Raw genomic sequence first — 60,948 nt, forward strand, 5'->3', positions numbered from 1 at the left:
TCTAGTCAGATAAAGGTCAACAAATGTCCCATGGAAAAGACTGCCTAAAATACATTGTCATTTGTCATCAAGTTAGAAAGGAATGCGAGTGAATGCATGAATATGCAATGATTCAACTCGCCCTTTTAAAAGAAAAGCTGGCTGGTCTGTTATTGGAACTCCTCACAAGTAACCTGCAGATGTACAGTTTCCTGGACATCATAGTAAACACCTTATAGAAGACCCATTTTTGAAGTGGAATGCCTATTTTTCTTTTATTTTATTCTATTTAATTATTCTATAGATGCACACATGAGAACAGAAACCTGTTTTTAAGTGCTTTATTGACTTCCTGGTTTCTGCAGCGGTGAGAGTTACTGTTCCGTGCCGTGTCAGTACTTAGCACTGAGCCAACAGTCTGTGCTTGAAGTAAAGTAAATCTTTTACACAGTTGCCCTACCTTAATGTAAAGATATCAACTGAGGAATGTGCTTCTTTTATTTACCACCACGCTCCAATTGTTAAAAGTTTGAATTAACGAAGAGTATGTAATTCTGTAGTTTCAGCATTCAGACATTGATACTGGCATCTGTTTAACTATATTCCCATTTTCAGTCTTTTTCCTACATCTGTTCCTTGAACCAGTGGTGAAACCTTGTATATTTTTAACAGGTTTTATGCTGCTACACAGGCATATTGATTTGGATCCTAAATTAATCCTTCCTTATAAGAAATGGAAAATAGAAATTGGACACAAACTACTAATTTATTTCCCTCCAGAGTCCCCAGATTTCCATGTCGAATACAGGCTGTCATATCTGGCAAAGAGCAAGATGCAGACATCATTGGTGTAAAATCATGTTTTCATGCAGGTTTCCTGACGGTGATGAAAAAGGAGGCAGTAAGGAAAACCTAAGAATTAATTGTATTTGTCTTTCTGCAAAGCCTGCACCCAAATTACATTATCATTCCTTTTGAAAGTATCCTTGTGTAATCTGTTTTGCAAAACGTTACATCATTAAAAATACTTTGTGCAGGCTGTATCTTGCAGTTCTCACGGTCTGGCTGATTCTTACATATCATAGATGGATGTTCTTGTGGTTAAAGAAGAGGGCCTGAAATAAGGGAGCTTAAATTCTTAGTGTATCAGCCTCATCTGTGGTGACTGTGGGATGTGGCCAACAACAGGTCCAAAGAGCTGAGCTTGGCCGTGCTCAAGGATTTGGGTCCTCTACTCAGATTCCATAGACTTCTCTGTGCTCCTGGTGCTGAGGTTGAGCAGTTGCTTTGGTGATGGAAGAACTTCCACACCTTCCCCAGAGCCGGGAGGTGGGATTTTGGTGTAATCTCTTCTCTTCAGCTGCAATTGCTTATCTGCAAAAGAGCCGGGGAGGCTTCACCATGAATTCACTGCCTTCTAGGGAGGAACGTGCTGGAGGAGTGAAAGCATTAATTATTCTTGGGATTATTATTAGAGCTTGTCAAACTCAGTTTTTACCACAAGTCTCTTTGCAGAGCTCACTGCATGACTGCTCCTTTTCTTCCTCATACCTTCCCAGTCTGCAGCTTGTGCTGTGCCTGTCCCCGGTGGGATTCCTGTTTGATACTGCGCGTGGTCCCTAAATAGACTGTTTTTCAGAGATTTCTATGAGACATCACAGAGCTCTTAACAATTCTGCATATTTGCATTTCATTTTATTCTCTCTATCGCACACTTTTATTTTTTTCAGGTATTCCTTAGGGATTTTGCATCAAAAATAATGAAAGAAACTAGGATTAATCTCTGACCTGCACAGCAGAAGTTGTAAAATTTGAATGTACTTATACATCTTGCATGAGCCAAGGCAAAGGACAGATGAATTATTTTTTGCCTTTATAAAGGGCTCTGGTGTATTTCAATGGGACAAAAAAGGCAAGCGTGGGAGTTCTTGTCAAACTACAAACATTGCATTTCCCTGGTTTTTCTTGGATTTTTGTGTAGCAGGGCAGTGAAAATGTAAGGCCAAGACTTTAAAATATCATCTAACTTTTATCATTAGGCTCAGAATCAAATATTTACTTTCATGAAATTCAAAAACTTTCTGCTGCCGAGATGAAGCTTAAGGAGGGTAAAGGTTTGTCCTTCAGGCTGCCTGAGGACTTAGCAGGCAAGATCTTGTTAAGCTGAATTAATTTTTTTCCTTTGTAAATCTCTTCAGTATCTCTTGCAAGAATTGTAGCTTCTCATCTCTCCTCTCTGGCCTGGCCTCCACCCAGCTTATTCTACACGGTGTAATATCTGTGGGAGTGACAGAAATAGAAGTTGGTATTCTTGAGTCCCAAGTCACCTTCTTCAATGCCCAGAATCTGTGCTCATATGTCCTGTTGATCCTTGGCTTGCCCAAAGCCCCGTGCCCGTGGCAGGGACACGCTTGGCTTTGTCTTCCCGCAGCACTGAACGCTGGAAAACTCACTCCACAGTCTCTGAAGGCAATAAACTCTATAGCTGCTCCTCTGCCACAAAGAGTTTCATGCCGTTTTAACTAACTCTTTGAATTAACCTGTATTATGACCACCCAAAGTCAAAGCAGAGATGCTATTTAGAATCATAGAATCATTTCAGTTGGAAGAGACCCTCAGGATCATCCAGTCCAACCATAACCTAACTCTAGCACTAAACCATCACAGAATCCCAGAGTGTCAGGGGTTGGAAGGGACCTGGAAAGCTCATCCAGTGCAATCCCCCCATGGAGCAGGAACACCCAGCTGAGGTTCCACAGGAAGGTGTCCAGGCGGGTTTGAATGTCTGCACAGAAGGAGACTCCACAACCTCCCTGGGCAGCCTGGGCCAGGCTCTGCCACCCTCACCAGGAAGAAGTTTCTTCTCATGTTCAAGTGGAACCTCCTGTGTTCCAGTTTGTACCCATTGTCCCCTGTCCTATCACTGGTTGTCATCGAGAAGAGCCTGGCTCCATCCTCCTGACACTCGCCCTTTCCATATTGATCCCCATGAATGAGTCCCCCCTCAGTCTCCTCTTCTCCAGCTCCAGAGCCCCAGCTCCCTCAGCCTTTCCTCACACGGGAGATGCTCCACTCCCTTCAGCATCTTGGTGGCTGCGCTGGACTCTCTCCAGCAGTTCCCTGTCCTTCTGGAGCTGAGGGGCCACAACTGGACACAATATTCCAGGTGTGGTCTCACCAGGTCAGAGTAGAGGGGCAGGAGAACCTCTCTGACCTACTGACCACCCCCTTCTAATCCACCCCAGGTACCATTGGCCTTCCTGGCCACAAGGGCCCAGTGCTGGCTCATGGTCATGTCCCTAAGAACCTTGTCTAAATGCCTTTTAATCCCCTCCAGGGATGGTGACTCCACCACCGCCCTGGGCAGCCTGTTCCAATGCCCATAGCCCTTTCCGGGAAGAATTTTTTCCTAACATCCAATCTGAACCTCTCCTGGCGCAAATTGAGGCCTTTGTATCCTTTTGATTAGGAATATGGCCATCCACACTGCCACATTTATCAATATTTTTTTAAAAAGTCAGAACACTGCTGCAGACCCAAATCAACTTCAAGCAGGTGGCAGAACACAGTCCTCCTCCTCCCAAATTACTTTGTAAGCAGACTGTGCTGGCTGTCATGCATAGACAACATCTAAGCAAATTTGGAGTAGTTTGTGTATTTTATTAAGCAAATTGATTTGGTGTTGTTTTCTAAAACCGACACCTGTAAGCTGCTTTTTGTTGATCAGCAGCCTTTTAGGAAGAGCTACACACAACAGGGGAGTGCAGCACACATGTACATATAACTTTGGTACACGTCGGAGGACTGCGCCTAACAGTGGAAAGCAAACCCTTCACAGTTATGACATTTTACTTTGCAGTGGAGGGCGCTGACCATTCAAAAGTCTTTCCAAGAGCCTCAAGAAGGAGGATGTTTGCTCTTGGAAGCTTGGTGAGCTCTAGAAGTAGCTCAGCACCTTGCAGGTACTTGCTGGTTTTCATGCTAGTCTTGGCTTTATGTGAAAATTAATAGTGAAGCCAAAAGCTCTTCAGTGATGTGACTATGACTAAAAATAATATAGCTTTATCATCAAAAGAAAATTGCTGCTGAAAATACAGAAAGCCACATTATAAATGAAGGTTTTCCCCTGTTTGTTAAGGTCAGTAGCTGGGTTGAGGTTTAGCCAGCTCAGTTCAAGCCTTAAAACTGCTCAGCCAACCCAAAAGTCAATTTGAAACAAGAACTATTTCTTCCGCCGCAGCAGATAACTTGATTTAGTCGTTAGTGGGTCCGTAATGTGGCCTCCCTGTTTTTTCCAGTGAGAACATCAGTGAGACCCTCGTAACTAGTGCCAAGGTTACTCCACCTTCTGCGCAGTTATTTGGGTCTTTGCATGTTGGAAACATGTTCTTGTGCTCAACTCTGTTCCCAGTGAGTAACTAGGAGAAAGGTGTGCAAAGGTATTCTAAAAGGTGGGGGGTTTTTTGCTATAGCACAGGTTGTTAGTCCAGTATTCTATTGCCAAAGTTGGTTTATACTGATTAGATCAGAATAAAGTTGAAGTATCCTTGTAATAGACAATGATGGAATAAACCTAATCATAGTCAAAATGACTTTATAAACTTCCTGTGCGCTTATGACTGGCTCATGTTTTGCCTTGCAACAAAATGCAGCAAGCTAACATAACATGTTTATTTCTTTTGTGCCTCTAAATTTCTGGTAAACATGCTGACAAACACACGTATGTGTACGATGTGTGATGGATTTCTATGCTGTTTATGCCGCTGTGACCCGCAGCTCTGCCTCGGAGAAGGTGGGCATGGCAGCTGCTGCTCGGCTTGACAAAGGGCGATGGGGCTGGTTTGATTTTGTGGAAGGAGAGGCATACAGGTGTGCTGCCACAGGTGAGGTGGAAACAGTTTCATTTCCTGGCCATGCATCAGGCTTCTAAATAGACACAGCTCTAATAGGAAGCACTTCTGACTGAAATCTGTAGCGGCTCTGGTCCCTGATGCTAAATGGCAGATACCTTCAGATTTTCCACAGCTGAAAAGAGGATGGATGGTGCTGTCACTGTCCCAGAGCTCTGCCAGGGCTGCCGTCCTCTGCACCGCGTGCCGTGTCAGTTTTTAAGGGTAACGGATTTAATGAGTCCCGATAGCACTGCAAAATATATATGTGACTGTTTTTACACTCCGTATTTACTGGGTTTGTTATTTTATATGAAGCATGTCACAGTAAAGATGCAATAGGTCGTCGCACCGCAGAACACCACGTGCCGTGGCGCACAAACTCGTCCTGGGGGGTAAGGCGGGAAGGCAGGAACATTGCGATCTGTCATTCAGGAGAGGCCTTGGACTTGAAGAGTTACTTCAAGCTATTTTTACTGCCATTACACTTGCGTTTAACAAATCCTCGGTTAGCAGAATGAAGTATTCAGCCCTGCAGAGACGTGGTGATGCAGCACCGCAGCGCTGGGACGAGAGTCCATGACAGGGACACAGTGAGAATTCATAAGGACTGTTTACCCTGGCCATGAACCTGACCCTTTTATGAATAATCTAGGGAAAGGGGTCAGGATTGTGTTAATTGCATGGTGCAGGGGTATAAAAAAGGTCCTTGCTTTTCCCTTAGAAGGTCTGTAATACAATAATTTTTCACTGTTGGCAGGGGTGCTGCAGGAATTGAATTATGACTGGAAATTAGATATGCGTAGCCTGGCCAAAAGATCATTAAGGGAGATATGGTAATCAGCTGCCAGTGTTTAAGGGCTGTAAACACCAGGAAGAGAAGGATGGTTTATTTGGGTGGTCTACAGAGTTGCAAGTAGGAGAAAAGGTATAAAACTGAGCAAATTAAAATGGAGGTACAAAGGAAAAAAGTCTTAATGTCAAGTGCTCTCAGCCTGGGAGACCTAATGCTCGAGTCATGTGAAAACATTACCAAACATAACAAAAGAGAGTATGTTTTAAGCTGAACATGAACTTGAGTGCTCTAATATATCTCTTTCACCTCTTATTTCCCTAGCTTTGCGTTTCATTAGCATTTTTCATACCTTTTTCTCAACATGTGGTTTTTATTTGGCTTCCGAAGATGATAGTGCTTGAATTGATGTGTTATTGTAGAGGTAGCACAAACACTACTCCAATTATGATTTTGCCTTTGTTGCCATGGAGAAGTTTAAATCTATTTTCAGCTGAGGAGTGATTATAGCTGGAACTAAGGGCAGGAGGTAACTGTAGCTTGGAAAGGTGAAAACCCAGCCCCGCCGATACCTGAAGTCAGCCTGGCACAGGATGAGTTCCACAGCTCCCAAATCACTCCCATCTCAGTGCGGTTCCCTGCAGCTCTCACCTTCTGTTTCTTGATTTTCGGAGCTCTTCTCTGGTGCCTGCTCTTCCTGTGAGTTGTGAGCTCCTTCCGCTCTTTCGGACATGTATTTCTGGCTATTCCCTTCTACTCTGAATGTTTTCAACGATTATCTAAGTTCAGCGTTCCCCGTGGCCTTCACTCCCCAGTCACTTACCATGCTTGTGCTTGCTTTGTTCTGCGCTTCCAATGAGGCATGTCCCATTCAGACAGAGGTCAGGAAAATCTGGAGACTGTAGCTAATGAATTGATGTCCTCATTCGCATAATTGATGGCTGTACACTTCCTCAGTGACATGGTTTGCTGCAATACTTAAAGCTATTTTTATTCTTGACTTCTCTGCCCTGCTGTTCCCTGCTGTGTACGCTGAAGGTACATCACAAGTCAGTGAAAAAACTGACCCCAAAGCCCACATTTTACAAGTTCTAATCGAATGCCTCAATCCTTTAATGCATTTCTGTTCACTGGCATATTTACAGTGGCTCAGCTCTAAATCTCTCATGGGTATTAGAGCAAGGGGAGTCAGTGTTTATAACATCTGTGTGTTCGGGGCTGGAGTAGAGGGGAAAGAAAACATAGAGGAGGGAGAAGAGAAGCAGATCAAAAGTGAGAGTAGAAATCAGTTCTTTCATATATTCCCTGGGGTTTTAGGTTTAATACAATCTGATCAGAGGCCATGGCCAGGTCTCCGTGAGGATCACCTTGATGAAAGCAACATAATGGGTTGTGCAAGACATGTAACCTGGGCTGTGAGAAGGTGAATGTGGTGGAGAAGAGAAAGGTGACGGTGCTGCTGGTTGGGGAGCAGCAGGTGTGTCCTCTTTGCTGGAAGGTTTCTCAGCATCACGTTTCTAACAAGGTTCAAGTGAAGGTCCTGCAGAGACTGAGTCTGTGGAACATCAGAGGAGATGGGCCCTCACCAGGCTGCTTGTTGCACTACAAGAAGCAGTTTCTGAGGCCTGAAAAAAATCTTCCTGTTTCATAAAACTGGTATTTTGGCTCCATTTACTGCTTACATTTTAGCAAGTTTAATTATTAAGTTCCTGAAAAATCTTTGCTTACACTTCACATGTTTGCACTTCAAACATAATTCCTCCATTTTATCAACAAGAATATATTTTAAACTCATAATATCCAATGGTGGTGGCCCAGAATACTGCAGTTGGAAGTTGGCTAAAAACTCAAGACTGTCTGTTTTAATCGCCTGGAGAAATCTCAAAAGCTGGGACTTGGTTTCTTAGTGCCCCTGAGAAAAGCAGTGGGTTCAAATCTAGCAGCCCTTTGGCTTCTTTCTTCAGCTCCTTTCCCCTCTCCCCTGCATTGCTCATACATATTATTTTGATTTAACCGTAACACACAAAAACCTTTGCAAAAAGGATGGGATTGTGTAACATCCAAGTCAGCTGTCAGTTGTGTGACATGGTGAGAACTGTTCCTGTAAATAAACGCTGAGCAGGGAGTCCAAGTGAACCTGCAGGGCAGCTCAGAGCGACTCTGCGGGATCCTGAGTGGGTCAGAGGGTGCAGGAGCCCCTGGCTGCGAGAACCCCTGAGGCTGCGGAGCCCCTGGGGCTGTAGATCTCCCTGGGGCTGTGGAACCCCAGGGCTGCTATGGAACCCTCAGAGACAGCAGATCCCCTCGGGCTGTGGATCCTGCCCCCGAGGCTGCGGAACCCCCCCAGGCTGCGGAACCCCCAAGGCTGCAGAACCCCCGGGTGCCGAACCCCGAGGCTGCGGACACCCCAGGGCTGCAGATCCCCTGAGGCTGCAGAACCCCCGGGGCTGCAGAACTCCCAGAGGCAGAGGATCCCAGGGCTGCAGATACCCCCCCGGCGCCGGAACCCCCGAGGCTGCATATCCCCAGGGTGCCGAACCCCCGGTGCTCCAGAACCCCAGAGGCTTCGGATCCCTCGGGGGCTGTGGAACCCCCAGAGGCTGCGGATCCCCCCGGGGCTGCGGAACCCCCCCGGGGCTGTAGATACCCCGGGGCTGCGGAACCCCCCGGGGCTGTGGATCCCCCCTCTGGGGCTGCGGAACCCCGGGGCTGCGGGCGCGGCCCGGCCGCGGTGCTGCACCGCCCCCTGCTGGCCGCCTGTGCCAGGTCTGCCCGTCCCCCGGTGCTCCCAGCCCGGCGGTCCCGCCGCTCCCCGTGTTCGCCGCTCCCCGTGTTCGCCGCTCCCCGTGTTCGCCGCTCCCCGTGTTCGCCGCTCCCCGTGTTCGCCGCTCCCCGTGTTCGCCGCTCCCCGTGTTCGCCGCCCCGCTGCCGGCGGTTCCCGGCAGGTTCAGGGCCGTGCCGGCGGAGCACGGCGAGTGCCGCCTCCGGGCCGGTATTTACACACCAGAGGCTGTTTCAGGGAGGAAGAGCTCCACAAGCCCACCTGATCCCTAATGAGAATGCGATTAAGATTTTAATGAAGCCCTTGCAGAGAGCTGGATCAGGAAGAGGCCCCTTGGAAAACAAAAAAAAGCCGAGCGCAGCAAGTTTGCGCTGCGAGCTGCGTGGTGATGCACTGTTCAGCGTCTGTGGCTTTCCTGCCTTCATCTCCAGCCAAGCCACTGTCTCCAGCTGTCTCAGACGATTGCTGAGTCTCCTAAAGGCCCAGCTACACAAGAGGCTCTGAGGAGAGTTCGTGTAGCATTTCTCTCACCACCGGTTCCTCCCCCAATGTTGTCTCCATCTCTCTCAAAGTCCAAAGGCATCTTAACGTCTTTCTGTCAGCAACAGCAATAAGTGCTTTAACACAAGTACCTCCTGGCTGGGATTTTCTGCTATCCTGCCTGTCCACATTCAGCTTTTCTATCATGTGTTTGCGTCTTCTCAACAAGGCAAACGACTGCTTTGCCTGTTTCGACTTAACCTGCTTTACAAAGCCGCAGTGTTGGGTGATGGCTGTAAATTACTCTGTTTCTCAAAGTCCAGCCACAGATTATTTTAATTCAGAGTTTAAAAGAGTCAGAACTGAGTAATACTCATCCACGTGTACCTGCAGACAGGACCTCTCAGTCCCTCTCCAGCAGAACCTGACTATGCTGAAAGGAGTGAGCACCACATGGGGTCCCGCTGCCATCTCCAGGACACATAGACTTTTGTTTGTCTGTTAGTCAGGCGTAATCTGGAAAAAGCACACGCTGTGGAGGAGTAGGTGATTAATGCCTGTGAAATCCTGGCCCGGGGAAGAGCCAGCCCTGCCAGATGTGATAATGTTGTCCTCTGACAAATGGTCATGGCTCAGCCTTCTTCAGATAACGATGTAGTTTTGTGCATTGGCTTCAGACACCAATCCCACCAGGGAAGGGTTCTCTGTCGTACACCCATCCATCCCACCTCGGTGCTCCGCTCCCAGAGATGATGGGCTTTGGCTGTGCTTCCTCCTGTCACTGGCACTTCTGCACAGACTAACAATTGCAAATACGCATTTCCATTTATCTCGCACCTTTCAGCTGGAAGTCTCAGTACTAAGCATTGCGACACAACAGTGAGATATGCAGGGAGGACACAAGGATCACCCGGCCACGCATTGCTGTAGCGCAGCTGTTTCTTGTAACATGGCAGATACTTAGCAGAATTCAAAAATATCTAAAGAAGAAGTTTGGACCAGCTGTTTTCAAACTTATTTGAGTTGTCAATCCATGGTCTGTAGAGGTGTGGGCCCCAACACAGGGGGTACAGCGAGGACAGGGCTGCTTTTCCAAGGTGCAGGCACTACATCGCCTTCGGGAATGTGTCTCCTTAAGTCCTCAGCCTCTTATCCTGGCCCATGCGACTCGCTGCCCTTGCAGTGGCCTTGGTATAGCTGTATTTTGATATAACTCTATTTTTTTCTTCGTTAAAACACTTCAAACAGTACCATCAGCTCCCAGTTCTCGAGGCCTGGCTGCCCAGGGCAGTAAAGGTGCTCATGTACTGCTGTCATCTTACAACCTGGGAAATCTTATGTAAACTTTTGAAGGCGTGTGTGTTTGTGCTTCATCCCAAAGCCCTGTGGGGATGGTGGCACTGCAGGGCACGTCAGCTCCATTCTCAAACAGCGGTACGCTCTTCTTAAATAAGCACGTCCTCAGAAATGCCTGCAGTGCCGGCTCTCTGTCTGACATTGCTCATGTATAATTGGTTATGTCAGGTCTACTGTACAACACCATGAAAATGAAACTTCTTCCAGGAACAACTAAATTCTGGTAATTTCCAAGTCACGTAATTTGTTTCTGAAGTTGAGGTCCTGTTTCCATGCTACAACAGCCATATGTATCAGTTACACAGGACAGGGTGCTGAAGATGGGCAGCGTGTCATCAAGCTTGAGAGATGGACACATCTAGAAGGTGGCTCATCCTTAGAGATGAGTTGTGCCTCCAGGCTGCCTGTTCCTCTCCACTGATAGCAAAACAAATCTGCATAAATAGCTCATAAACATCAACCTGGCAGCTTTACAAAACACCTGAAGGGAATCTGGCATGTGACTGTATAACTTGCTGAGGTTGCTGAGCTTATGGGCCATTTGAATGAGGAGAAGACCATTCTTAAAACTAACCTTTGATATTTTAGTATGGTATTTACCACTTGTGCAGCAATCCTCAAAGCAGATTGTTGGCTAAGCAGCGTGTCAGGATGCCTAAACCCCACAGTTGGTGTTTTCTGTCTTTATCCATATGGAACAGAACCACCACCCAGCTAATGAGCCTGCCGGGAGGAATTTGGGAAAGGGTGCTCACAGGCCGAGCTTAAAATGTGTTGGCAGCACTGTGCATGTGGGCAGTTTACATAGCACACAGTTTAATTTCGGCTGTAACCACTGCTGCTATTAGATTCTCATTATGCAGTAGTGTTTGCGGGCGTATGGAACAGAGGCTGTACCATTTAATTACATCTTCAGCAGTGGAAAAGTCCCATCACGTCTATAACTACCAGCCTAATTTGAAACCCCCTTTGCTCAAGAGCAGGTAATCCCACCCTCAGCCCTCCCTGCTTTTAGGAGCGCATGAAGCTATCGAGTTTTTTCAGAGCATTTCAACATGCAGCATAAAGGCTTGAGAGCTGAAGCTGCCCTGAAAACAAAAAAGCGATAGTGTGATGCAGACTGAATTGATCACTGCACCTTTTAATTTCTGGGAGACAGAAATGAAGGTGAAGATTGTATGTGGTGCAGCCTAGCTGTCGAGTTATCTGACTCATGCATGCTTCAAGCATTTGAACAAATCATATTCAAAACACTGAGCAATAAATACACGGTGCCTTTAATATCTTGTCTGCTCAGATGGCTGCCTGCTCCCTCTTCCCCAAAAATTCCTGCTGCCTTATTCTCAAACCTCAGTCTACACCTAAATGTTTCTTGAAGAGGAGGGGCAATTTGTCAGTTTTCCTTGCAGTCAGGTAAGACTGTATCGTATTGAACAAAGTACCCCAGTCATTTACAAGCCAAAGTCTCATTAATTCCTCCTCTGGCTTTAAGTGACTCAGGCTGTCCTTGTGCCTCAGCACATAGTTCAAGCTGCTTCTGCTGCAAGGAAAGGCTGGTTTCAGAGTCCTCTGCTGTCTCTTGCACCAAACTGCAGTCCCTCCCTGTCCCTGTAAAATAATTTGAGTTTAAACTAACCATACAAAAAGAAATCATTTCAGCGCCCCGGCTTGCAACATGGGCCGCAAGCAGTGCGACAGAGGGACAAGGAGCTGTGGCTGACAGTGCGCAACAGGGGATTCTAAGTAGTTTTGCCACCCGTGTATCATGTAACTACACCCTTGCTTTTCTGCCCTGGGAAACACAGCTACAGTAGCTACTAACCTGATGAGGTGCCCTCTCAGGTGTTACATATGTGCAGGTACTGCCTGCAGTATTTGGATTTGTACCTCGGAGGTTCATGCTAGAAGAAATGTCAAGAACACGGTGACAGTCACGGGAGCTGTGCCTTGTAAAATGTAATACGGGGATATGGGATGTCACAGAGGCAGTTCATTGTTAACACCATCTTCTGATTCTCTTTTTTTTCCTTTTAGTGTGGAAACAGTAAATGATGGGCAGTTTCACAGTGTGGAACTTGTGATGCTGAACCAAACTCTGAACCTGGTGGTGGACAAGGGAACTCCCAAGAGCCTAGGAAAACTCCAGAAACAGTCTTCTGCCAGCCTCAACACACCCCTCTACATCGGAGGTACAGTGAGCTCCTCTGCACTTCTAGATTTTAACGACTCTTCTCAGAAGCAAATCATCTTCCATCCTATAGCCAGCCCCGGGAGGGACCCTCAGCACGTGCAGGGTGGTTTGTCAATGCTAAAGCTTTCAGAACTGACTGGCACAAAGATGTCATGGTGGAAGAATATCACAGTCATGGCAAAAAGGCAAATCAGTAGTCAGTAGTTTTAACTATACCATGAATGAGCTGTATTTCTGCTGGAAGTTATATAGAGGTCTAAATTTTTTTATTCTATTTTTTTTTTAAGTATATTAAGACGTCCAAACCATATTAACACACAAGGTGACTAAGAACTTCTTGGCTAGTAGTTTTATCATTGGAAACTGAAGCCAGAGTTTCAGTATTAGAAAGATATGAGGATTAACCCAGCCTCGGTTAGGAAGTTTTTTCCCATTCTGTACTGAATTTGGGGGGAAGGAGGAGCCAAGTGTGGTGGGGAGCAGATGCCCAGAATAATGAGTATCCCACTAATTAGGTATCTGGATACGAAGGGCAGGATGAAGGCTGCGCTCTGCCAGAACCACCAGCTCTGTTCTGGGCTGGATGTTGAAATCTCCCTTTCGGTGACACAGAGTTCTTGACCTTTTAATCAGGGTTTTCTAAATACAAAAGTCAGCAGAACTACAATAGACTCAGAAAGTCTTTGGGCTTTTTCTAACAAAATCATTGAAGCCAGCAGTAAAAACTCTGACCAACTTCACTTGGTGCTGGTCAAGCCTTTTGTAAATAATTCCTTTTAATGATGCTTTTCTAAAAGAACCCTGAATATTTTCCTTGTAAATCAGAAAACTGGCTAATCTTGCTTTGTACAGAGCTGAACTTTTATAATTGGCTTCTATTAAGAATGTCACAGGCTATTAAAGAGCATCATGCATCAAAGATAATCTGCTGGTGAGGCCGTCACAATTTCACCCTCTAGCACAGCATGAAAGATACCAACCCCACATCAATTCATACACAGGGAACGTGGGAAGTAATCGCATGGAAAAGCTTTGTTAGCGGATGAGCATTGGGGATCAATACTAATTCTCAAAAGAGACCTACAAAAATGCATTCACAGGACAGATCAGAGCCCTGAAATGAGGGACTGTTGGGTACCAGAAGCCATGGGCTCAGTGGAGACTTTTTTTATTGCCCATTAAAATTCTTCTTGCTTCTTCCTAAACCGTCAGTGTTCTGTACGTGCCACCCCTCTGCACATAGCATTGCGTGGATGGCAGCTGCCCTTCCGCTTCACAATATTTAGTCAAAGTAGTCGATTAAGTTACCCCAGAGCGATTGTTCCAAACCTACGCTAAGCTTTAGGACAGACTTGAGCCTTCATGTGCACACAGCCTTGTTCATCTTTCCAACTACATCACCTGGTCCAGCAACGTTCCTCCTAACGCAAGGTTAAACAAAGATGCTGGTTTTGTTTTAAGACCATCTTTAGCAGTGGAGTTACTTAGGGATAGCAAATTCAGAGTGCTTATGTGGTTGAAAATGGAGGATTTCCCTTATGAGGAAAGGCTGAGGGAGCTGGGGCTCTGGAGCTTGGAGGAGACTGAGGGGGGACTCATTCATGGGGATCAATATGGAAAGGGGGAGTGTCAGGAGGATGGAGCCAGGCTCTTCTCGGTGACAACCAGTGACAGGACAAGGGGCAATGGGTACAAACTGGAACACAGGAGGTTCCACTTAACTATGAGAAGGAACTGTCATATTCTTCTTACGTAAGCTTGGGCAAGTGATTTTCTTTCTTTCCTTTTCCAGAATGAGGACAATGAGGCTGTGCTACCTTACAAAGGTTCTGTACAAATCAATTCTTTAAAAGTTATAAAGGGCTATGACAAAAGAAATGTTAGCAATCATAATTTATGTACTATCATTGTAACGGTGAGTTTTTGTGTTTATCTGAAGGGATCCCGACCTCCACTGGACTGTCTTCACTGCGCCAGGGTGCAGATAAAACACCAAATGGTTTTCATGGATGCATTCACGATGTCCGCATCAATAACGAGCTGCAGGATTTCAAGGATTTACCACAGCAGTCACTAGGAGTCCTTCCTGGCTGCAAATCCTGTAACATCTGCAAGCACGGTATTTGCCGGTCCCTAGAGAAAACAAGTGTGATTTGTGAATGTCACCCAGGCTGGATGGGACCCCTGTGTGACCAGGAAATTGGAGACCCCTGTCTTAACCACAAGTAAGTTCAAACGAATGCTGATGGGAGGGCGGAAGCTTTGCAGCTAACGTGTATTTCGGATTTTGTCTTGTAACACCACATATCTGACCATGGAGGTTATTGACAGCTGTCAGTCAGCATCCACCGCAACTCTCAGTTTCCACTTCTTGTCCTGATGTTGCTCAGTCTCTGAAGGAACTTTTTTGTCCTGGAGGAGCCAAGCTGTAAATACTGCAGGTCATGCTTTCAGCTGAGACTTTACACATTAAAACAGGAAAACTCCTGTTAACAGGTATGGGAGGAACACATTACAGGGATACGCTCACAGCACCATTGGACCCAATATTCAGACTAACTCCCTGAAGACCATTCTGTGCTCCAGCGTGAACAGTTTTAAATTTCCCAAATAGCTGACTTAAATATTACACTCTGAAACAGCCCTTTAAAGTGCACGTTTAAAGGATGGCATGGAGTTGCATGTGAGGGGAGCACGAGTGGAAAAGCATTCACAGTTCAAAGGCTCAGTAACCACATCCCCATCAGGAACATGGGATGAATCACTTACTTATGTCAAGTACACACGGAAACCGTCCAGCGCAGACCAGCAGTCTGCATAGCTCAGCGCTGTTTCATAAGCAGATGGAAATACTTTTGTTTTAGAAGGTACTTTGGTTGCGCTCTCCGTGGAAGGGGCTTTTCACAAGCACATACTTTTGACAGGTAAATTGTCACAGTAAATAATCACTCTCTTAAGGGCAGAAATTTAACTTGGCAGAGGTACCATTTTAAACTTTCTTCTGGGTCTAATTCTGCAAAGTACTGAACGCTGGAGGGTGTTGAGAAGCACCTGACAGTCTACAGGGCAAAGCTATGAAGACCCAAGTGAAGAAACAGTCAGAGGCCCAAAGGTTTCCTTGAATTTCCAATGTCAACATGAAGCTGTTGTAGTTGGACAGAGAAAAATGAGGGTGTTCCAGATGTTTACATGATGAGGGATTGTTTTTCTCATACTCCAAGGAGGGTGATGCAATAATGAATGTATCCCCTTTGCTAAGAGAAGTAGCTCTTTGCATTATAATGCTCACATACCGTCCCACCTTTCATTAAATCACTTCAGCCCTTTTGGAGTTGACTCCTTAAGGCCAAGCCCTTTATGTCCAGGGGAGTACGGCATCCTGCTGGCAGGTGTCTGCTCCAACACTCGCAGATTAATACTGGCTTTTATAGACTGTGACTCCCATTATTACAGTATTTTGCATGTCTTGACCTGGATGAAAGTGCTTTTGTAATTTGTGCTTTTTAGTTGAAAGCTTAAAAATGGAATGCACAAGGATTCGACATAAGCAGGGAACAATTTTAAAGTACCAGAAAGAAAACAAACAAAAATAAGAGAAGGACATGGGTTTATGTCAAGAAGGACCTGATGTAGCAAGGGTGTATAAGCCTTGAGCAGTTTTCCCTTGGCTGGACAGTGTTTTCTTCCCTGTCCTCAGCCCATTCCAAGTCTATCCCTGTCCCAGAAGTGGGGATGGTGTCAGAGAACCTGCTAAGGATCAACACCCCCATGTTATTCCTCAGAAATACCAAAGCTCTCACACAGCCGACCACATGAGACAGCGAACCCTTCAGCTACAACTGCTCGTGAATAAGTCTGTGCAGAGCTTTTCCACAAGCACCTTCATTTATCACACTGTTTTTCATCACCTGATATTATTTGCAGAGTAATTCTGCTAAGGAAGCCTGGGTATGCAGCGTGATTGTTGGCACTCAGTTCCACAGGCTGACGCTGTAAATGTGAGCTGGCTTGTGTGGGTGCCAAGCGTTGGCCCGTGCTCGTGGAGGAGCCTCGTGGTTTTCAAAGAGCTCGCTTAGGATCACTAATTCTAAATGTATTCTCTGAACACTATCCAGTATTCACTGCAAACTCACCGTTTCTTTAGAGTGTTTGACACTGAACTGCTGCCTTTGGATTAGTATCCTGGAATTAAATGGGCAGAAATGCCAGACCCAGACATCCCTGAGAAAAGGAACTTCCACGTCTCACACGGGCCAGCTCTAAACACTTCTCTTGCTGCAGGTGTCTGCACGGGAAGTGCGTGGTGGCCAACGTTGCTTATACGTGTAAGTGCATGGAGGGCTACACAGGCATGTACTGCGACAAGAAGAACAACTCCTCCAGTCCCTGCAGGATTTTGAAATGCAACCACGGGCAGTGTAAAATTTCTGAGCACGGGGAACCCTACTGCGAATGCGAACCGAACTACAGTGGAGAGCACTGTGACAGAGGTACGCTTGGCAGCGAGGCTGCTGCATTTCTGCTTTACGCTCTTCCATGTCACTCGTATTTGGGGGTAAATGGCAAATAGTAGGAGATAAAGCTAAGTCAGCATCTGCAGATCAACACAGGGAGGAGAAAAGAACCACACCACAGCTAGCCAGCTACTACCCAAACCTATGGAAATGGAGACATCTGTAACGAGGGTTTTCTTCTCTGTCTCTTGTATCCTCGAGGTTTGCTGCTCCCAGGATTGTGGTGGGATATTTAAAAAAGGTTGCCGTGAGATTTACCCTCAGCAAACACTGATTAGCAAATTGCAGTGCTGGGAAAGGACATCTTACCCTGCATACCAGGGGTTTTGGCAGATGACATGAGCAGGACCTGGAAGGCAGGAGGTACTGCTCACCCGAAGTGACAGCAAAGATTCTCGGCTTGCTCCCTCTGGTGCAGCTGCGGGTTTCCTGGGAATCCCACAGATCATGCTGGACTTTCCTACTAGGGCTGGGGCTCAGCTCTTCTGCCCTGAACTGAAAAGACTCACGGGAAACTCGCTGAATTCTGTCTTCATCCCTTCTGCCTTTTTTTTGTTCCTGTACAGAAGGAAGGAGCTGGCTTCTATTATTTTTATTTAGGTTGTGCCTCTCCTGTGAATGAACCACAGACTTTCCAAATTATACACACATACAGCCTCACCAAAATGTATCTGGATGCTGCAAAGTGCCTGCGGAACGGCACAGGCGTCGTCAGGTACCCCAGATTGCTAATGGCATGCAGAGCGGGCCGACCTTTGATCCTGAGAAGCAGACATAGTAAAACTAATTCATATTTTGCAGGAGTGTTGCAGGATTCAACACTCAGCATTCATTAAAGCACTTCCAGAAGCGCTGATCAAAGCCAGCAGGCCTGCCTGGCCTCTGCCGTGTGCCGGATATTACACATTTGTGTAACACAAGCTCTGGTTTGATGGCAGGTACAAAGCAGTAAAAGATTACGGTCCTGCTCATGCCATCTGTTTGCCTTGAATATCATTACATGTACAGGGCTGCCTGCTGATGTTTGGGGGATAGCTGGCAAAATCGTTACCACCTTCTTATTTTCCCTTTACATCTTTGTTGTCTTACCAGAGAATCTCTGCCAAGGAGAGGTCATTCGAGAAGTGGTCCGCAAGCAGCAGGGCTACACGTCGTGTGCCACGGCCTCCAAAGTGCCGCGCCTGGAATGCCGCGGCGGCTGCGGCAGCGGGCAGTGCTGCGTCCCGCTGCGCAGCAAGAGGCGGAAATACTTCTTCCAGTGCACGGATGGATCCACCTTCACGGAGGAACTGGAGAGGCACGTGGAATGCGGCTGCTCGAAATGCTTATAAGCCATTCTCCAGTCTCTTGCCACTTTAATCAGCTCAGAAGCGCTACCGAAATGGGACCTATTTACTTTCAGAGTGAAGAAGAAGAAAAGAATTATTAAGTATATTGTAAAATAAGCAAAAAATAGAACTTATTTTTATTATGGAAAGTGACTATTTTCATCTTTTATTATATAAAGTATCGCACCACTTTGGGTATATGTATCATATAGTGAGTTATTTTTACCATGGAAGTTTTTTAACAGTTGTAAGAAAAAAAAAAATTCAAAACTTAAAATTAAAAAAAATATATATATAAAGAAAACATAGCCTAACAGGAGAAGCGTGGGGGTGACTTTATGTGTGTGCACAACGAACAAACGCAAAGGTGTTCCAAGGACCTGCCACAGAACTGATACGGGCTGAAGAACTCTCCGAGGCTCTGGGTGGGTGTCCCGAGAGCGGATCCGCGACCCACAGCCGTCCCACCTGCTCGGGCACCCCGAGAATCCTCCCCCTCCATCCCTTGCTCCGCCTGATGCTGCCGATGCCGCTTTGCTCCTGTACAGTGGCTCCGCTTGCTGGTCTTGAACTGGTTCCCTACAGCACCGCCGTAGCTTGAGGCTGACTACATTATTTGGCTATTGTAATACTAGAATGCATTTTTTGCTGTGTATGTTGTATTGATCTGTGTTCACATTGTATTCTTCAGCAACTGTATCTATAGAGCACAGGCAGCTTTATCCAAAAGAAGGGGACGGAGGGAAAGAAAGTGGGGAAATATATGTCGCTTTGGGAAATTTGGGGGCAAAATGTGAAATAAGTGCTAAGTAACGCCTAATAAATGACATAGTACTTTTGTGTAGACTCCTCAGCTATGTTATTTCCCAAGTTTGTGCCTTCTTGCTCCCAGCCTTGAGCCCTTTTTTGTATATGAAATATAAGGAATGCACTGCTACATAGTTTGTCACGCCTTGACACTTTAACTTGTAAAGAGCATGAAAATATTGCAGGTGCCAGAACGTAGCTGCAACGCAACAGCTTTTACTCCCAGTGTCGCTTGAGCCAGGGGTGTAAGCTGGGCTGTAGCTGCCTGTTCATCCGCACGCTGGTACCCAGCAGCTGGCTGCTTTTCCACAGCTTTTTTTTAACGAGCAGAAGTTGCACTATACCCACGTGAAGGTATTCAGCCGACATTTGTCCACCGTAGCAGCCCTCTCTGCACAGAGAGAGGTGTCACAGCTCCGTCCCACCCTCTTCTCACCCCTGGCGCAGATCGACCGGTTCAGCCAAAGCTTTTCCAGCTGCACAGCTTTGTGTCCTGCACTCCTGCCTCCCAAAGGGCTCCAGTAACTTTAGCTGTGTTCAGAGCAAACGCTGAATATGAAATGGAAATCAATGCAGGGATAAATTCTCACTGTGAATGTGAGGCAAAAGTTGACTCTAGGAGTAAGTTTGATGAATACCTTGAAATTTCTGTTATTATATGTTTCAAACATCCCCATCAACAACCATCCCATTATCAGTGTAATGTCTTTCGCTAATATAGCAAGTATTATGGTCCTTTCTTCAATTTCTCTTTCTCTAAGTGAGGTGAAGTCAGAGGTGATTCCTAACAGCTATAAGCTCCTTTTGGGAACACTCGCTGGTCTCACCAAAAAGATTCAGCAAAGGAGGAGTAGGAAAGTTGAATCAAGTAAATGGGGCCTTTGTTTGAGTGGGGCTTTGTAAAGGTGCACAGAATGCATCCCTGCCATGACAGGTATGAAGGTTGATTTCCCATTAAAGAAAAGTGACAATCTTGCCATCATGCACCCAGAAAGCTCTAACATGCTTCACGTTCTTCAATCTCTCCTTAACTACAACACTTCATATTTATTTCTTACTACCAGAGCAAATTCAGCAGAAGAGACATAACCAATATAATGGCTATCTCGCAAGATAAATATCAGTATGTGGAACCTGTGATCAGTGAAACAAAACAATCGCTAGTTAATGTGCCAAACTGATTGAAACAGTACAGCTCTAGCCAGGGAAAAACTAACCCTGGGTCTGAGTTCTGCGGGCTGCCTTTTATTTTGAATATAACGTCAGAAGCTCACACCAGCCGGAGTTTGTGGTGTACAACAAAAATCACCCAAACCCACAACCTACAGGTTTTAGAAATGCCTGCAAGTAACTGCAGACTGTTGTGCAAATATGTGCCTGGCACACCACTGCCATTAATGTTTCATTCCTGCTTAGAACGCTTCAATTCCTAAAGAAGCAGCTGCTATGGTGCCAGGCAGAAGAAATCCAGACTGCGCAGTGGCTCACAAGCCCTCCGTGAGCTCCGCTGTGCGATTTGTAGCCACTAAACTGCCATGGCCTGCAGGAACACGGCCCCTTTTGAACCCCTAAAACTGTGTTCGCTCTGTCCCTGAGCAGCAATGCACACGAGAAAGAAGGTGACATTTACTCGTGGCCTCTCACCTGCTGGAGGGTGTTTTAAAAGGAATGGCCTTGACTGGCAAGGCAAAAGCCATCGTCTTAGTAACACCTCACTCTGGGATTTAGTTAAGCCAAGCCTTGCAGCAAAGTGAGCAACAACAACTGAGCAAGGCTGTCCCTTTTCTGTCATGGCACTTCGATGTTAACCGTTGGGATAAAGGACTAGGAATATCTATTTTGTAACCAAATGATGCAATTTTTGTATGCTTTTAGGCAGCACTTGCCATTGGATAGTGATGCTTTATGTCACTGATTCTCTATTGTGCTATAGAATTATTTTATGATGTTAAGAAGTAAATAAAAAGCATTCAGATGTGCCAAAAATGTGAGGTTAACTGAAGTGTAATTAGCTCTGAAAGTTCCTCTGTAACCTGCCTAATGTTACACTAGATTTCAAGAACTGCGAGTACAATGCAGTAGTTTTTACCTCTATAAAGTTTTAATATAAAGTGAAGAAAGATGCTTACCCTTAAAAAAATGGCAATGCAGACTGGTGTGAACTGATGTATTTTATTAAAATAGATTCTCATTGTGATGTAAGTTTAAATAAATTGTTGGGTTATGGAAGATTGTAACATACCTTGTGGTGCAGATTATTTTTATCTGTATTTGAGGTGGTGAGTCTGACCTTTTAGAGTACGTGAGGTAGCTCACAAAAAATGATGGGGGAACTACACAGGTTCCTCTTGGACAAATCTAGTCAGACAATGGCTGTAGTTAAAGGTAGTATGAACAGTGGTTACATATTTTTATGGCATCACAACCTAATGCTTTAGGAGTTTTACACACCCAGATTAATTAAGCCACTTTATTTGCTGCCTTTTTTTGTGAGAAAGACCTGCAGCGAAAACACACCTATTAACTAATGACAGAATAAATGAAGAAATATTGGGAATTGGGGTGAGAGGAGGGCTGACTGAGGAAATGGAAATCACCCAACCAACAGTGGATGACAAAGATCTCATAATGTCCTGACACACCTATATTCCAAATTTGCTGCCACACCTGTAGCTGATTATTATCAGCAACCCAAACATAACAGACCTCTTGTGTTCACTGCCTTCCAGCCTTAGCACAGAACAAAACGAAGCTCTCACCTAGTCCTCAGCCTTCCCTCACCCATGCCCCTGTGGAACACTCACATGGTGCTAATTACGCTTCAAACTACGGCGCTTCGAGTTGCTTTTGCCATTCCAAGCAAAGCTGGTGACAGCAGTCAGCCAATAAAAACACTCAACCTTAATGAGTGTCATTAAGCCTGAACCGTGAAGGTTAATTAGATAATTGCAGCAGATGGTAACGTTTTAACCTAAAGCAAACCCAGCTGAGCCCAGTAAAAGAGCTAGCAGGATCTATTCAAAAATCTCTAGGTACTGGCTGAACTAACGGGTCTGCACAGCAGTTATTTGCATTGCCCGTGGCTTTGCGGTGCACAAGTTTCTCGGCAAGTCCTCGAGAAGCCAAAGCCCAAGGATATAATTCTCATTTGTGCTTCTGCTTGCAGAAGGTTATCAGGGGTTTTTTTAAGCCATTGATCTGGGACAAAGTGCTGAGAAACGACCACAGGTTCCTTTATCTTTTTTCCAGTCAGCAGGGACGAGTCAGACGGTGTTGCTGCCTGCAGGCTGTTTGTCTGTGGGTTTCGTTGCTGTTCTCTGCGGGTCTTCTCGCTTCTGGTCTCTGTGACCTCTTTTATGAGTCACCTCCCAATTCCTACTTCAGCTTATACAAGAACGCCTCACAACCGATAGACAATAGACAGCCAGAATTGCCTTAGTTTTGCCAAACCCAAGGTGCTCTTAAGTAATCCCTTCGGTTTAAGGCCTTCCCGGGTGGGTTCGGTTGTTTCACACGCGGGGGATATCCTTCCCCCCCCGGCCCCGCTCCCAGCTCCGGCGCTGCTCGGGCTCCGCCAGCAGGTGGCGCTGCAGAGCGCGGTCCGGCCGCTCGGCGGCGTGTTTGGGACAGGGACGGACTGGGACTGACTGGGATGGAGTATTTCAGCTGGAAGGGACCTACAACGACCATCTAGTCCAACCGCCTGAGCAAGGCAGGGCTGACCAAGTCCAAGCGTGTCACTAAGGGCATTGTCCAAATGCCTCCGACAGCCTTGGGGCATCGACCGCCTGCCTGGGAATCCTCTTCAGGATCTGAGCTCCCCCCTCATAATGAAATGCTTCCTCACGTCCAGTCTGAGCCTCCCCTGGTGCAGCTCCGAACCATGGCATCCCGGGGAGAAGAGCTCAGCACCTCCCTCCCCGTGTCAGCTCCTCAGGAAATTGCAGAAAGCCATGAGGTCGCCGCTCAGGTTCCTTTTCTCCAAACTCAAAAAGCCCAAAGTCCTCAGCTGCTCCTTACAGGAGCACGTGTGTGTGTGATATGTGGATTTTCTGGGGAGTTTTAAATAATTTTTTGCAGTTTTTATTGTTCCTGTACCATCAGCTTACCAGTGTTGTTCACATTGGCCCTGTAAGGGAAGGAGACCCTGCTGTCCCCACGAGCTGTGACTTGCTGAGGGGTCACTGAGGCCAGGAGCCTGCAGCCCATCCCAGGAATGTGCAGGACCAGCAGCAGGAGAATGACCCTGCCGAGCCCTGGGAGGACACATGCAAGACCTGAGAGTCTCCAACACTACTTCATCACCATGCCTCCACAGCAGGACGACAGCTCTGTGTGCAGGGCAGCTGGTGCCTGTGCGCTGTGGTGGCCGCAGGAAAGTGTCACAACGGTGTCACGAGGCTGCTGTTGATGTTAACCACCATTACTTTGGTGCTAGCACCTTATGGAGTAACAACGGATTCTGCTGTTTCTAGTTCCACTGCTGTTTGCTCACACACTGCATGCCTGCAGAGTTTGTTACCCAGCAGGGCTCTGCTCCGAGCTGGCAGGTGCACACTCCTGCAGCCGCGATACCTGTTGGCTATGCAAGAAAGCGCAGCAGTTCCTTCATGCACCTTCAGCCCTCAAAGAGCCCAGCAGGCAGTGAGAAACTCCTCAGGCATGTAACAGAACACACACGTGGTACGAGCAGCACGTGTTAGTATGAGGAAGCTTAAACTTATACCATGACACAGAGGGGCAGTCCATAGTCTCACAAGCAGGAGGAACAGAAGTTGCTGCAGGACTTGCATAGCTTTGCATCTTGTTCCTACGTGATCTTTTGAACTTCTCTTTTCCCAGAGCTTCTGTGATTTCCAAGTGAAGTGACGCTCAGGGTAAGCTGGGAATGACACTGCCTTCTCCTATTGCCTGTGACTCTTGTCCCCACGGCAGAAGGATCACTCCTCTTTTGTAAAAATAATCTTTTACGACCGTAGTGTCTCACCTTGGGAGGAAGAATACACATCCTGCTTCAGAGACATGTGGAAGGGAGCAAAGAGGGTTACACGAGTCCCACAGAATCGATGGCTTTTGTGCTCAAGGAATAGCTCAAAGCTCTGGGGAATCAGTCCATTATATTCTCAGTGGTCCACAGCTGCAGGTGTGCCTTATCCTTGGAAATGGTTTCATCTGAAACTTAAAGCACAGGCCAGACACTAAACATGAAATCATCACTTGAGGAAACTGAATTTTTGTGAAGTGACAAGCAACTGGAGCCAGGGTTGTCCACGGAGAAGGGTTGTTAATGATGGGCAAATGACTCAGCCCTGCTTTAGACACTCTTCATGCAGGTTGAGGTTACAGGAACCAATACCACAAGGTAGTTTATGTTGGGACTTCACAGCACACGCGATACTATCATGCTTTCACCTCGCGTGTGATAAGAGCACACACGATAGACAGTTACTTTAGAGGAGCTTAAACTTCCTTCATTATACCTCGGCATATTTTGCACCTCTTAAGCTGCCCTATTTTTCTTCTGAGTAAAGCACTCACTGAATTGTTGGGGTGGTGGGGCTTTTTTAAAATTATTTTTTATTTTTTTATTTTTATTTAACTGTGTTAAGGTAAATACTGAAGTATGGTACCGAAGTATGGTTTGAAGCACTAAGATCCAGCTGGTTGACTTCAGTCATACCAATAAAGAAATGAGGTTCTAATATAGTAATAAGACAATTTGTGTATCACCCCAAAACATCTTTGTAAGTAACACTGGTTTAAAAAAGAAAATCCTTGCCTTTAGGTATATCATTCATATAGGATCCTCTCACATTGATTCATCGCACACAGACCCTGTATAGGGTTTTAGTATAGTTGTTAACAACTACTACCTGGAATTGGTTGTATAAAACAAACAGCTGCACTCCAGAAGTGCTCATAACCTATGAATCAACTTGATCTAAAAAAATAAGGAGTATTCCAAAAGTCTCACAGGAGTTGAGCCTGGCTTGTTTTTTCATACAGTGTGTCTTAGCTGAAGCTATTCAGCTAAAGCATTTCACCTTCTTGTGAAGAAGTGCTTAAATGCAACTCTAAAATTTCCTGATCTGGTTTTCAGTTGAACAGCCCTCAGTTCATGAATTATCACAGCACCCTTTATTCAAATTCTTAACACGGGGCGATGAACTAAGAAGGTTTGCTGGACAAATAAATAGCTTAAAGTGGGCATCTAGTGTATTCAAATTCAGAACTTGCTGCTATGAAACCCATGCACAAAATATCTATTTTTGTCCCTGACTGAAGGCAGAGGCTAAGAAAGTAATCACCAAATCTGTGTTGCTGGAAAGGGAGAATTCTAATTTCCTCAGGGAAAGGCTGAGTCAGGAAGTTTTCTGCCTGTTCCGAGAGGGGGAATTGGATAGCTGTCAGGCTGCAGACTGGGCTGTTTGTGTTTTTCTGGGTCGCAGGTATATGTTTATTACTGGCACTTCCCTGGGATGGTATTTCATTTCCTCTAGAGTTAGAAGGTGTGTGGTAAACATAGTCGGCGTGCTGGAAAAAGTGCCTCAGGATTCAGGTACTGAAAAACCTCCCTGCAGATCTATTTTCTCCAGCCCCGCTAGAGATGTCTGTGCAGCACCGGGCAGCTCAGTTTACACAAAACATTCCACACTGCACAGTCTGGTGACGGGCAGGAAATTAAAGACTCTGTCTTACGATCACAGTGTGTATTCACGAACGGGCACAAGTTAACTTCCAGGTAGCAGATAAATTCTCATATTCCCTAATATGTATGTAAATGCCTGCGTTTAAAATTTCAGTAGTAAACTACATCACAGTGAAAAACCACAAAGCCACACCAAAATTTCTTCTCTTTAAGCATAACAGATGGGAACTTCCACAATTACATGCAGCTTACAGAGGGAAGTTCTGCACTCTTGTTATTACTCTCTTAACTTCCTTTAAAGGACAAGAAGTAAACATCAAGAAGACTACAGAGTGAATTTTCCAAATACAGTTATTTCAGAAAAGAAACATGATGAACAGGAGACAGCATCTACATGGGATTTTCAGTGCTTTTTTAAATGAAGGTTCTGGATAAAAATGAAGAAATCTTTTTATGACAGCTTTTAGAATGAAACCCAACAAAATATTGGTGCTCAAAGCAGATGCAAAACCCCAAAATGAGACACCGGGCTCCTTCTTTGTGCACAAAGGTGGCCGGCTTGGGGAGCAAAGCTCTGCTGGCCCCACTGAACAGGAGCTGAGGACAGGGCTGCAGCTGAAATCTTTCACGGACCAGAGCTTTTAGAGCCATCCTAGATCACAGCAATTAACCTAGAATTACAGGGCACTTTATCACAAAGACGGGGTGAAAGTAGCTGCCCCATTAGGAGTTCTTGCTGGAAAACTCTGGTTTTGTGAGCAGCGGGTCAGAGGCCTCAGCAGCTGCCCAGCTTGGAGACTGTCTACAAACTCTGTAGCAGGGCACTAAATGCCAGACTATCCTTGTGCTGTGTGAGTAAAAACTTCCTCAGGACTGTAGTTATTCATGTAGTTATTGGAGTTCAGGCACTGGCAAGTAAAATAAGCAATTTCCTGAAGTGCTTCTGGTGTGTAACTGTGTGAGCGCTTCCACTCCCAGGCAGGGGAAACGAAAATCAGATTTCAGCTCCCTTCTTTACGTACTGATGAAAAGCGTTCATGCGGTACTTGTACCTCAGGAGCCAGGCAGAGGGAGAACTCCAGGATGGCACCAGCTTGGTTGGACACCCCGGTTCCACAGCGGCAGCTGCCATGGCAGCACAGACCCCTCCTGCCTTGTGCCCTCTTTGGGGGTCCTTGTTGTGTGTCTCACTTCCACATGACCAAGGCAGCTGGTGAGGAGTATTGTGTCCAGAAGGACAGGGAACTGCTGGAGAGAGTCCAGCGCAGCCACCAAGATGCTGAAGGGAGTGGAGCATCTCCTGTGTGAGGAAAGGCTGAGGGAGCTGGGGCTCTGGAGCTGGAGGAGACTGAGGGGGGACTCATTCATGGGGATCAATATGGAAAGGGGGAGTGTCAGGAGGATGGAGCCAGGCTCTTCTCGGTGACAACCAGTGACAGGACAAGGGGCAATGGGTATAAACTGGAACACAAAGGTTCCACTTAAATTTGAGAAGAAACTTCTTCCTGGTGAGGGTGGCAGAGCCTGGCCCAGGCTGCCCAGGGAGGTTGTGGAGTCTCCTTCTCTGCAGACATTCAAACCCGCCTGGACACCTTCCTGTGGAACCTCAGCTGGGTGTTCCTGCTCCATGGGGGGATTGCACTGGATGAGCTTCCCAGATACCTCCCAACCCCTGACACTCTGACTCTGTGAGGCCGGTGCCTGGTCCGTTCCCGGAGCACGGGCACACCGCCCCGCCCACCAGCGGCCGCCGCCCCCGGGCTGACAGGAACCGCGCGAGCCGCCCGGGCCCTGCCCCCGCGTCACGCCAGGCGGTGGCGCCTCCCGATTGGCGGCGGGGCCGTGGGGTGAGCGGCACGCCGGGAGCTGTAGGCAGCGCGCGGGCCGGGCTGTGCTCACCGCGCCTCGCGCCGCCCCGTGACGGGCGGGGGGCAGCGCTGCGGCAGCGGCGGAGCGGGCGCGCAGGAGCCGCCTCGGCCCCATTGTGTGGCGCGGCCGCGGCTCCCCGGTGCCGGCCGCCATCTTGTGCCGGGCCGCCGCGTCCGCTTCGGCCGCGGCCTCCGCAGGGCGCCGGGGCCGCCCTCCTGCCCACAGGGGCTGCGGCGGCCGTGCGCGAGCGGGGCCTTTCCCGCGCCCCCACTATAGGGGCCGCCCCGGGCTGCTCTTCCCGGCCGCTGCCGTGCCCCGAGGCGGCGGGAAGCGCTGCCCTCCGCGGCGCGACTCAGCGGCCCCGGGGCCGATGCTCGGCTCTTCGCAGCGGGACGCAGTCGCCGGGCCGGGCGTGAGAGCTGCCGCCGCTGCGCGCCGCCTCCCGCCCCGTGTCCCCGCCCGAAAGCCGATGCCGCCGCTGGAGCGGCCCTTCCCCGGGCCGCGGGCGTAACGGTGGGCGCTGCCAGCGCCGCTCCCGACGAGGAGGCGGGCGCCCGCCGCCCACCGGCCGCGGATCAGGAGACCAAGGGCCGGCCCCGAGGAGCTGCCGCCGCTTCCCGCCCCATCAGGCGAGGGGCAGGAGACCCAGACCCGCCCTGCCCGCCGCAGCCGCACCGGGCCCGCGCTGCCGCACCATGAAGATCAAGGATGCCAAGAAGCCGTGTAAGGCCCGGGCTGGCGGGGGAGGCGGCGCTCGCAGCCGCCATGGCGGGAGCGGGGACCGCGGGGCCAGTCTGTGGATTCGGCACGGCCGGGACTGTGCGCGCTGCTCCGCGGCACTTTCCATGAGGGTTCGGGGGATGGTGCAGATCGGTGTGTGCGCTGGAAGAGCTTCTCTTGGAAGGGAAAGTAGTATCATCAGGTTTGGGCGGGAGGGTGGATGCTGTTTTTAATGAAGATGGCATTTAATCAGTGTACTAAACACCTGCGCAGGCAGCTGCGTTTACTAGTCTTGGTTTTTATGGGCTAATCAACTTCTGATTTTTTTTTTCTAGAGAATATTTATTAATATTTGGGTACAAGTCTTTCATTAAAGTACACTGAATGTTCCCCTTTAATAAGCGCAGCTATAATAATATTTCTTACTATTTATTCTTTTGGATTATTGTTTCTGTTTTGGAGGGCAAAAACATGGTTCATACTCTGATAACAAAATGTCTAAGGCAGTTTTTTTCTTTTTTTGTGGCAAGAGACAATCGAATTGGGTAGAGTTAATCTACATACAAGTCGTGTTTTCCCAGTGTAGCAGATATGCAAGTCAACACACCTGTCAAACTGACACAGGTGTACCTTGGCTGAAAGGGATGCACGTGTTGCTCTGCTGAGTTAGGCTATTTTTTCCTGTGTCATCATACTTAAAGACTGGTTTTCTGGGTGAGTTACTGTATGGAAAAGATGGCCAGGCCTGCTGTTATTCTGTCATATGACATTCCTGTCTAATGAAGAGCACACAAGTAAGACAGTATGTTGAAAGTGTATATTTTAAACACATTGAGCAGCCCAACAAGAAAATCACCAAATGTGTGTTCTACACAGGAAGTATTAGTGTAGCTCTAGAAGTAACGATAAAAATGGAATTGAGTTTGATGGTGAAAATACTTTATTTCCTATGACATGTTAAGGAAACTCTAAATACGCATCTTGTAGCACACAGTTAGCCAGCACCTCTTATTAGTGCCAGTGTGTGGAAATTGCCGGACTGACTGTAATCATGTTTATGAAGAGTACCGTTCAGACAGCATTTTTCTCCCAGGTATAACATTTAAGGAGTGATACCAGGACTCGGAAGCAGTAATTGGCTTCAGAATGTTACAGTGGTTTGTTAATTTAAAATAGTGAGAGTATGGCTGCTTCTACTGCAGAAACCTGCAAATTTCAAGAGTGTCTCTGCTGGGCCTCAGACTCATTTTCTGTAGCTGTGGGTTTAAACCTCATGTTTAAATAACAATAGCAAATGTTATCAAGAAGCTTTAACTGCTTAAGTTGGCTAAATTTGTAGTTGCGCTCTTCCAGTTCTTGAACTTGAACTTTGATGTTGGTTTCATGACGGGAATCAGAACCAATTGGAACTGTGTAAGCAGGGGAGGGGAAGAACAGAGTGTCAAACTATGTTATTTATTTCATCTTGGCTCTTTCACATATTTTGAAGTCAGTGGCTTTTTAAAAGATAATGGCGCTTAGTTTCTTAGGCAATGAACTTCAGACTCATTCTGCAGATCTGTGGTCCTGGTTAGTGACACAGACTGAAGTGGGAGAGCAACTGAATGTTTGAAGAGGAGCAGATCCACAGAAGATGGAAACGTGTTGATGTTCAGGGGCTTTTGGGCCCAGAAGCAGCTGTTGATTTGGTTTATATGCTCAAATTGACCTGCGAGCTGAGTTGGGCCCACAGTGCCACTTCTAGACTGTCTAGTTACAAATTATGTGGCTAAGACAGTTGTAGATGCTTTTCAGTACCATTGCTGACTAGGTATATGCATCTTAGGTGGAGTGAATATTTAATCATCTGTGTTGGAGCCAAATTTGATGCAGGAGAAATGGTTGATCGTTATTTAACAAGTGGTCATTAGTCTGTTTTAAGAACCTGCACACTGGAAGTGAGAAGGTTGCTTTAGCTGACCTGCAGCTCTGTTTGTGATGTTTAGTGTCCTGAAAGAAAGCACAACTGCACTGACATTTCTGTCGTAAGAGAAGTGGAGATGAAATGGAGACACCTGGCAAGTTCAGAATTTCTGATGAGGGTGCACTGCCTAGACGTGCTTGTTCAGTGCTCCCTTTCAGATCTTTACCTGGCTAGTGCTGATGCTACTTCATTGTAGTAAAAATGGTGAGAAATGCAGCCAAATGTATGGAACTTGGCTTCTGAGATTGACTGTCCTAGAAGAGACTAGTAAAAGACCGTTTAAATGTCTTTTTCAGGTGATGGGAGGTGATAGGCATTTTAAAGGAGGTTAGCAGAAATTCATATTAGGAAAACATTGTGCTAGGTAGTTAGTGTAGCAGTGGAAGCTGAAGAGGTTGTGGAGTCTCCATCCTTGGAGGATTCTTGAAAAGCTGAAGAGGTTTTCAGGTCTTGACTGGACAAAGCTGTAATTGACCTTGTGGTGTTGGCAGCTTTCCCAGTAGCGTGACTTTGAGGCTGGAGTAGCTGACCCCCAGAGGACCCCTCCAACCAGAATTTTGGAGGAAATGCCACTGGGAAGAATGACTGGCTCTCATCAGAGAAATTTCGAAAGGTTATTTGGGGGTGGAGACGATAAATGTGAGAGCAAAGAGTCTTGCAGAACCGCTGCTGAAATCTGCCTGAAGACAAGAGAGGAGCCACTCATCTAGAGAGCCCTGGGTGTTGGTAGGGAAGGCGAGGGGCCCCGGAGGAGGAATGGGCCAGCATACGTTCCCCTCGGCTCTGGAGTGTCAGGGGCCCCTGAAGGAAACACAGAGGCTTCTAATATTTAGTATGCAGTGTATGCTACTTTGTACAGTTTGTTTCTTTTCATTATTTATTAAAAATAGTTTGAGAACAAATGCACTCATTTCCCTTGAGCCGAATTGAGACACAATATATGAAAGTACATAGAGATTTGCAAAATGCTGTATCAATATGAAGAAAATATGAAAATCTTAAGTTTATTCTCTCTAGTGTGGTTCTACGGACACATGTAGTCGTTATGGACATGGTGAATCCATGTAGGATTTGTGTAGTAAAATTGATGAAAAATCCATCTAGGTTGGTGGATAATATTTTTTAAATTGATTTTTCTTTTCATAGTCCTTGCTGCTTAGTCTTATGGTATCCTAAAATTTTCTGATTAGTCCTTGAAAGCTGATTATTAGCCCATAGCTGGTGTGTCAGGCTCTCATTTTGCTGCAGTTGGAAAATGTATTTCTAATAAGGGGTTAATACCACCAGGCACAGCTTATACTGTGTTTGCATCCTATATTGTTAGATTCTGTCTCTGCATGCTGTGTCTGGCTATACTAAAAACACTTACCACCAAAGAGATTGCTGCTGAAATGTCAACAAAATTACCAGAATGAGCAAGGAGGGACAAGATGAAAGCAGGGATGTTTTGTCTTGTGTTAGCTGCAGACGGTATCCACTTGTAGATGCGATAAACCTAATGAAGTGCAGTTATAATAATTGCCGATTACCACCTGCCCTCCTGCTGGTAGATGTGGCCTTTCTGTAGGGTGATGAGAGGTGGCGGAGCGGGGAAGAGTGGTGAGTCTGCAGAGTTCTGTGGAGAAGTTTTCCCATGAGGGAAATGGGAGGATGTGACAGATACATGTCATTTGGGTGTTAATTCTGTGCAGCCCGAATCTATTTTGAGCTGGACTTGGGATATTTGAACCCCAAACCAAGCGAGGTAAGCAGCAAAGCTCTCAAGGGCTAAGGGCACATGCTGTGTGTAACACGGGAACAGCAAAGGCACTTTACTGCTTGCCCATCAGGTGAACCCCACTTGATTTAGCAGTTCAGCGACCTTTGATATGCTTTCTCTTGTCCCATTGGACATGTCAGCTACTTTAGACTGCTAGCTGATTTAGGTGTTAGAGTTCACCATTAATTTTTATCCTGCTGTAGACAGGTGTTTTAGGGAAATACTGGAAGTGGAAGAATCTATGCATGTACGTAGAGGAAAATGCTCTTGGAGAAAGTGCAGGATTCATTTAGTTTAAGTTTCTGTGTTTATAAACACCAACTGTGAAATAGTTCAGTGTAACTTGATATAGTTAACTTGTCAGTAATCATGTAAGAATGAAATCGAGATGAGTTTTGTTATCAAAGGTTACGTATTGAGCTGAGTTAGATAAGTTTTGTGCATCAGAACTGATAATACTGCATACTTTCATAAAGAACTGTTGCAGTGCTGACAGAACTAAACTGAGGTTTTCATGTGATTTCACAATCGTTTTCTTTTCCTCTATTTTAAGCCAATACAGAATCACGAGCTGCAGCATGCTTTGATGGTTGTTCCCCAAGCTACGTTTGTATTTGAAGTACAACAGTCTTGCGTCTTTATAATACATAGGCTTTCATACAAGATGACACAAAATCTGGTAGCCTGTTCTCTACTGTCCCTGACAACTGTGAATTTTTTTTATGGTTCAAAGCTCCCTGCTTGTATTAAGAGGTAGCTACTCTTCTTCAAAGGTTAGTTCTTGTTAATTTATTGCAGGGTTGACTCAGACTGTTGCTTTATCTTATGGTGAGAGGGAAGAATTTTAAAGTTATTTGTGTTTCAAATGTGTTGTTACATTGATGGAAAAGTTTGCCAGTAATCTGTTTCTCAATCTCTAAAAACTAAATACAAATAGAGTGTTAAACTGAAGAATATTATGCTTGCCTAAATAAGCAGGAAGTAGTTAAGTGTGTGCGTCCTGCAGCTCTGGATACAAAACGGGTGCACAAAGCCAAAATATGAGTTTGGTCTGATTGGGGACTTTGAAGGTCCTCTGCTTTACTGAAGCAGAACCCACAGAAAAGGAAAACACTTAAACCTTTGTGCTTGTATCATCATGAGAGAGACCTTTTACTGTAATTATTTCCTTTTGGCATATAAAGACCTTGTATTATAAGCTATAAATAAATTGAAGATTGCTGCTGGAAACTACGTATGCCAAGAACTTGAAGTGCAAACACAAGAGAATGACACCCCCCGCCCCCCATGTAGTAATTTTGAAAACAACCAGCAGCCATCAGCTTGGGTTTTCTTGCCAGACAGAACTGCTACATCACTGCTTGACCACAGCACCTTGTGACTGCACTCTGCCCACACAGACTGTGCTTTTCTACATTGTAGGAAGCAGTTCTAGGGAGTCCTTAAACATCTTTGTTCTTTTAACTCTGAGCAGGTTGCCTCTCAAGTATCTTCATGGCATGTACAGAACAATCTGTTGCAATAATTTATGGCAAAGGTTCCTGGTTGCTGTATCTATCTGCGGATGACAGTGGCTCCTGGCAGAGCTGGGGAGTGAAAGAAAATCTGGACTCGGAATTAAGGAGGTTGGATATTGTGATACTCCTCTTGCTGTCCTGTTGGTGACAGTTCAATTTGGTGTGAAGTATCACATTAAACCATATGGGTTTGACTTCCCAGTTTGTGTTCTGCCTTGCATATTTGTCTCTTCTCAGATAGTAAAAATACGTATTTTATGTATTCTTAAATAGGGTCTGGCTTGACTTCTTAAAAGCAGAAGGCATGTTTTTGAAGCAGTTTTTGGGCTAGTCAGATAAAAAGGTCGATTCCTGCTTTTCTTTTTTCAAATTGCAGCTGGCCACTGGAGAGAGGAGCTGAACTTTGAAAAGACAGGACATTGGATTTGTTCTGTGAATAGCAGTTAAATTCTCAGCAAGGAATACTGATCTGTGCATTGCTTTTTTGTGGAATCCTCCTAGGGATAAGGACAGTTATAAAGAGGAAGAGCTGAGAAAAATATTTTAATGACCAAATCCCCATAGAGTAGCAGAAAAAGCCCAGTTTTAATGCCGGTGCATTGACCCTGTGTATGAATTGAAGCTGTGGAATGATGGTTACCATTGCACAAGTCCTCAAACCTGTTATTTGCAAAGTTGTAAGCTTGGAACGAAGGTTGTGCAATTGATATTGGTCTCATTCCAGGCAGAGTTCTTTAACTATGATGTAAGGATCAAGCTCACGTCTGAGGATAATTTTTTCAAAAGATTGTGCTGCTGTCATTCTGCTCCTAAATCTCTTGCTCAAAGCAGCGCGACCCACAGATAGGAGTATAAAAATACTTCTTGTAGAATCATTTATACATTATCGGCACAAAGTACGCGCCATGCTATTTTTTTGTCTTGTTCTAAGACATCTCTCAAATACAAGATGGCCTCAGAATTAAACTTTTAATGGATTTGAGAAACTAGTCTGCACATATGCTGCAGATACCATAAATAAGAGCGAAAACTCCTGTGCTTTGAGCATGTCTCAAAAAGTGGCAATGTCACCTGAAGCAGAGCCCTTGTGTATATGATGTAAAGAAATGCCCAGCGTCCTTGTACGTGTGGCATGACTTGAAGTAGATGTGTCATCTTCAGCCGTCGCCGTGATTAGCCTGGCTGCCCTGTGGAGGGGAGTCCTGTAGGAAACTCGAGCGTTCTCTCTGTAATATATTTTCTGAGTAGTCCTTCATCCTCAATCCTCTGCGGCCTTATTTTAACCCTGCAAATGACATCACTTCTTCAATAATTGGAAGAGGAACTGGTGTTTTCACGTGGGTTCCTGTTTTCTCCCTTCCCCCAGCATCCAAATAGGACGGTTCCTGAGCCAAGATCCAAAGCAAACTGCTTGGAAGGCTGCAGCAGTAGGAGAGTCCACAAGGTTTCTGTGTTGTGTCCATTTACAATTACATTCTAACTTTGTACAATCAGTGTATTTCAAATATTTAAAGGCAGCTCAAGCGTGAATAAATCACAGCTACAGTTGGACTGATTGTGCACTTGCCATATATACATACATGTATCCCCTTCTGTGTTTGGAAAACAAAATGGCTTTAATTTTCTGGGCTAGATTTGTATATAAATTAATGAAGAGTGGCTTATATACACAGGAACCCTTGTGTAATATCTTCTTCTGTATCGCTGGTATAAGGAGTAAGTCAACAGTACGTGGGGCCCAGTTACTTGTCAGAACTCCTCCACCTTGTAAGTGAAACTTGAGCAATGTAGTTACCAGCCAAATCTTCACAAATTTTCACTAGAAAAATATGAAACTTATTGGGGTTTCTCACAGAGGTGAAAACTGACCTATTTTTTCAGTATCAAAATCTGCTGTTAAGATCACTCAGGTGTCCCAGAAAACTGATACTGCACAACATGATCCAATTTGTCAGCATAAAATATGTTCTCACTTGAATTATGGAATAAACTTTCTTACAGTTCAGCTGTTCTTGTGTTTTACTTGGTATACAAGATTAATAAACCTGAAGATTTTTAGAGATGTGACTAATGCCGTATTTGCAAAAGCCTTTTGGATCGTTTAACATGGGATGCGGTGGAATCTTCTGACAAACAAGCATGACTTGCACCAGATCTTCCTTAAGCTCATCACCTGAACTTTCAGCTGTTTCCCCGTCTGTCTTGGTGTGGAAGACCAGATCCTAGTTATTCAGGGGCCTCACTGAGCAGGGAGAATCCCAAGTATTTTAGGTAGTACTTGGCTTGCTGTGTCCTAGTTAAATGCTGAATGGGTTGGATTGACTCCTACAGACACTTTCTGGTCTGCTGTGTGGATCTGTTTCTCTTCTTTGGTTTTGGTCTTGTGACATTGGTTGTGACAATAGGCTGAAACTTAGTGAGGTCGCTTAATAAGTAGTCAGTTAATTGTGGTCAGATTTTGTGACAGATTTTGTGACAGATTTTCTTACGCCTGGATTCACAGTGCAAGGAAGTTGCATGTGCAGTTGTAAAGTCAATTCATACGTGACTTTATGCTCAGATCTCCACTTTAGAGGACAGATATCAGGTTTATAGAACTTCTTTATTCCTACTTGGAGCTTGATGTTACAGAATTTATCCTTGCATTTAGATTTTGTTTTTCAAGATGAGTAAGGTTTTCATTAATATCTGATGATATTCTCTAGGCATCCATTCCTGAAAACTGAGGTAGCTTGTAAGGTTGGTTGGTTTGTTTGTTTTCTTTTTAACATTTGCACAGGTGTTATAAATGAACTGGCATGCAGCCAGCGTTGCCTAAATACATTGAAATATTTTTCTTCTCAAGGATATATTCCTCTGGTAATGTAAACCCAATGTAATTACAACTTAGTCATGATGAACGTGTTAACATCTTTTTGGTTTTGTTCATGAGTTTCATCCTTCTGTAATACGAGTTGCATCTGAAGAAATAAATTGGAACTCTACAGAGTATTAGAAAAACCCAGCAAATTATAGTGTCAGGAAATAAAAATATGAGCTTCCCAGCTGGATGTTCAAGGTGTTTCTTAAATTTCCATGTGAAGTTTTAAACACTGTTTCTGGGAGATGACGGCAGGGAGACCACTGGGTGCAGATATTGTCTGCACTGAGTATCTGTCTCACCACACACTGTTGGGAAGATTTGCTGATACAGGCACATTCATGTCCTGACTTAAACCCCTGGTAGGAATTGCAGTTATCCCACGAAAGTGACAGAGATAAAATACCTGTGGTTTAGTGTTACTGTTTCATAGTACAGAAATTCCCCCTACCTATCCAAGAAACAAGAAAAATGTAACCTAGATTCAATAATATTAATTTCCTATCTTTCATGTACTGCTTGATACTGCTTTTTGTTAGCTCTTCATAATTTCAAGGGGTGTATGAACAGCTCTCTTCAGCTCCATAAATTTGGCATCTTCACTGTGTTAGTTTTTAAAATACATGCAAATAAATTAATGCTTCCTTCTCAAATAAAACAGGCTATGTGAGCAAGAAGTAACTGCTAGGGGAGGAGCACCTGTTCTGCTCTTGTCAGCTATGATATGTAACCTGCTTTCTCACGCGTGTGCATTGCAGTCTTTGTGCTAAACTATGTCAAACTGTTATTTTAGGAGTGATGGTTATTTTAATCCTTTGTTCTCAAAAAAAAAAAAAAAGGCAGTTGAATTTTGTTTATGAGTTGGTATGAAATATATGGTATGATTTGGGGAGCTTTTAGTTGGGCTTTCTGAGCACCTGTGACAACATTTAAATGTGTAAATAGAGTTACTCATTTGTTCCTGTGAGGATTTTGGTAATGTCTTTCTTGTTGAAAAGTATAGCGTTGGTTTAGTCTGAAGCTACATGTATTGATTTTGCTCTTCAACAAAGCTAATCCATCAATACTTTTATCTTCACAGCTTTCCCATGGTTTGGCATGGACATTGGGGGAACTTTGGTGAAACTTGCCTACTTTGAACCTATTGATATCACTGCAGAGGAGGAACAGGAGGAAGTAGAAAGCTTGAAGAGCATCCGCAGATACCTGACTTCTAATGTAGCCTACGGATCCACTGGCATTCGAGATGTCCACCTAGAGCTGAAAGACTTAACGATTTTTGATCGAAGAGGAAACTTGCACTTTATCCGATTCCCAACTCATGATTTGCCTACTTTTATCCAAATGGGAAGAAATAAGAACTTCTCAACACTACATACGGTGCTCTGTGCCACTGGCGGTGGCGCTTACAAGTTTGAAGAAGACTTTCGCACAGTAGGTAGCTTGTCTTTCCTTGTACTGAAGCTGATGCTGAAAGCACTGCTGCTGATGGGTTAAAATACGCAGTATTTTGAAGAACTGAGGTGCTCAAAGTTTATTAATTATTCATATCTTTCTCAGTCTTAAGTGTGGAAAGCTAGAAATATGCTTTTTGACATCATAGTAAACATGAAGATCTAATGCTAACAGTGAATTAGAAACTTCCATTAATGCAGCAAAATGCAAGGCACCTTTGTGGAAGTTAATCATTTTCTAACCTGTGTTTTTCTCTGATGGAAATCTGCTTAAACTCCTGAGGTGCTGGGGTCGCTTTGGATTTTCCTTCCTAAGCAGTCTTTGGTGATAGATTTTCAATGTTTTTGGGTGGGATTACCCTCATTAATTTCATCCAGTGCGCTATTTAGAGATCTGTGGCAAAATTTGTATCTCAAAGACTTCTTTGAAAGTCTTTTTTCAACTGCAGAGTAGTTTGGGGTTTTCCTTGACTCTTGCCTTGATTATTAAAATTGATCATTTATTTAGATGTGGTTTCTATCTGAAGATGGTTGTTACCGAGAATCTTATTGCAGCATCCAGTGTGCACATTTTCTAAAGTGGCTGGAGACTTTCTGTAGCCCAGAATATTTGATTTCAAAAATCTACTTTGCAAACGTGAGCTCACCTGGTTCAGAGACAGACTCTACAGGTGGTTTTTCATGCATTAGCTGCCTGATTGGGCAGCTCCCTGCTGTGGTAAGGGAGAGAGTGTGATCACTCACAGAGTTAAATTGGATTAAGTATGGTATGAAATTACAGCCTTCCTGGAATCCACAGAACCTGTTAAATTGTCTTTTTGCTTTATGAGGGAACTGAAGCTTAAATGTCATGTGCAAAACTGAGGGAGAGCTGTTACAAAGCTGAAGTCTTGTGGAATTTTTAACTTGTGGTCGTCTTCTGATCCATGGAGTGCTAATAAAGTTGCAAGGATAGTTAGTACGATGCCATTGAGGTTTTATCTTTGTTTTTTATCTGCTGACATCTTAGAAATGACTGTTTGACTTTAAGATGGGGGAAGAAATCCACGGACTTTGAAAAGATGTGCAGATGTGTGAGTTTCACCAAGATCAGACTTCATGGGGCCTCTAGGGTATTTGGTGACCGTTTTTGGTTTAGACTGATGAAAAATGTTGCTAACTTTTCAATGGATTGATGTCCGAGTATCTTGGAAGTCTTCTTTGAGCTTGCCAAAGCAGATATTTATACTGTCTGTTCTCGATTCAAGTCTGAGATCTAGGTTTATAGTCAGAGTAATTTTCCAGTTGATATATTCAGAATTTATCTCTGAATTCTTTGTTGGCTTTATAGTGGGATTGAAGTTTCTGAATTAGTTGCCTTAGCTTCTTAAAGCTAGCCAGTACAAATAGACTTTTGTAGCATGTTTATGCAATGTTAAAACACATTGACATTGTCTTTTTTCTTTTTAACACAGATTGGAAACCTCCAGCTGCACAAACTGGATGAGCTTGACTGCCTTGTCAAAGGCTTATTGTATATAGACTCTGTCAGCTTCAACGGCCAGGCAGAGTGCTATTATTTTGAAAATGCCTCAGATCCTGAGAGATGCCAAAAGATGCCTTTTAATCTGGATGATCCATATCCACTCCTGGTTGTTAACATTGGGTCAGGAGTCAGTATTTTATCAGTCCATTCCAAAGACAACTATAAAAGAGTAACTGGAACAAGGTAACTTAAAAACCCAAGTTGGGGTTGTTGCTCTATGCCATCTGTTTCCAAAGTGGTTGCTCTCCCTGACTCTCCCCACTTATCCCTTCCCTCACTCTGTAGTATGAAAAAGTATCTTTAATTTACAGCTGCCTTCATTGAAGCCCATGTCACAGTTCTGTTAGTGAGGAGATTTAGCCCGTAGCATCTTTATGAATTAATGAGTGCTAGAAGTGCCCCATAGTGAGAGTTTTATCGGTTGTGTCTGAAGTTTGATAATGTGTCCAGTGAACCCGTGTTTCTCTGGCTCCGTAAGAATAAATACATCCATAGGTTTTACAGAAAGCGATCCAGGATCAGAGTCTGTGGCATCATGTGGGTATTTAGGGAGGTTTAGTCTCTTCCAGCTTTCTTTTTGGGAGTTTGTAACTATTTGTTAGCTCTTACTGTGTGGTTAGCTTCTTGTAAGCGATTTATATAAATGTTAACTTGATTGACAGCTGTTTGTGTAGTGAACCTTGAGCAAGAAAGCAGACAGCTTGGTATCGAAGCTGGAGGGCTTGATTTGTTTATTTTGTTTGTCAGACATAAGAGTCTTTGATGTGAGGAAATACTATTTAAAAGCAACTGGTTTTCTTTCTTCTTAGTCTAGGAGGAGGGACCTTCCTTGGTTTATGCAGTTTGTTGACGGGCTGTGAAAGTTTTGAAGAAGCTCTGGAAATGGCGTCCAAAGGAGACAGCACACATGCTGACAAGCTGGTTCGAGATATTTATGGAGGAGACTATGAAAGATTTGGCTTGCCAGGATGGGCTGTAGCATCCAGGTAAGCAAGAAATCTTTCTGTTGGTTCTTTTGCTGGTTCCGGGGGCTTCAAAAACAAGACAAAGCTGCTTTTTGCAGACTTTTACCATAGTCAAGTTACGTTTTCATCCTAAAATTTATATATGCTCAGTTTTGCTGAAGATTTAAAGCCACGTGCAGCTGCAGGTGCCTGCTAGTTAAGTATTGAAGAAAACTCATGTGATAATGTCATATATGTATGTACATGAGTCAGAGAGAACAGGAGGTGATCACAGGAGTGGCAAGAACAAAGTACAGAAGAAAAACAAGGCAGATTATGTTTTCACTTCCTAGACTCTTTTTGTAGGGCCATTGTGCAGAGGCAAGGTAACTGGAAAAAGGCATTTTTGTTGCTCTTACACTAGTATCTCTTCATGTTTTGGGGAAGACTCTGCTTTTTTTGATAGATGGCTGTCAGTACAGGCACCTAGCATGATGGTTTTGCTACTTTTCTCACTTATGAAAGCTGTTGAACATAAACAGTTCGTACCATGAGAATGAATGTGTCTTACTGTCAATGACAGAAGATTTTTGTCATAGCTGCAAGTTTTATTTCCATTGGGGAAGATTAATTGTGGTGTTACAGCTTCTCTACCCTGAAGAAATGTTAAGAAGAATAAACTTGAGGAGTGAAACTAAGATGTATGTAAGAGAGTTAATTCAATCTTTGCCCTTATTCAGTAGTAAGAGGTCTTAATTTGCAGTGACTTAATTCTTCTCCCTCGCTAGCCAGCTGAGTCCAAGCCTCTTCAGAGAGCATATGCTGAGACATTTTAATATGTGCAGACTTTACACTTTTAGTCAGTACATCTTAACTCACTCTTTGTATAGATACTTTTTGTTCTCATTTACTTTTTAAGACCCTTAGGATCTCTAATGACTATTTGAGTTTTAGAGTAATTGAAAATCTGGCTCTCCAAACTGACTTAGATATGGCACAGAGTCCTTAGTGGTAAAATATCATGCGTAGGTATGGACTCTTGTTTTTTCTTTTTTATAATTTGTAAGAAATTATCTACTGTGTATAGTAATGGAAATGTCCTAATTCAGATCTCTTCACTTATAAACCTACATAGATGTTTGCCAGCTGTTTATTTTCTGTTTCTGATGATTGTGTCCCATCATAAAACCATTCTTCTTGTCTCTGTTTTACTTCTACTTTGAGAGACTGTGAGTGAGGAGGCAAGCGTGTGGAGTTGGAGGATCCGTTCACCAGTCAGACTTAGGCATTGACTTAATTTACAGTGGCTGGTTTTGCAGAGTAGTCTTGCCTAAGAATAAGACTACTTTTTACTGTAGATGCTTCTTCATGAAAGTCAACAATCTAAACACAAATACTTTGTTTGGGGTTATTGTTACATCAAGACTGGCTGTTTGCTGTGAAGTAATAAATACACATTGTAGCTTCAGTTGTCAAATTGCTGTATTGACTTAGAGGGCTCCTTAAGAATAAACGTCAGACTTAAGTTCTGTTGTAACATAAAAATTACATTCTGAAATTACTTCAAATGCGTATTAATTGCTTTTGTACTTAATGGAAATTTTTCCTGTTATAGTTTTGGGAATATGATCTACAAAGAGAAGAGAGAGTCTGTTAGTAAGGAAGATCTTGCAAGAGCCATATTGGTTACCATCACCAATAACATTGGCTCCATTGCCCGGATGTGTGCAGTAAATGAGGTAAAAACTTCTGACAAGGAAATGAGATACCTATATGCCGATTATTTGGTTTCAGATTAAATGCCTGTTAAACTGATGTCTTATATTAAACCTTTCAGTATGTTTTCAAATGAAACAAAGAAATGCATGTAGTATTAAAGAGCTAAGGACTGGTTTGGTATATCCTGACTGTCTTTGGAGAAGTGGGACAAGGAGATCTGTGCCAATGAGGAGGGTAACCTGGTGAGGAAGGCTTCAAACCAACCTTGTTAGGAACTGGAGCCCGAAGCCTGCAGAGAAGTGGGGCAGCAGGGGAGCACAGGCTGTTGTGATGAAAGGACTTAAATTCCTCTTGCGAAAACAGGATGATTGTGGACCTGTTTTAGGCCTCTGTAGGCAAACACATGCAGCATGGGACACTGTAAGGACTTGTAAGTCCTGGTTTACATGAAGGACTATCCCAACCTCTATTGGAAGGATAATGTGGCAGACCACAAACAATCCATTCTCAGCATGCTGGGGACAGTTTTCTGACACAAGCGCTAGGCAGGCTGACTAGGTAAGCATGGTGCTGGACCTGCTGTTCATGGGGGAAGAACTGGTCTGGAATTTCAGTGACAGCCTTGAAATAGTAGAATTTAAGGTCGTGAGGAGGATGAAGGCAAGTAGCAGAATGAATACTCCACATGGACTTGAGTAGAACAGGATTCTGGTTTGGGGGGAATTCAGGAAGCAAGGTCTTGTGGGATGCCATCCCAATGGCATAAGGAGCCCAGAATAGCTCATTGATCTTCCCTGGAGAGCATCCTCATGGCAAAAGCAGAAGGTGGGATCCATACTGGCCAGGGAGAAGCACTGTGGAAGTGAGGAGTCTGCTGGCAGGCAGGTTGAGCTGAACGTGGATCAGCAGCGTACACGTGCAGTGGGGAAGGCTGGACCTCTGCTGAGATGTGTTAGCAAGGACACAGCCAGCAGGTCAGAGGAGGTGATGCTTTGGACGTGACCTCTTTCTTCCTCCTCTCCAACCACCACCATCACCAAAAGAGAAGCACTGACAAACTAGAAATTGTCGAACAGGGAGATTACCAAGACAAAGCTCTGCCCTGGAGCACCTAACGTGTGAGCAGACATGGAGGGATCTGGGTTTAGCCCAAAGAAGCTGAAGCCCAGAATGGTTGTCTCTAGAGAGGGTTACAGGGAATACACTGCTGCATACAGTCAGGCACAACAGCAGGACGAAAAGCAATGGACACAACTTGTAGCAAAAGGAATTCTGCTTGGTATAAGGGAAAAAAGATGCTCACAAGGAGAGGGGTGAAACATGGACTCAGAGTGAGACTGTTGACTCTGTATCCTTGGAGAGTTTAGGAATGTGACTTGAGCAACTTAAATGTTGAAGTTGCTGAAAGACCTGCTTTGAGCAGTTCGTAGCCTGATGGCCCCCAGCAGTTTCTTCAAGCTGACATTACTCTCAGATTAAAGCTTGTAGAAAGTCTTGCTTCTAGTTGAGCATTATTTTTAATTTTTACTGATGCTTGAGACTTCAAGTTGTTTTGACACCCGTTGTCTTACTGATTGATAGAGACAGTTTCCTGCTGTCTTCTGTTTCTCGAAGCTCTGCTAAACAGAACCAGTATGCGTTCAGTGTCAGTATAATTAGCACAGACATTCAAGAACCTATGGAAGAATACTGAATATAGGCATAGAAGACGTGGGTGTCTGAGAACCAGGGATTTTCTCATTCGTTATCAACAAACTTTGGATAAAGTGAGGTTTAGGAACAGCTTCCTTAGAGAAGAGTAAGAGAAACTGTCTGGAGTTCTACTTAAAGTCTGTGGAGGTGATAGTGTCAGGAGTATCAACAATGCTGTTAGCTGCAGTAACCCTCCTTTTGCTTAGAAGCTGGACTAACATATTTTTCTGATTATAATATTGCAAATTCTCCCTCAGTGTCATTTTCTGTCATTCTCTCATGTCTGTCTTGGAGAAGAAAGTTGATTTTGTGGGTATAGAGTTAGTTTTGCATTTTTGCTTTATGGCAAAGCTTGGTAACAAAAGAGTTTAAATGAGGGTAAAGTTGAAAGTACATAGAAATAGTCCTGAGTTTGAGGCAAATGTATGCAATTTATTTGTAAGGGGAGGGGTAAATGAGTACTAATCAGAACTCATAAACAGCACAAGTTAACTTTACTCCAAGAGGTTTTTTTGGTCTAATTCCAACTATATTACAGAAGTACAAATTGGAAAAACAAGGTTAATAGGAATCCACAAACTAATGACTTCAACTGATGTATAAAGATAAAACGAATTTAATTATTTCAGCTTCCTGCTATAGAGCCGAATTATGTTTGACTGGGTGCCTTAACAGTGTGTTTGTCTTCACTGTGAACTAATCAAGATGGTGAAAAGCTGTTGCATGTTTGTCGTTTGAATAGGGGTTGGGTTGTCACGCTAGTTTTTGTAGCAACTTGGATATGAGTATTCATCTAATGTAATTAAGCACTTATTAAGCACTGTGTTAAGCACTAACACAATTATATTTTCTATGGTTCTGACTCTCATATCATTAAACCAGTGTTTAATTTTGCTTCTACTTAATACTGAATTTATATAGGTGAATGGGGAAAATTGAATGTTTTTTCACTCTTACATTTGACTTGATTAAAATTCACAGCTCACTTGTAGTATTTAAGTCTTAGTCTGATCTTATACTGAGGTGTGTCAAGGTCTGAAGATGAAAGGAACATCTGTTATGTCTTACTGTCTTCGGCTTCTTTACAGTGCTGCCTTGTTGCATATGGATCAAGCAGCATTGTACAGGGCTATGAAGGCATTGAGTCTTCTCTACCAAATATATAACTATTTTTAATTTAATTTCACTTTTAGCTGGGCTATTTCTTTGGCTTAGTAACTGAAAACAGTCTCTTAATTTGAAACACAAATATTACTTCTCTGTTGCATGTTTTTTCCTTTTCCTTAAGTTTACTGTGTTTTAAATTTTGGAACCATGTTCTAATTGTGGGAAGGCTGGTTGATGTGGTGTGTTTTTTGGGTTCTCTCCTTGCTCAAGACAGTCTGTTCTTTCATAGCTTAGTTTTTCAAAGCTCCATTAAACAGTGACAAAACTTAATCCTTTGCTGTTTTTTCTCTTCTTTTTAGAAAATAAACAGAGTTGTGTTTGTTGGCAATTTTTTACGCGTGAATACTTTGTCAATGAAGCTTCTTGCATATGCCCTGGATTACTGGTCAAAAGGCCAGCTGAAGGCCTTGTTTCTAGAACATGAGGTATGCTGTGCTTCCTTATTTATCTGTATGTATTGTTTACCATAAGTGAAGAATGCAGGTAGCTGAGACACCACATACTCAATAAACGTGGAAAATCAGAGGAGGTTTCTCAGAGTGTGGTTCGCTGGGGACAGCTCTTTCTGCCAGGAAAGTCCTTCCGTCACTTTGGCGTATCTCAGTTCACACTATAGATTATTGGAGAGGAACAAGAAATATTAAGTTCTGCACTAAGGTTCAACAGTCTTTGCAAGGTTTTGGGTGGTAACAATAGTAAGTATTAGATTTCAAAACATTACAGGTTGATCTGAAGTGTAGACCTTTTGAAATATTTACATTGTTCTCACCTGAGCTTGAGCAACATCCTGCAAATGGAGCCTGCTTTAAGGAGGACTGCTTTTCCTGCCACACAGACACACCTTGATGTTGTTGTAGTGATTCTGTGCTCTGAGATTAACCTGCTTTTGAGCAGCTTCTGCGATCTAGATCAGTATGTAATGCTGAGAGAGTTGACCTGTTTAGTTTCACATACAGGCAACCAGTATTATTACAGTTGGGAGACTTGTAGCTTCATGGCAGTTGGCTGGCCATTTGTAGCCTCAGTTTGGTGCTCTGCAAATATTACAGCGTTACATCTGTTCCCCTTCAGCTGATTCTCACAACTTTTTTCTCTACTGTTATCCTGAGACTGACAGTATTCTGTCTTGATGCTCGTGTGTGCCGCAGTAGCAGGATGATTCCTTGTTAGTTCTACCCCCTGCAGATTTTTCTTGGATAAATGTTAAATTCTTGGTCAAGTGTTGATTCCAAACACTTCTGTATTTTTTAGCTATAGGGAGGGGTAACATCTTGTTTCCCCAGAGCAAATAGTAATCCAACAGGAGAACATGGGGGTTTTGTATGCAGGTAAGTATACAGTCCAAAAAATTATGTTGAAACTTGGACATAATCTTAAAGTGAGGTGTAGTTAAAGAAATTTTTGACTTATACCTTAGGAATCACGTTGCTATGGATATTGAAGATTGTTTAGCAACTAAAATAGGCAGCCCCTGTAGGAAAAACAAGCTAAACCTGATTTCTGTGCTTTAGGAGTTGCTGGTACATGTCTTGGAAGTCCTGCGGTGTATGAGGAGCCGAGGGGCAAAATCTCCTTAAGTCAAGCCAGATAAGGAGAATATGTTTGTTTAACAAAGCTTTAAAACGTTATTATGAAATATTACATATTAGAAGTGTATGGTGTTCTTTCTGTAGCATTGGTCCACCAGATGCTTCGTTGCCACTGAAATGTGATTAGTGCAGAATCTGATATAGTACTTGAACCTGCAATATTTTTTGTTTGTTTCGAACAGGGCTACTTCGGAGCTGTCGGTGCTCTTCTCGGGCTGCCAAACTTCAGTTGAGATAGCGGATGTCACTACACTGAACTATCTTCCACCTGCATGACACTTGTTTATGGCAATGGGAACTAGATCTGGAGAGGGGAGAAGAAAATAGCACGTTTTCTGTGACTGTTTCTAAGAAGTGATGAGCTACTGAATATTACTGTTATAAGGAAGGGGTTTCCACTCTGTTGGGCATTGAAAAGTGAAATATTTTGGGATATCATTTGTTTTTTGGTACATGTAGCCAATATTGAACTTTTAATATGCAATACATCCTCTGATAACAAGCTTCCAGAAGAAGGAATGCTGATTCTTTAAGCACTCAGTGTGAAGATATTGCAGATTTACTCCTGAGGCTTCAGGCCTGCTGGTTTTGTATATAATTAATGAATGAAAAATTACTTCCATTAGTTATACTGTATTATGAGCACAATTTCCCATGTGTACTCACAGAAAACAACTTTAAAAACAGTAAGGTACTATCTACAAGATGAGGAAACTGTAGGTAATTGCTTCTCACAGTTGCAATAGTAATTATTTTTATGTGTAATAATAATATGCTTTAATTTTCAGTGGGAAGAATAATAGTAACAAACAAAAATCAGCCAAAGCAGCAGATTAAGTAGTTGATGTTTTGAAGGTTTTGTGAAGATATTCAGTTGCCTTCTTCATTTATTTGAGGATGCATCTGTTATTTTGGGAAGATCCCCTCTCTCTTGGGTCAGATTTGGAAAATAATGTCATGATTAATGAAGGTAGATTTTGGGCGTGTGGAGTTCTGGTTTTATTTGTTGTTTTTTTTCTGAGGACATGACTTCTGGGGTTTTTTTGGTCTATCTTATAAATTCTGACATCATGCATTGTTCTTTATAGAGGTACCACAAAGCCTGAGAGAATTGAAGAAATCCTTATAAAATAGACTGAATATGGGACCTCATAATTATGATGCTTTGGCTCATTTCTGTGGAGATTTGGCAACTTTCTGCCCCATCCTGCTAATTGGAAAACGTGATTTCTTCTTAATTTTAGGAGAGCAAATCAGAATCTAATTGTATGTTAAAAATGGAAGGTCAGTAGCTTGCTTTTGGACGTGGAAGCTTTTGAAAGCTGAGAACTGCATCAGAGTTTGTATTGCAGCACCAAACGGACCAATTTCAGTGCACTTGCAATATGGAACCGTTCATCAAATTGTGGCCTTGGGATAAAATCCATACTCTGGAATTGATCTCTGCGGTTTTCTGTATACTTTTAAACTTTACAGTTGTGATTATTGTAATAAGTTTAGTCCTGAAGCCAGGGCATGAGATCTTAAACTTGTAAGAATATTACACAGTCATTAGGTGTAAGACTCTGGACTAAAGAGCTACCTACTTTTCTGATATCATTTTAATGTTAAATATTTTTCCTATAAGTGCATGAGGAGCAGCCAGACTTGAACATGTCCCTGTGGTGGGTTTTAGGGTGTTTTTAAAACTAATTGCTCCAGTATTCCACAGCACGGCTGTGTTGTATTCACAGACACATCCACCTCATGCATTAGAAACCTCTGTGTGGTATTTTCAGTCTTTCATTTCTTAAAGTTGAAATCCCCATACCAGCATGATATGTTTGAGGGTTGTTGGTTGGTTGGTTTGGGGTTTTTTTGATAAGTCTGTGGTCCTTTACGAGTACATTAACTTAGAGTAACCAATTCATTAAGCCCAATGCTAATTACAAACGCGGTTCCATTTATTGTTGCTTTTCCTGGTACTCATACTACATTTCCCTTGTGCTTGCTTTGGCGTTTCATTTTAGACATTAAAAAAAGAAACAAAAATTACACTTACAGTTCAACTGATCTACTGCTAAATCAGAGCACTTCAGAAAAGAAGTGAATATGGTTTTTATAGAATGCCCCTATAAATGCTGTATACCATTCCTTTTAAGTTACAATTGACTATAGGAAGTAACTTTTATTTGGTTATAAAACTTTGTAAAAACTTCATTTTCTAAATGTTTTGACAGCCTCCTGAAAATTTTGCAAACCAGATGCGTATTTTTTTTCCTTGCTAAATGAAGTACTTTAATACCCACACTACAGCTTTATTAGAAACAGTTCCTTTCCACCAGATTTATTGCTACTTCTAATTTTTTGATACTGAAAGAGCTGCTCTTGAAGCAGTGGTTAGAAGTCACTTGTATATTTAACCAGAAGCACATGTGGAAGATGATTACCTAATGACCATGGTTAATTTAAACTATTTGATGTGACCTAAGATACATTTTTAAAGTAAATTGCACAGAGTTACAGAATAAATTAATGGAGTAATTCTTGAGCCAGCTGTACTGTATAGAAACTACTGTGAGAATCAAAAAGTATGCCCTACCTCTATTTTACTGCCCTTTGAGCTCCTAAAAAAATCAGCTTCCTTTATTAGTTTTATCAGCACAATTGTTACTTCCTAACAAGAGCAAGCAGAGAAGTTTTCAAGCCCTGCGCTAAAGCCCAGAGCTGTATTTCAGCAACATCTTTGGGTTTCATCTCATTTTCTCTCAACTTAAAATCAATCTTCGAAGATTGAAGTTCTACAATCAGTTCAAATACCAGGCATGACACATAGTTGCAAGATAAGCCTTGAAGTCTTTTCGTCTAGATTTTCTTCTAAATAGGTTGAAAAGGCTTGTTTCTTCTATACAAATCACTGCAGTAACTTGCTTTTTTCTGATCTGTGTTTTCACCCTTGCTGTTTCTTTTCCTCAGACAGCTGGTTGAAGCGGCCTTGGGGTGAACTGATTCCATGTGTTGTACTGCAGCAGAGAAAATATGGGGTTTTCTCAAGGCTGCTGTTATCTTATGAAGTGAAACCACTTCTCTACAGGAAAGTTGTGATATTTCTTCTCAAGTAAAGCACAAAGCCCATTTTGAATGTGTAATTATGTTCAGCTCAATCAGCCGTGTGAGTGCCTTTTATTTTTTTTCATATGATGCCAATTTTGCTGGTATTGGGACTTTTATCCAGGTTTCCTAACCAGTGTTGCTTACCAGAGAAATGGCAGATAATGTTACTGGCCACAGAGATGATCCCTTCGATCCAGTGCAGCTAGAGATGCCAGGAAAAGCAGCATCTTCTGAGTATTACGCACAGTTTTATTGTATCAGTATCTCCCTAAAAATCGTGCAAGTTTTTAGTCAGGTAGGTTCATTTGCAGATTGATCGATTCCAAGTCGGTATGACTACAGAACTTAACCACTTTAACCTTTGTAGTTCTACTAGGTTAACTGCAATTTGAACAAGAAGGGAACTTCTCTACAATACATCTTTAATATTTCACAAGCTGGAATGGACACATCCTCAGCGTTCTTTACTGAAGCCAGCAGAGGTTTACATAGAAACACCTTTTCGTTCTTTTAGCAAAGCCTCAATATATTTAACAGTTTGGAGAGAAGCAGCACTGATAGACTTTCTTTGTTGTATAGTTTGGTACAGGTTTTCAAAGGGTGTGGAGATGTCTGACCTGCCTTTTGGAGATCTTTCTTCTGTAGGGTTCTGCGAGCAAGCACCTCTGTGATTCTACCAACACCTCCACTCATAATTGGAGAGTTACAGCATGGAAAGAACACACAACCGCGCTGTCCCACTTACTCTCAGCCTGCATATTAAGAACAGAAGTTCAGTTCTGACTTCTCGTAATGGATTAAATATTCCTTCAGTAGTACCGTGAGAGTCCTGCTTGCATTGGAGTTGTTTGTGATTATGTTGCCTTTAAGGGTTGTAATCCTAGCTCTTTGTCTCTATCCTTTACAGGTCTTCAGGAAACACCTACTTCTAGATAAGTTGCAATCACTTCTTATTTCTAGATATTGCAGAATAATAGTGGGATTTTAACACTGGGAACTAACTAAAGTGAAGTGTCTTCTACCCAGAGCAAATCTGTGCTGCTTCAAGGCTAGATGGTGTCTTATGTGTTCAGTCATTAACCCATGTTAATGCCTACATTTGCATTCAAGAAATATTGTTAAGTATCACTTTATTCACATTCTGGATACGTACTGGCTGTGATCCTGAGGAGGCGGTTGAGTTCAGAGCAGAGGTGAAGGTCGGTGTGGTTCTGTTGAGCTGGTTGTGGTCAGCATTTTATCCTCAGTCCATTTGCACACGTTATGAGATTAGTGTTTTCCTAGCTACAGGGCTTTCTACATACTTTCTTTATTATGATTATTATGTAGGCTTAAAATAAGTCATTGAGCTTTGCTTACATTAAAAAGTGAAGAGAAATCTGTGGATCAGAAGTACTGACCAAGACCTGTAGGTCACAGTGCAGAGCTCAGCATGCCCTTGACACATACAGTTACTGGTTTGATCTTTATTAATTTTTCCATTTCCCATTAACGCATAGTAAGAGGGGGCAGACTTACCAGTCCTTGTGGATAAAATGGGTGAATTAAGTCCTCAGACGTGACCATGGGAGATAAAAACATGGTTTATTACAGGATAGAGGGATAATTCCATGCTTACATTCTTTAAGTTCTACTGATACATTCCAAAGTACATCACCAGTATTCTGTCATCTGTGATAAAATCACTAATTCTTGAATAGGTCTGCACAGAGGCCTTTTTTATTAGTTTTCTTTACTTCGCACGTGTAAAGCATATTAAGTATTCTTAAAAACACACTTTCTGAAAACATCTCAAAAGATGCTGTAATATATTTGTAATTATTAACGTGCTAATGGAATATGTTTGAGCAGTCTAGGTTTGCATAGCCGAGTGCCAAACCCTGCTCACCGGAGTTCTTGAGCAGGTGATTCTCTTCAGTGGGGACTGTTCTGAATTAATGAGCAGGATTTGGCCTCGAGGAACACGGTAGCGCTACTTTACATATTCCTGCTGGTGCTAAATCGTTTGCTGAAAATCAAGATTCTAAATAGAAATTGTAAATAAAATATTTATGGCCTCATCCTTTTGACAGACTTAACATTCATCAGTTGCAAATATTTTTTTTTGGCCTTATTTCAAGTTTCGTGTGTTTTTGTTTGGGTGGGTTTTCATTTTAGGGTATGTGGCCTGTGTTTGTTAATGTGACAAGTCATTGGCAGGTTTGGCTTCCTGTGATTTCTGTAAGGCCCAAAACATTCCCCATGTGCACGATGACTTTTCATTGCTGGATTCCAGTGTTACCCTTCAGCTTGTTCTGTCATTGTAGCTGGTTAAACAAATGGTGTCGAGTAGAACACGGTTGGCATTTGTTCTCTGCTAGAAGTTCAAGAAAATCAGTCATTACTGTAACCATTTGGGGAAGCTGTTGAAAATGCAACAATACTCATTTAAAATAATTTTAAAAGCTAAATGTGTTAATTATTCTTGCCTGTAAAATGAACTGGAATGGCATGTATCAGTTGCTAATCTTTGCTATAAATTGCTCGCATTTCACAATTCTTCTACCATCAGTTTAAGAACATAGTAAATACGAGCTTTGGGAGGAGGCTTGTTAGTTTTGGATGACAAAAGAATTATAAGTGAATTAGTATTTTGAGGAATATTAAATTACAACACCCGGAACCTGAAAACTAGTGTGTCGATGTTACAGAGACAGGATATAGGGGGCTTTTGATAATCTGCACTTTTTTACATTTCTGATTTTTGGCATTTTATCCAACGAGTATTTAATTTTCCATCTACTGTCTTGTCATACGCAGGCCTTCTGTTAATAATCACCAGTTGCTGTATTCATATATTGGTGTTAGCAAAGCGGACAGGCGGATTTAAACTCGTAAAGCCGTGCAGGATGGTCGTTCTCCGAGGAGCCGTTTGGTTAAATTGCCTTATTCGATTCCATTGCACTCACGTTCTGTCACCACTTCCTTGTTTACCATTCAGACACTGAAGATGTGATGTAAAAATAATGTGCTATAAATTTTTATTCATAGATTACTGATTAATACCTTTGTGTCACCTGTTAATACAGCTCTTGTAAATGATACCTTTATGCCATCTGTAATACAGCTCTTGTAAATTGTTTAAATTATTTTTCTTTTATAGGTTCTCATTACTGAATGTACAGGTTAGATCCCTTTAATATGTCACAGAGTCATTTGATTTGGGCCCAAATATGGCCAATGCTGATCATTCATCCCATCAAAACTGTAAATAATTCTTTACTGCCTGTTTGCATGAACGACGTTTGGATTTCATTTGCTTTGTCACAACCCAACTCCTGTGATGGGCCTACTTCTTACAGTTCATTTTCCTGGTTTTATTACCATTTGTTCTGTATGAATGTTGAAACAGTACTTTTGTCTTTTCCTAATAAATAATTTGAGATTGTTCTTTGCCTACATTTGTGGGGTTTTGGGGAGGGATTTCTGGGTGTGTTTTTTTTCCTTTTTCATACCAGAGAAACATGACTGGTATGTTTTTCACCCTCTTTTTCTCCTTTTATTAAAGTCTGTGCTTTACGGTTCTTAAATTTAGGTCCTGTTTTTAAAATATTTGATGCCCTAGAGAACATGAGTTTTGCGATCTTGAAGCAGCAGGCGTGCCATGAAGCTGCCATAGACTTTTGCCTTCCAAATTAACTTGAGAGCTGATTCATGCACACAGGTGATGTTTTCCTGTTGAATAAAATACCTCATGTATAAACCGCACGTAATACATAAACTGCAACGACTCCTCTGTTGGAATTGTTCCTTATGTTTTGGAAAAGCCAAATTGCACTGTGCTGAGGTTACTGTGAGCGGTGCCCACCGGGCAAGAAGTCCGGGCTGAGGTCTGTGTGCTGGGGGTGCGGCTTGTGACAGGCTTACCCTGTCACAGACTGTTCTTCAGGGTTCACCGGACAGGTATTTTAGCCATCTGAACTACAAATCAGTGCTTTAAACTGCTGAAAATGAAACCCTGAAAATTCCATTGCATGTTGTATCTTCCTGGAGTCTGGCACAGGGGACCTCTGCACCACAGTCATTCTTTTACCTAGAGGAAATGACCTTGTAAGAAATACAAGTTCCTTTACAAGTTTATGGGCTGTTCATTTGTTTGATTTGCCTTTTTTTCCAAAAATAATGCAGAAATACCTCTTGTTTCTTTGAACTGTAGTATGCTTTTGTGGAAGCTGGTTTGCATTTCAGCTGGGGACCTTAACTGCTCACTGGTGCAGCCCGTGTGCAAGCTCAGGGCTGGGGTGAGCTGTGTGAACGACATTTAGTTCCGTCTTAGCTGTGGATCTGGTTTAAACACAGCCAGAAAAGTGAGTTCCTTTTGATGGAGGGCTGCAGAGCCAGCGGTGTTGCTGCATGACGGGCAGACGGTTTGGATGCAACCTCCAGGTGAACTGAGCGACGGTGTCAGGGGCGAATCAGGCTGGACCAGGCTCCTGCGGCTGCATGCGGGAATGGAAATGATAAGCAATTACAGGAGAAGCAACCTCAACTTTCTGCAGGTAAAAATTCCTCTTCCAAGGACACAACGAAGCTCTTCAGTTCCTGGAGGTGACTTTCTGGGGAACGACATAAACCTTTGCCACGTGGAAAGGAAATGTGTGTGCTGAGAGTGCTGGAGGTCTGAGAAATGTGTTTCAAGTTGAAGAACAACTTGGCAAATCTTTAACATGTGGGGACAGATTCCTCTGTGTTGTATGAGCACTTGACCCTATTGACCCTTTAGGTCCTGGCTGAGCAGTACTGACTGAGAGAAGCTTCTGGCCGTGGTTTATTGCAGCATTCTCCTTTGTTCTTCTTTATGTGATTATAAAGGAGGTTTACATATCATTCCTTTGCCCTAAAACAGCCTTACACATTGAGCGATGGCTACAGGGAAGTGTTCTAGCAGATTTTTGCATGACGAAACCCGAAAGGAAGAGGGATTCAAAATGGTAGTGTATTTCAAGCACATAATAAAATACATTCTATTAACGAAGGGGGAAGAAATACAGCACAAAGACTCGTTGCTGCAGAGGAATGCAAGCCTGGGAGCAGTGATGGAGCTGCTGTTCTACAGGGGAGTGCAAGGAGAGGTGCTTTGCATGGTACATGTGAAGAACTAATGCCCAAATTGGTGGCATTAGAGATGTTTAGGGGATAGATGTCACTGGAGGAGCTGGCTGTATAGCAAATTAAGTTTGCTGCTTTTTTAAAAGTCCCGTGAGTCAGTGTCACTGCCCTGGGAGCAGTGCTGGCTGTTAACTCCAGAGCTGCCCTTAGCTGCAGCATCTGACTCTGGTCTGAGCTTGCAGCCCCTTCTCGCTTTTCTGTTACGATCACGTTATTACGGGTTACCCCTTCATTTCCCTGGCCAAGTCCTGCTGGAGGTCATGGCAACAGGAACCAGAGCATTCTGCATTTTCTCATTTTGAGTAGATACACACAGAATCACAGCATGGACTGGGTTGGAAAAGACCTCAGAGATCATCCAGTCCAACCCTTGGTCCAACTCCAGTCCATTGACCAGATCATGGCACCAAGTGCCGTGTCCAATCTCAGTTTAAAAACCTCCATGGCCGGTGAGTCCAGCACCTCCCTGGGCAGCCATTCCAATGCTGACCACTCTCTCTGCACAGAATTGCTTTCTAATCTCCAGCCTCAATTTCCCCTGGCAGAGTTGAAGCCCCTGCCCCCTTGTCCTATTGCTGACTGCCTGAGAGAAGAGCCCAATCCCCCCCTGGCTAGAACAGCCCTTCAGGTCGTTCTAGAGAGTGCTGAGCTCAGCTCTAAGCCTCCTCTGCTCCAGACTGAACAAGCCCAGCTCCCTCAGCCTCTCCCCATAGGGCTTGTGTTCCAGTCCCTTCCCCAGTCTTGTTGCTCTTCTCTGGACCCGCTCCAGCACTTCAATCTCTTTCCTGAGCTGAGAGGCCCAGAACTGAACACAACACTCCAGGTGTGGCCTCCCCAGTGCAGAGCACAGGTGTACACCTCTTTCCAGGACAGTCCCTGGCAGTCATATCACTGACCTGGCTGCAACTTTTCCTACTAAAACCACATCTTATTGGAGCATTTCAGGCTGGTGGGTACACTGGAGAAGTGCAGCCTCTCTGGGGGGGAGGCTGAGGCTTTGCTCAGTTCTGCATTGATTTTGCAGGGAGTTAAATTTCACTTGAGGAACACCCTACAATGGCAGAATCTGATTCAAAATATTGACTGAGATCTACAGGTTTGCTTATCAGCTTTGAGATCAGCCTGCCACCCGTAATACAGCACCGTTCTCACTTTTCTGAAGGGGCTGTATTAAGTATATAAAAGGTTGTGAGGCTTTCGCAACCCAGATGTGCAAGTTGTCTCTGACATAACCTGTTTATGTACTTTTTATATCACGGGCTTTTGCAGGTTGCAAACTGTGGCGAGTTGATGATGTCACCTGATGGCAGACCATTGAGATTGGCCAAGGAAGGTGTAGGAAGTACAAGGATTTACATCAGTAATTAAAAACTAAGAGGAAAAGGCATCACTTCTTAAGAAACACTTTTCAAGCTGCTGTTGGAGAGCTGCAAGCGGGGCATGGGCAATGCTGAACCGCTGCTTGAATCTCTTTTCCAGGGATTACATTTACTTATTTTAGATTGCAATGGATTCATCTTTCAGTCTGGGTTATTTAATGGCAGCCAGTTGTTAGAGCCACCACTCCTGCACTAGGCTGAGCCTCAACATCAGACACCAATCTGCTGGGAAAGGAGATGAATTTCAGTGCTGTGAGACCCTTTGATTATAAACTTGTAGAAGGAATCAGTTCAGAAGCCATCCAGCCTCTCTGGGCATTGTCTGCACCAGGTGCAGAGCTGGAAGCTGCAGCTGTGTCAGCTGTTCTCAATCAATCCATTAGCACCTCTGAGTTAACACCCCGCCTGTCTCTGGCATTTTATGGATGTTTGTTTGTCGGCTCAAGTGCAGATCTGCATGAGACAGGAAAAACACGGCAGTCCTGCAGTTCTCACGTCCTTCTGAGGATTAGGGTTTGACTGTGATACCACGGGTAAATGAATGACATGGGGAATGATGGAGTAAAAAAACCTTCAGACAAATGGATATTAGTTCTGCTATGGGACAGTTAAAAAGCAAAACAAACAAACAAACCCCCAAACAACATCAGCAAAACCCCAACCAGTTCCAGCGTCCACCAGGAAGGTACTGTAGATGTTACAATCATCTTCCACATGAAATGCTGCAGCTCTTTGCTCTGATGGGGTGAGAAGGCGACCTCTGGGGACTTCATAAATGATGTGCAATTTCAAATTCTCCATTTTTGGCTGCTCTTCTCCTGTGTACTGGGGCCTGGCACAGGGAGGGAGGGCAGGGAGTTGCTAATGCAAACAGCTCCCCTGCCAGACCGAGAGAGGAGCTTCAGGCAAACACCGCGATGTGCAGGAGGCTTCCTCAGCACACAGATACGGTTACAAAACACTGCACAGCATGTTCCAGCCTGGGAAATTAATGCAGTGTTAGTTTTAAGCTGTTTGGTGACAGTTCACCAGCTGTGGCTGTGCTTTGGCGCTCCGTCCATTTCCTCTGTGTCAACTGCCAGCCCCCAAATTAGTCTTGACACAGGAATAACAGCTCATTTCCAACCCACGGCTCTGTAGGTGCTGCCTGGGCTGGGTGATTTCCCCCAGCTACAGATGCATATGACTGATCAGGAGGGGTGGGAGCCCCCTCTTGTCTGTAGCCCACGGCAGTGGCACTAGATGCTCACCCTGTGTAGTTTGGTGTCATGTTTTCCTCTTGTCGTCTTCAACTCTTACGAGAACTGGAAGTCTCTTCTACTGAGTTTTCCCTGTATCTCCAGTGTGCATTTCCTTGTTTCCCAAAACTGGCAGCAGTTTGGATGGAGTGAGAAATGTTTCTGAATCTTCACCAATATTGTTTTCTAAACTTTTTGCTGTTAGTGATGGATCTTAACTCAGACTCTGACACACCAAGCCCGTGAAAGTGGATGGGAGGTGTCATGTTCTCACATACATAAATGCAACGTCCCAAATTGCTTTGATACCAACAGAGCAGTGACTCTGCACCTAGGCTGCTGCAAAAAATATCAGCATTGAGCTTACATGTACATCCTATAAGTATATTATGTATATATTTGTGTGTTTGCGAATACTGAAGCCCGAGCTTGGCCCTTGCACAGGAGGCTTTGGGGCTCTTCCAGCTGCAGGAGAACGGGCGGTGTGAGCCTCTGCGCGGGAAGGGAGCGATAGCGGGACAATTAACCCGTTCTAAGGGGCTAATTAACGCATTCCGGGATCGCTCAGATAAAGGCGTTGCGCGCCTTTCGCTCGCTCCTCGTTAGTATAGTGGTGAGTATCCCCGCCTGTCACGCGGGAGACCGGGGTTCGATTCCCCGACGGGGAGAGACCGTCGACTTTTCCAGTCCTGCCGCTCTGTGGTCGGTTTTTATTCGTGCTCCTGCCCGTCCAAAGACGAGGCGGGGGTCGTGCAGCCCTCTGCGTCCGGTGGCACCCATGAAACCACCCGTGAGCCCGGAATGATGCGTGTAAATAGGCTGGAGGAGCAGAGGGAGTGACGGGCTCCTGGGTGGTGTAACCCTGGGCAATACGCATCTCTGCTCCCACATATCCTGTCCTTGGCAGGGTGTTGGAGTGAAACTGCTCAAATAAGCTCTCCTTAATGGTTTAGGCTTAATAAAATCTGCCTTAGGCCTCTACATTGTTTCTGCAAAAGCTTTCGTTGGTCCTTTTATGTCCCCTGTTGTCACGTTCTGCCCTGGTGCTGCTATTAAAGCAGCTGTGTGTTCCTTCACTGTACAGCACCCTGTCTGTAGCTGACACCGTTCCTTCTGGGGCAGCAGCTCCTGGGTCTCGCCTTCGTGCTCATCCAGAGGTCCTGGTTGACACCCAGTTGATACAGCAACGGAAACGCCTCCAGCTGGCGCTTACATCCAAATGTTCGCACCAGCGTGTTCCCAGCAGAACAGCAAAATATTGAGTTCAGTGCACTCTCGCTTGCTTGATGTTTTTCTCGTTTAAGGCTTGAGACAACTTGTAAATGCTTAAAATAGCGTGAAAATCCCTGTGCTGGCACAGACTCCCAGTCTTATTGGAAGGCTGTCTGCTGTTCCCCCAGTGTAAAAGTTTCATATGTTTCACAGAACTTTGATGGTAAAGCAGAATTTTAAATAACTAAAACTATATGACAGTTATCATTTAAAAGGAAATCCATAGCTTAAGGGTGTCAGAATAACAAGTGGATTGAAAAACAGGAATTGATGACAACCATCTGTCCATTAAGTATCCTGGCTTCAGGGGTCTCCTATAATATAATACTCCTGGTTTCTACAATTTTGCAGAAAGATATTAAATGAATCTTTATCCGTATAAACTACAAATAACTACACTTTTGCCAGGTTCAGTACATTGGGAATGTCAAAAGCTGAAAAACTTCTCTGAGCCAAGGAAGAAAGAAGCAGGGAGAAGGACAGGGAACTGCTGGAGAGAGTCCAGCGCAGGGCAACAAAGATGATGGAGCGAGTGGAGCATCTCCCGTGTGAGGAAAGGCTGAGGGAGCTGGGCGCTGGAGCTGGAGAAGAGGAGACTGAGGGGGGACTCATTCATGGGGATCAATATGGAAAGGGGGAATGTCAGGAGGATGGAGCCAGGCTCTTCTGGGTGACAACCAGTGATGACAGGACAAGGGGCAATGGGTGCAAACTGGAACACAAGAGGTTCCACTTGAACATGAGAAGAAACTTGTTCCTGGTGAGGGTGTCAGAGCCTGGCCCAGGCTGCCCAGGGAGGCTGTGGAGTCTCCTTCTCTGCAGACATTCAAACCCGCCTGGACACCTTCCTGTGGAACCTCAGCTGGGTGTTCCTGCTCCATGGGGGGATTGCACTGGATGAGCTTTACAGGTCCCTTCAACCCCTGACATTCTGTAAATCTGTGAAGAATAATGGGCAGCAGCTGAGCATCTGCTCCTGACATCAGCTCAGAGCCTGGCAAACCAGCACCATTCTGCATGTGCCGTTTTTGAGCTGCAGTACCAAATTTTTGTCACCAGGCCGCAGCACACAGCACATTCAGAGGGACACTGAGCAAGGATGGCTCTGGAGCTGCCGTACTGAGTTCTAATCACCAGACAGCAGCACAGACCGCGCTCAAAGAGCGTCACTACAGCCTTGAGCAGCCGTAACAAATGTACTGAGATCATGCTCCTCTTGGCATGCCTTTTGGAGGCCCAGTGTCCGGGAGCTGTAGGATTTTGACTCTCAGAACTGTAGTGTTAAACATTAACCTAAAGGCATCCTGGTCCTTGAGCTCAGGTCCCCACATACATGGGTGGCCCAGATGAGTGTGGAGGGAGCAGTGTTGGTGTAGTGCCAAGCTCCCTTTGGTATTCCTTTTGCCTCTTCAGTGGCCCTGGACCTGTAGGATTTGAGGGTCTCTGAACCCTAATGCTAAACCTAATTGCACCCAGCAAACTGGGCATCAGGTCCCCATATACGTGGGTGGCCCAGATGATAAAACTGTGCAAGGAGCCAAGTTGGTGCAATGCCTTGCTCCCCCTGGCATTCTTTCACAGACCCAGTGTCCCTGGAGCTGTAGGATTTGTGCCTCTTAGAACTCCCACCCCCACCAGTCTGTATACCCTAAATGTAGCGTAGTCCTTGGACTCATGTCCCCACATCCATGGCTGACACAGCTAGAAAGGTGTGGATGGAACAATGCTGGTGCAGTGCTGTGCTCTCCTTGGCATGCCTTTTGCAGCCTCAGAGTCCCTGGAGCTGTTGGATTTGTGTCTTTCAGAACCTTAACCTTACCCCTAATAGCATCCAGCAACAGGAACTCAGGTCCCCACAAGTGTGTGTGGCCCAGAAGAGAAAGGTGTGTGGGGAGAAATGTTGGTGCAGTGTTGGGCTGTCCCTGGCATGCATTTTGCAGCTCCAAGTCTACAAAGAGGAAACAACTGGTGGCTAAAGAAGGGCACCTTCTAAGCTGGGTAACACCAGGAATACTGGTCCACCTGCGAGACAGCAAATCAGGCATGCACACTTACCGATTCTAAGCATGGCTCTCTGGTGGCCAGCACCCAGATCCTCAGGTTCCTTGGACCCTACATGGCTGGGCATCAAGATCTGTCTTACTGAGCAGCTGGTCCTGTCTGAGGTTCACCAGCTGGTCAGAAACACAAGCTCGAAACAGGGAGAGCAGTCACATGGAAGAAATGTGATTTAATAACCGTATAGAACAGACTGCAGTGATGAAACAAGATT

General features: G+C 44.2%; 2 protein-coding genes and 1 non-coding gene across 4 annotated transcripts in view; all 3 read left to right on the forward strand.

The window, feature by feature from the left end:
• Nucleotides 1–21,356, forward strand: part of SLIT3 (slit guidance ligand 3) — a 488,520-nt gene extending 467,164 nt beyond the window's left edge. For both annotated transcript variants that reach the window (XM_065848802.2, XM_065848803.2), the window contains exons 34-37: nt 12,314–12,468; nt 14,410–14,695; nt 16,752–16,960; nt 18,077–21,356. In XM_065848802.2, the coding sequence (XP_065704874.1) occupies nt 12,314–12,468; nt 14,410–14,695; nt 16,752–16,960; nt 18,077–18,315 (889 nt within the window). In that variant the 3' untranslated portion in view covers nt 18,316–21,356. The remainder of the gene's footprint in view (nt 1–12,313; nt 12,469–14,409; nt 14,696–16,751; nt 16,961–18,076) is intronic.
• A 6,407-nt stretch (nt 21,357–27,763) lies between these two features.
• On the forward strand, nt 27,764–53,068 carry PANK3 (pantothenate kinase 3). Its single transcript, XM_065848755.2, has 7 exons — nt 27,764–28,360; nt 37,538–37,890; nt 39,365–39,618; nt 40,245–40,421; nt 41,995–42,118; nt 45,257–45,382; nt 46,729–53,068. The coding sequence occupies exons 1-7, from the start codon at nt 28,333–28,335 to the stop codon at nt 46,777–46,779; spliced, it is 1,113 nt and encodes a 370-aa protein (XP_065704827.1). The 5' UTR covers nt 27,764–28,332; the 3' UTR covers nt 46,780–53,068.
• A 4,932-nt stretch (nt 53,069–58,000) lies between these two features.
• Nucleotides 58,001–58,072, forward strand: TRNAD-GUC (transfer RNA aspartic acid (anticodon GUC)). The gene has a single exon. It is a non-coding gene; the product is annotated as a tRNA-Asp (tRNA).
• The last annotated feature ends 2,876 nt before the right edge of the window (nt 58,073–60,948 follow it).

Source organism: Patagioenas fasciata, chromosome 14 (assembly GCF_037038585.1).
Source record: "Patagioenas fasciata isolate bPatFas1 chromosome 14, bPatFas1.hap1, whole genome shotgun sequence".
NCBI lineage: Eukaryota > Metazoa > Chordata > Aves > Columbiformes > Columbidae > Patagioenas > Patagioenas fasciata.

What these genes read in the sequence shown, in the direction of transcription:
- PANK3 (XM_065848755.2), top strand. Translation starts at nt 28,333, where the DNA reads ATGAAGATCAAGGATGCCAAGAAGCCGT. An exon ending in CAAGGATGCCAAGAAGCCGT is followed by an intron (nt 28,361 to 37,537) that starts GTAAGGCCCGGG and finishes TTATCTTCACAG; the next exon opens with CTTTCCCATGGTTTGGCATG. An exon ending in AAAAGAGTAACTGGAACAAG is followed by an intron (nt 39,619 to 40,244) that starts GTAACTTAAAAA and finishes CTTTCTTCTTAG; the next exon opens with TCTAGGAGGAGGGACCTTCC.